The sequence below is a fragment of the Hetaerina americana genome, unplaced genomic scaffold (assembly GCF_022747635.1).
Source record: "Hetaerina americana unplaced genomic scaffold, ioHetAmer1.1.p SCAF_103, whole genome shotgun sequence".
Lineage (NCBI taxonomy): Eukaryota > Metazoa > Arthropoda > Insecta > Odonata > Calopterygidae > Hetaerina > Hetaerina americana.
Genome location: NW_027286104.1, coordinates 986,804 through 1,058,892, shown reverse-complemented (window position 1 = coordinate 1,058,892; position 72,089 = coordinate 986,804). Strand labels below are relative to the sequence as shown.

The following is a 72,089-nucleotide window of genomic DNA, read 5'->3' as shown; positions in this document are numbered from 1 at the left end:
TCAGCAAGTAGTAATTCCAAAAGGAAACGGCTTATACCAGAGACTACCTACACATCTAATGACTGATGAGATATGATATGTAATTTAATATGCATGATATATTTTAGGTAAACTGAAGACATCTTTTCCTAAATGCTTCTAGTTCAATTAACATAACCTTCAAAGTAATGTCCATAATCCCTGAAGAAGATGAAGATAAGGTGACAAAGGATGACTCTTAAGATGCCAAGTATTGTACATATCAAAGACATTGACTAATAAGTGAGTTTTACATGATAGGGACCCCAGTGGGCAGAGGATGAAGCAATACAAAGTATAATTAAGGAGAGTGTTGAAGGGGTGCTGAAAACAAACTTTTTTGAAAGAGAAAAAATAACCTCATGGACAATCGACATTGGTGAGAGATGCTTACAGGGCATTTCTGGCCTGCAAAAACCATTCAAATTTGTCAGTAAGTTCAAAGATTAACAGTAAGTAAACCATTTAATATCTTTGCCAAATGTTACTCCAAAATCTTGGTCTGATAAAAGTGCTATTACTGTGGATTATTTTGTATCTTTATTGATAACTGAAAATCTATGAATGTTCTCAAAACCACCTGGCTTGTCCCTTAATTCTCCAATTCCAAAAATGCCACAAACCAAATGCAACTGTGAAAGCTGCAAACTTTGTTCTGTTCCTAAGACACTATCCCAACAAAGGGCCTTAAAATTTTCTTAAAAATATAAATTTCACGAGGGAAGATTGACCATCAATTAAATCTTGCCAGTGTTGAAGTTTTATCTTTTTTTTTGAAGTCAAAGTTTCTCCAGTAATTCTTTATTATTTTCATTTACACACCATATTTGATCTGTCTAGAGGATCTTTTCTATTCTTGATTTAATTTCTAATTAATAGGTATTTTCTATTTAGGTTTCCAAAATTTCTGACATGTCCTAAAAGATAGGTAGTAAATGTGAATAGCCTCCTCTCCTTAAATTTTACTCTTAAATTTTCCTTCTTCTTGTGAGAAACCAAGTTACTTTAGTGTGGATGTGAGCCATATCCTAACATCAATGTCTCTCGAAAGATGTTTTTATTTGACACTTGTGCTTATTTACTCCTTTTAATGCAGTTCTGCTGATATGCGTCTTCTTTATTTGGCTTCAAAAGTTCATATTGTTTTCCATACACCCCTAAAATATCCCCGAAGAAGAAAAATTATATTCTATCCATTGGCACAGCCTACTTCCTTGGAATGCTATCCATAAAAATTATTCTTGGAGATTTAAACCCCATTCTCTCCTAGGACAAAAACATCACCAAACAACTTTCCAAATGCCTTTCAGTGACGTGTAAATGCCCAGCAAAGCTTTCAAATATTCTTAAATCCAGGCTCTTTCTAAATCCACTTCAATTCCCAAAACCCCTCCGATCCATGTCATTGGGCTAGATGCAAAATCTGTTCCATTCGTACCACTAATTCCCTTTCTCAACAGCACCTTCTCAAATATCTTCTGTCTCTCCTGACTTCATCGTGCATTCCTAGAAATATCGCGTGCCTCCTATAATGTACTCTCTGCCCAGCTTATTATAATGGCCAATGCACCACGCTCATCAATATTAGAATTAACAACCACAGTGCATCCTGTAACCCATCCTCCCCTCTGTTCCAAGACACACAGCTACCCACAGTGGAGATTTTGACAATTGCTACAAAGAATCCTGTACTTCTCTCTCCCCCCAGCAGTGACAGCAATCCAATTAAGATCCTTAAAAACAGCTTGCGTCTTATCTGTTAAATCCTTCCAAACCCCTGGATTAAACCATTCCCATTTGCTAACACTTTCCTCTTCTCATCTCTCGACAACCAATTATGTATGCCCTTCTGTTTATCCTTACTCTCCTCAATAGGCAGCTCTTTTCCTAATCTTCCCATCAGTTACTCCTTGTGTTCTGATGAAGGTGGCTGGGGCCACCAAAATATTAGGTCTTGAGTGAGTTTTATAAATTTTATTTATCTTTTTATTGTAATAAAACACCCTACATTGAGCCTCAAATGATGTGGCTCATGGGCAAATACCAATGACATCATCAATGAAAATCATTAAGCTTTTGATGAAAAAAAAAGTCCCATGCATGCACAGCACATTGCAAAGGGCAAGTTTTTGAATTCCATAATTGACTTGTGCTGAAGGCATAATTTTGTGTATTTATGTGCTGCGCTGATTACTAATTGACATACTACCAGAACTTTTTTTTAATTTCCTTTTTACAGTTGAGGTGACCATCATGCAAAGGAACGGAGCTGGATTTCATTCGGCTACTGCATGCTATTGGGAAGCCACTCAGGATGGTGTTGCCTCGCTCCGCTGGGATAATGAAACTATCCATTGCCTTGTTTGTATAATCGGAGTTGGAATATAAGAATTAATATTCTATGCTACTAGAATTGAACTAGTATGACAGTGTCAATCATCTAACGTAATTATTTTGGATTACCACTTCAGATTTGTTTAGTGTTTACTGTAGTTTTTTTATTCATCATGTAGTAATAACTTAAGAAAGCAAAGGTAACATATGCGCTGTTGATGAAGCTCCAGTAGTACTAAAAAAAGCTTAAAATGTTGCCCTCGGAACTTTTTTCCTTAAAGAAGGCACAAAATCCTTATGTTTTGCATTATCAGTGTATTTATAGTGATGAAATTAAATTTTTTCTATTTCAAAAAAATGTATTTGTGCGATATATGTTGTGCAAGAACCTGATTATCAAAATGGATGGTCCTCTTTCCTTCTTCTGCATGAAGGTCTTGGTTCTGTGTATTGCTTTGCACCTCTGAGTATAATATATCCGGTGAAACTAAAACTGTCTTCATATTCTGTTCGTCCTGGACAAATGTCCCAATATTTGCTCATGCTCCGAGGAACTAAAGAAATTTGGAATAAAATGTATAAATATTACTTTGTGGAACAATATGTTCAAAAGTTTTAAATTAGTCCTATGGTTAGGAACTTATATCCTAATAAATTACCCAAGTCCACATATACTTATAGACTTGTGATCACATATGAGATTTATTACTTGCACTGGCATGGGGTGATAGAGTTGTGGGCGGATCAAACATGAACTATGCAAACCATAAAAAGAGTGACTCCTGTCCTCAGTCATATCCTTGCTCTAAAACATGTTAAAAATTCCTTACTGACGCCTTCATATTATTTATCCAATTGAAGGTACCGTTTTAATTGTTAGTCAGGGAGGACTTAGATTATTGAAAGAGGGAAACTAGTCTTTTTTGAACCATTAACCTTCAAAAATTGTATTTTCAGATCGAAAATAATAAATGAAATGTTGTGCCATATTAGTCAGTTAATAATGAAGTACAATGGAGGTAAAAATCAGTGAAATTTTCCAAATAATAATTCTTTTATATTTCTTGATTAAAATTAATATTCTCTCACATTTCTTTCTTTATCGATACAAGGTAAAGAGGGTAGTACAAAAACTTTTTATAGCCCAATTTAATATATTTTACTTTCTGATTATCTTCATTTCCATTCTTTACGAGTTCGTGAAACCTTTGAGGGTGTTAAATGCCAAAATTTCACAAAGTTATAACAAACATCAAAGTTGAGATTGGGTAACACATATGTCACAACAGCTACAGAATTGTCTCCACATTCTCCATGCTGGGTGTGGCGGCTCAACACTTGAATCATCATTGAGCGCCATTGCGAACGCGCCTTCGCCGGCAAGTGTTTTGGCTTCCGGTGTTCGCCACCAGGGTCCGCCGCCAGGGCGCAACCACGCCGCCAGGGCCACTCTCACTCTCACTCTCTCTGACTGGCTCTGGACCGTCACGCGTGCCGCCATCGTGGTCAACCCAAGGACGCTGCTTTCTCTCCTGGCTTCGCCACCGCACGGCCGAATATTTACTGAATAATTACTGTTCAATCGCCTCATCAAGGTTTTAATTTTCTGAGCACAATAAACTTTGTTAATTGTTAGGAGGTGTCATTATTTCCACCGCGATACCTCCTTCACTGAATTTTAGGTAAAATTATAGTGAAGTATATTTTGGTGAATGCATTGATTGTGATTGCAAGTGAAAACTTGTATAGTTTTTTGAATAATTTATGTATCATTGATGTATTCAATAATATTATTTGTAGTCATTTTGTGAGGGTCACTCCAAATCCCTCTTTGCAAGCACTAGTTAACATGAAAGTTAAACATCCAGTTGGTATGGCAAAAATCATGCATTTCATACAATTTGGAGAGTCATGTGTTTTTTGTAGGGGAATGGTAATTCTTGGGATTAAGGGATTTTGTGGGCAGGGATCATCTATGAAGGAGAGAAGATAAGGAGAGCAGAGGGTGTGTGGCATGGGGTGAGTAATGTGCCAATCCCATTCCCACTCCAATTATAAGAATCAAAATTAGTGCCATATGCAAAAACAGTGACTGTGCTAATGATATAAGCAACTGCAGACTGATAGTCATTCAAAATGCATTTGCTAAAATATTGGAAAAGGTCATTTATACGCAAATGAAGTTTTATCTTGAAAAAATTTCTTACTTTCCAATGAACAGCATGGGTTTGGATCTGAAGGATCTACTATGACAGTCATTTATCGGGCAATTGAGAGAATACTTCACTCATTAGATGCTTAACACAAAACTCTTGGGCTGTTTTTCTTTGATTTATCAAAGCCTTTTGGTTATGTTAACTATGATAGATTGCTAATCAAACCAGATAGAATTGGAATTAGAAGCATCCCTTAAAATTTGATGAAGTCTTTCATCAAAGATTGAACTCAAGAGGTTTTGTTGTCAGAATATGCATCAAGACTTTAATCCATAGTAACCATGTCTCCAAGGGCACACTTCAAGGTTCAACCCTGGGGCTACTCCTTTTCCTGGTATATGTTAATGATTTACCCAACTGGTTGAAGGATTATGAAGGAATAGTAGCAGTTTTGTGTGCTGATGGCACTAATGTAATATAATCAAGCAACATTTGTTCCAGCCTTGTGGAGAAACCAAGAACTGTTACAATTGCATAAACAAGTGGTGTACTGATATTTATCTAGGCTTAACTGTATGTAGTAGTACAATGGTGTATTTTTCACAGCATAAGAATGTGACAGTAAGTCTGCTGATAAAAAATTAATGATCGACCAATTGAGCAAGTAATAGAATGTAAATTTTGGCATTTCTTTCTGTGCAAATATTTTTTGAGATACTCATGTAAAAGCCCCACACTGTAAGCTCAGTTCCACTCGCTGTTTACTAAGACATCTGCACAATACTACAAGTATAACAGAACGACTTAATTTATTCTATGGGGAAATATAATCAAATTAACCTATGTTATGATGTTTTCGGGCTCAGCTGCCATTTCTCCAACCATTTTTTAGAATGCAAAAGAAAACCAATGGGAATAACTACTGGGAAACCTCATAATGCTACATCGAGGCCTACTATATTCCAGGAATTAAATTTACTACCTCTCTGTCCATACATACATTTTATGCTTTTAACTCTGGGTATAAAAGACAACAGCGGCAACTATTCCCTTAACTGTAACTATCATCATCATTTCACCAGAGGAAGACACAACATCCATTATGGCAACATTAGAACTAAAGCATTGAAATTTGGGCCCAAGGAAATGGGCATCAGATCATATTACAAGTTACCCAAAAGTACAAAGGATTCTAAACTATATAAAAGTATTAGGATACAAACTAAGCAACTATCCTATGGCCCAATTAACAAATATAAAAGACCTCGGAGTAATATTTGACTCACAGTTAACATTCAATCAACATTATAACTATGTTTAATCTTAAGTATACAAATTGCTTGGATTTATCTTCTGATACTGTAAAAACTTTAAACATATAGAGGCATTTAAAGTTCTGTTCATCTCATTAGTTAGGTCATTCTGTGAATACTGCTCTACTCAAGAAGTTCTCTCGGGTTTCCCACTGGGTCAGGTTAACCCGAGAGAACTTCTTGAATACCATACGCCAGGAAAACCTGAGATCCTTCACTGCTCTACTGTTTGGTCACCTTACTATAAACTCCATATTCATACAATCAAATGTATTCAAAAGAAATTTGTGCGCAAAATTGCATTCAAATTCAATCTTCACCAAGAACTTTGTAGTTACCATGATATGTTATCTCTACTAAATCTTCCCTCCTTTTATAAACGTAGAAAAATTATTAACGCAACTTTTCTTCAATAAATTACTGCATTGCAAGATTGATACCTTAGAACTCCTAAGCGCAATATCTTCCCGACTACCTTCACATAACACAAGGTATGAAGCACTCTTTGAAATTAGACATCATGCACAAAACTACACTTACTACTTGCCTATTAACCAGGTTATGAGAGATGCCAACAGTTGTGATTATATTGACCTACTTTCTATCTCACCAGGATCCCACAAAATAAACGTTATTAAAAATATCCGAAGAATTTAGAATGCTAATTATTGCTATGTGGATATCTGAAAATGTCAATATCAACTTTATATAATTTGTGCCCGATTGTATTTTTTTTCTTTTATAATTATGGAACCAATATATGTTTTTTGCCTTTCTTTATGTAAAGGGTTATTCCTGTTAAATAAATAAATAGATACTAAGGCAATTACTACATTCAAACATGAATTGAAAATATACCAGCAATGTTTTATGTTCTACTCAGTTTATGAATACCTCCAAAATACTCCAGATCATTGAGTCCATACTTTTAGTTTATAACAATGCTTTTAGTCTAGTTTATATTAATTCTCTGTGATGTAATGGATATTTGTATGTATACTGCATGGGTGATTTGACAAATTCTCAGAATGGAAAAGAAGTAAATGACTTACCCCAGTAAAACTTTTTCATTTTTCAATGTATTCTCCCTGTACATTAATGCACTTGGTTCAACAATGTTCCAATCTCTTGATCCTATCTCAGAAATTAGATTCTTTCAGGCCTGCAAAATATCTGCCTACTTCAGCTGTTGCTCTTATGTTTCAAGAGAATCTCTGTCCACTGAGGAATATTCTGAGCTTGAGGAAGAGATGGAAATCTGATTGAGGCAAATTAGGCAGTTGTGGCAATAATTCGTTCCTTAGTTCAAGTATTTTTGCCATGGCAATGACACTTGTGTGTGGGCGTGCACTGTCTAGACAAAAGATGACTTTCTTCCTTGCCAAACCTGGCCTTTTTTTGTATTCTTTGCTGTAGTTAGTCCAGGAGTTTAGCATAGTATTGTCCGTTAATTGTTTAACCACTGGGAAGATTATCTATTAGCAAAATAATTTTTGCATCCCAGGAAACTGAAGCCATCTCCTTTTCGGCTGACCGTATTGCCTTTGTTTTCTTTGGTGGTGGTGAATCAACATGTTTCCCCTGCTTTGACCACTGTTTTGTCTCTGGGGTATAGCAGTGGACCCAAGTTTCATCTGTGGTCACAAACCGGAACAAAAAATCTTGTTGGTAGCTCTTAAAATGGGTCAAACATTTTTCAGAAATTTCCATTCTGATGCCTTTTTGATCCTGCATCATGAGTTTCTGCACCCATCTAGCAGATAATTTTCTCATATCCGATTCCACTGCTAAAATGTGAAATGTTCATTTAGATGAAATCCATACAGCTTCAGCAATTTCTCACACTTTCAGTCGGCATTCCTCCATCACCATTTTATACACTTTTGCAATAATCTCTAGGGTAGTGGTACATTTTGGCTGACTACTATGCAGATCAACATCTAAGCAGTCCGGACCAAGCTCGTTTGTTCACTTGGCAACGGTTGAATATGAAGGAGCAGAATCCCTCAGAGTGTTCTGAAAGTTGCCATGACTTTCAGTTTCTTTCATACCATTCTTTACGAAGTATTTAACCACAGTTCGAGCCTCAGTTTTTCCATCTTCAGATATCACTACATGAGAACAACAACAGAGAGGTGTCCGCAGCATAGATCTCTTCCCAGAGCACTGACTTGTCATATGTTTACTCATAAAGGTTTACCTATTACTACGCAGGACTCATTGTATCAGTGCTAACATCTGGTGGTGAATCTGAGAACCTTTAAAACTACCCTCGCACATTTAATATAATTGCTAGTATGTACCATATTATGTATCCATATTGTGCCTCTATGCAGTGTACTTCTTTTTGACATGCCTTATATCATGTAGATATGATGTCCATCTGGTGTTTTTGTAATATGATCTTTGGACAAATAAAATGTATTATTACTATGGGATAGGTCAGTGGAGTGCAGGGCTGGAGATGAATTCATTAGGCCTTGTGGGTTGGAAGAATACTTGATTGAGACAGTTTCTGGTTCATAAGTTGTCCAATTTAAAGCCTTCATGTTCTGCAGAAAAAGTCAAGGTTGATACTTTGTTCAGTCAACCTTAATACTTTGACTGATCAAAGACATCTAGTTACCCTCGCCCCAAATCAGCGTTTATAGTCCTGCAGTTTTAGGCCAAATATATTTGGGGTCAGACTAGCGGTTGGAGGGGAGGCCCCCTTGCCCCCCTGTGCCTATACCACTGATTTTTATGAGGAGCTCTTCTCCCTTTTATCATTGGCTCTCGTCCAATTTTTGAGACATGTCAGAGGCGCTTTGATAAATCCTTTCTTAAAGAATTAATGATGGCCAGCTCACCAGCTGTTCATCACTGAAATGACTCGGTCTATAAATGCATATATTCATATGCAGTCATTGGAGTAAATGAGTTAGTCTCAATAATTAACTTTTAGGCATTTTGCACTTTTTCATTTTGTAAAATATTGAAAAATTTAACTGTTGCATGTAATCTACTCATGGTTTTTAAAAATTGTTACATTTAAATAACCATTACTTATTTTGATCTTACACAAGTCAATCACACTTCTATACTTTACACTTTCAGACTTCACTTCATGGAATTGTTTGATGTTCATATGAAATAAGTTTGTAATTTACCACGGACTTTATTTTAAGTTAAAATTCATTTCACCAACTTGCGGCATCATCTGACGATGCCGCAAGTCGGTGAAAGCCATTGTACCATTAAGTAAAGTCTGTGGCAAAATTACAATCTCATTCAATATAGGCAATCACACTTCATATTGGCCTAATTTTCTCCAATGTCAACCTCATTAATAGGCTTATAAGTCATCTTTCATGTCCCTCTCCTCTGTGAATCAAAACTGATCATCCTCTAAGTAATCATTTGCCTTGCTCTCCATCCTCTTATTGATAATCATAATGCACATCCACCCTTGAAAAAGCATGAATTAATCGTGCTGGTTCTCAAAAATCTGTGCCTAAACATATTATACTTTAACTGATATCTTTCTGAATCCCTGGGCATTTTTCATGCAGACTTATGTCCATTTGTGGTGTTAATACCAAGTATTTGTTTCTGTCACATCCTGTCTCCAACTAAACTTTAGTGATCTCTTCCAACGATCATTCCTAGTATGTAAAACATAGTTCCTACTTCAATACTATTTCCTCCTTTACCTACAACCTTTGCATTTTAAAACCCCATCACTATCACATGTTTCTTTCCAGGAATGCCAGCAATTATTTCTTCTAAATGATTGGATACCCTATCGACTTCTTCCTCCCTATGATTACTTAGTGGCATGTAGACCTGAACAATGGCCAGGTTCATTGGCTCAGCATTTACTTCTATCAATAATTTTCTATTGCTTGCTAACTTAATGAGTACTACACTCCTTCCTACCTTTCTGATCAACACTGCTGTCACTACCTTTCATCATTCACTCCTACCCTTTGACCCATCTGGCATGGGTGACTGTATCAGGAACAATTATCATTATTCTCACCAGTGCAGCTCTAGGGGTCATCAGCACTCAAAAACCCTTCCCCCGTGTCAAGGTTGTAGTCCATGGGGAGGGTAATATTTATGTCTGTGTATATATATTGATATATAAAATAAACACAGTAATCTACCCAAAGATCGGTTTGGTAGGTGATGGTATGGTTCACTCAGTACTAAGCCCAATAGTGTGTAAAATTCACATATCAGGGTAAGGGGGCCAGTTCCTTTTGCTGGCTATAGTTTCTCAGCCAGATCTGGTACCCAAAAAATCAGGCAGCTTGGGTGGAGCTGAGGATGCCCAGAGAGGCCTACCCAGGAATCGAACCATGCCCTCCCCACACACACATACCTTTTTCCTTGTATACTTTAAGTGATGATGATATGGATGTTCATATATTACAAAGAAATTGTAATGCATTTTTTTGGTGAACTTGATATGTAGCTATGTAATTAACTACATGTCACCTCTATCAAATGTTGGCCTCTTGGCTGGTTGTATTACAGGAATCAGTTTTAATTTCTTGTATTGACCACAAGTAGGAGCTGCCTTTGGCAGTCGATACTCATAACCATAACAAGACACGAGTCCTGTAGTCTGCGGTGGGACGACTGAGTCAGGTTGCTCCCACCAACACAATGAGTATGGACTCAAGATGGCTGGGTACTCCTCTGGGGGCTTCATTGCCGCTGGCCTGCATGCTGATTTAAAGGGAAATTGTATCAATTATATGTCTGTCTCGTAGTAGTATTTAGGGGAGGTGACCGACAGCTGAGGTCATTTGCACCATAGGGGATGGGCAGGAAAGGATGAAGGGAGGCGAGAAACCCAGTGTCGGCATTAGCCTACTCTTTACAAAAGGCGCCAAGGGGTCCTCAGTTTAACGTCCCATCTGACGGATGGCGTACTCACTCAAAGTGCCCTCCACAAAGCACCTCAAGTAGGGATCGAGATGCCCTCGAAAAATATTCAACACCGCCGGGATTTGAACCCGGGCCTTCTGGGTGGGAAGCCAGTACGTTAGCCCCCGCACCAACTCAATCACCATGTCTATCTCCCTATAAAACTAAGTTCGTATTTAATGTTTTCACTGTTTGGGCAAGTGAGAGGTTGATGCTAGAGAAAAAAAATTTTTCCCCAAATGCTTGGGCAGCCAACCATGCTCATTGTTATTTGTGGTATTCCCTAAAATCATGAACACATTCTATATACCAATTACTGGGTATTCCTTAATAAATGCAAAATGTTTCCACCTCATCGTAGATATCTACTTTCAGGCTATTGGTCTGTTTTAACTGACTAAAAATGAAACTCTTTAACAAAGAATATAAATAATGCAGTAAAATACCTTGATGAAATTGTAGTAAAAGCTATAATGATATTTTGATAGTAAATTCAAAAAATACAACCAAGAATTCTTGGCAAATGTGCATAGGGAAACAAGTGGAATGAGTCCTCAAAGAAATTTTGAACTCATGACAGCTGGTCAGTCAAATCTCAGTTAAGGCCACATGATTGACTTCAACAAAGAAAGAATATTATGTTGTTCAAATGGCCACTGGAACTGCTCAACCAAGGAACCATTAGAAATCAACTGAGAGGTAAGCAATTTCAACATAGATTTAAGATATACCTTATTTGTAACTGTTCACCAAGGAAATAGAGAGGTACCACAAGAATGAAGATGGAATATACCAATCAGGTGGCAAAGAGAGAAGGCGAAGCTTTACTGATCAGGTGATTGGTAGAAGCAGTCCGTTAGAGTAATTGGACTGAAAGGGGAACAAATTGTCACTCGACCCCCGCCTGGAACTGCAACATTTTAGATAGGCTAGTTGCCTATAGAAAAATATAATCCTAATGAAATAAATCAGAGGCCTGAAAGAACTATCATGTGAATTAAACCTTTCCACTCAGACCACCAATTTCATGTGTTATAATTCCTCCATAGAGGCATGTAATTTCCATTTGAAAAGCTTATCATTTTAGTATTTTTATTTTCCTTCTATTTGGGAGCTTCCATTGCACTGAACTTACATACTATATGCTGTAAAATATTATATATTTATTTATTAAGTAATCTACCTGTTAAGGTAGGTTTTTGGATGGGCATAATTACTAATTTAATAATTTCTGACCCCTAGCAAAAACACAATATCTTATTCTACATCAGGTCCCTCTTCATCTCTGAGTACCTTCTTCTTCCCTTCATCCCGTCCAACATCCCTATCCTGTTCCTTCCCTTTCCTTGTTTGCCTAACATTCTCCCCTCAACTAATCTTCAACATCCCGCTGCCGGTCAATACCCCATTCATCCACTTTTCCTGCCTCCATAGGATTGCTCCCAACAAACCCCTCTCTTCGCCCACCATACCAAGTACTTCCTGGTTTGTTTTCTTCTCTGTCCATTTCACCTTCTCCATTCTTCTCCACACCCACATTTCAAAAGCCTCCAGTCTACGTCTATCCTCCTGCTTCAATGACCATGTTTCCGCGCCGTACATAGCTACACTCCATATCAAAGTTTTTACGAGTCTTTTCTTAACATACTTACTCAATGTCCCTGTCATCAACTCCCTCCTCCTTGTGAAAGCCTCTTTGCCTAGCACAATTCTTCTCCTTACGTGCCTACTACTTTGACCGTGTTGGTCCAAAACACTACCGAGATACGTAAACTGTTCAACCAGCTCTATTTTTTGCCCTCCTATTTTAATGCTTATCTTAGCCTTTTTCTTTCTGGGAACTCGCATAACCTTTGTTTTATTAATATTGATTCTCATCCCATGCCTGTCGCACTGAATTTCCAATTCACTAAGCAATGCTTGTAGCCCCTTGGCTGACTGACAAACTAATGCTTGGTCATCAGCAAACCTAACTGATTTTACGAATTCCCCGACCACTTTTATTCCTACCTACAGTCCTTCCCATGCCTCTTTAATCATTTCCTCTGCATACAGGTTGAACAGCAACAGTGATAATGGGCAACCCTGCCTTACACCTCTTCCTAACACTGCCCATCCCGACTCCCTGTTCCCCACCCGCACCTGAGCAGTCTGAGACATGTACAGGTTGCGGATTAGCCTCCTTTCCCTCCAATGTATTCCTATTTTCTGCAATATACTCATTAGTTTTTCCCAATTCACTCGATCAAATGCTTTTTCGAAATCTACGAAACAGGCAAGTACCTCCTGGTTGTGTTCTATATTCCTCTTGATTAATAATCTAATTACTGCAATGGCATCACCCGTACCTCTCCCCTTCCTAAACCCTAACTGATCATCCCCTAAGGTATCATTTGCCCTACTCTCTATCCTTCTACTTATGATCCTGAGAACAACTTTAGCTGCGTGGGATATCAAACTAATTGTCCTGTAGTCCTCACATGACGTAGCCTTTACCTTTTTAGGAACTAAAACTGATCTCACAAAGTCTTCCGGTTAGATTCCTTCCTCATAGATACTACGAATCAGCCCATATAGCCTCTTCCTCTCACATTTCCCTAAACGTTCCAATAGTTCCGCGGGAATGATATCCACCCCCACGGCCTTATTTAGTTTCATCTCCCTTAATGCCCTTTCTATCTCATCATCTAGTATGCCAGGACCTAAGGTATCTTTCTCTACGTTATGTTCCTTTTATTTATTTATTCAGTATAAGTCCGAAAATTGGCCTTTACATCGAATTATTAACAACGATAACAATGGACACTTTTACAAACACCCAAGCCCTAGATGGAAGGAAACTCACCCAGGTGGGAATCGAACCCGCGACCCTTGGAATGGCAGACGAGAACGTTACCCCGCCGCCACCGGGGTCGTCATTTCGATGTCTAACCTTGTTGGTCTAAGTTCTTTACTATACAGTTCTTCTATATATTCCTTCCATCTCTCTCGAATCTTTCCTATGTCAACTATTACCTTACCCACCTTATCTCTAACTCTTAGCATATATCTCCCTTTCTTACTTCCCGATAAAGCTTTAACCTTGCTGTACAGCGCACCAATTTCGCCCTTCCTCTGCAGACTTTCCATATCCTCGCACTGCGTCTTCCACCAAACTTCCTTTGCCTTATTTGTTGCCCGCCTACATTAATTGTTTAATTCTTTGTATTTCATTTTGCCTAATTCTGTATTTACATTTTTCCATTTTCTCCGCTCATCCATCTTTGTAATCATCTCATCCGTGATCCATGGTTTCCTAGTCCTTTTAGCGTTCACGGTTTTTATTAGTGTCTTTTACGGCTTTAGACAACCCTTTTTTGATACTTTCCCATTTTTCTTCAAGAGTACTTAGCTCTTTACCATCCTCTATGATTTCCTCTACCGCCTGTTGGTACTCATTCCCTTTCAAACCATTTAATGCTTCTACATTCCATTTTCTAACCCGCCGCCCCTGCCTTATCTTTTTGAAACGGACGCTTCATTTCATAACAACTAAATTGTGGTCTGAGTCTGCATCCGCTCCCGGGAAGCTGTGCGAATTTATCACACTGTTCCTAAACCTGTTTCTAACCAGGATATAATCTAGCTGATACCTTTCTGAGTCACCTGGCATTTTCCATGTATACCTGCGTCTTTTGTGGTGTCTAAACCAAGTGTTGGTGATGACTAACCCCTGTCTCCTGCAGAACTCAACTGCTTTCTCCCCGCGGTAATTCCTCGTACCTAAACCGTAGTCTCCCACCTCATCACCATCTCTTCCTTCGCCTATCGTCGCATTCCAGTCCCCCATCACTATCAAATGTTTCCCTGCAGGAACACACGCAATCATGTCCTCTAACTGACGTATATCCAATCGACCTCTTCTTCCTTATGGTTGCTCGGTGGCATGTATACCTGAATAATAACTAAGTTCGTCGGTTCTGCTTTTATCTCCACTAGTAGTATTCTATCCGTTACCTGCTCTATGTTGACTACGCTTCTTCCTACCTCTTCATTTAATACTATGGCAACCCCTCGTTGGCTCTCGTCCCCGCCGCTGTATATTATTTTATAGTTATCACTCCAGTAATCCCTGCTATCATTCCATCTCACCTCGCATAGACCTAAAATATCGATATTTCTCCTTTCCATTTCTCGCTTAACATTCTCCAATTTCCCTGTCCTCATCATTGTCCTAACATTCCTCGTTCCTAATCTAACTAATTTGGTCTTCTTCTCCTGCGTCTTCTGTCCTGCTGCTGTTGGTTTTCCCTTGCAAGGGTTTCGTGGGATGACGACCGCGGAAGCCTTGCCTGCCCCACTGCCGGGCACGACACACGGCCGATTAGGCCGAGCCCCGTAACTGCCAGGACTCAAAATCTCTGTATTGTCCATCATGGGTGACCCTACCAGGAGCAATTCTTATTACTCCCGCCAGCACAGCTCTAGGGGTCAATGGAACGCACAAGCCCTTCCACCACGACAAGGATGTAGTCCGGGGAGGGATATTATATATATTTTGGGCCAATTTGACACAGCATTTCTCTGCATAGTGCTCCCTGGACTTTCTGTTTCCCTCCCTTGTCTTAGAAGAATATTACTTTCATCTTTTACAGAAAAAAAACATGCCTATTGAGAATTTTGCACTGATGAGGAAAATTGGCATTGCAAAGTTGCCATATCATATACACTCTGGACCCTGGGTTAATCTCATGACCAATGAGCTTTTGTATTAGCCCAAGTCATGTTGTCTAGCCCTGTTAAAGTATAGATGTTTATATTAAAAGTGGTCAAGTATTGAAATGATATAATTACCCCAATTTTACAGTCTTATAAGATAACTTTTGCATAAGTTGGAGCTTACAATTATTTAATTGTTACCATGGGTATTTTCAATTACAACCGTAATTCAGAAAGTACGGCAATTCTTTTGGTTATATTGTGAAAATATAAAAACGATATCACTCTAGAGCAATTACATTGCAAATATAAATTGAGTTGCTTGACTGTTTAATTCCATTCATACTTACATTTCATGTCATCTCCATCAAGAGCATTTCTTCTCAAACCAGGTTTACTTTCGATTAAATCTAACTGAAATGTATATCCACATATTTAAATGCAGTATTTGAAAAATCGCTCACTCCAAACATGTGAATTGGTGGAAATTTTCTAACCTGAGATCGTCTTAATCGATTGATGTATTCCAACTGTTGGTGCTCCAAGCATTTTAAGGATTTTAGATGAATTTCTTCCCTAGTGCTCCAATTATGCGTACCACATGGGCAGCCAGCAATCGGGGGTCTTGCCATAGTGCTATATTTATCCCATTTTTGTGGAAAATTACCTTCAATTTCATCGGCATGTTCATTGTACCAACATTTATTCATTTTTCCAGGGGTAAAATGGCCCGAAACAATGGATTTTTCAAGTTGATTATAACATATGAAAATAACAACAATTTATTCGCTGCTATGTCAAATAAGTCTTCTTAATTATTATTGATTCAAATTGAACTCAAAACAATTTCACAAATACAGTTAACTTCCCGCCAGTAACTCAGTAAGTTTAATAGTCAAGTTAAAAACTTCATTATTTAACAGAAATTCACATTTAATCTAAAAAGTAACACATAATTTAGATGTAATGTAAATATGCTGAGATAGGTGGTAAATGGATAGTAATTAGTGGTACAGTCTCGCCCAAGACGTATGGTGCATGGAACCATATTTGATTATATTCTGTATAGCAGTATTCAGTTTACTGGTAATTAAAATTTAGGAGAGAAGGCGGGATAAAGAAGAGAATGTGGTGAAGTCAATTCAAATAATATTCATCGTATTATTCTGTGCTCTTAAAATGCAGCCATGGATGGCAATTCAGCTTACGGGAGTACACCTGCGTTAGATCGCATAGATATTCAATTACGTTTACGTTGTTGATTTGATATGTTATTTGTTAATGGCACTAAAGCATAAGCTTTTTCGCTAACCACAGCAATCAACTCTAGGGGTGGATGGCTATGAGATGGTAGAGCTCAGCAGGCACTAAGTCAGAGATTCCAAAGGTTATCTATTACTTCCGAAATTCACGCATCAAGGTAGAGGGGCCTCTTCCTTTCCGCGTGCCAGGGAAGTTTCCCATGAATATCTGATATTAACAAAATCACATAAATTTAGGGAATATGAGTTTGTCTAGAAGCGTCATCTGGAATCGAATCCGGGCTTATCGGTCCTAGTGCTGTTCCAAATCGATTTCCACCCCCTGATAAGCTTACAACTAGGTAAAATAATCATTCGTCACGAGGCTCATTTGACCTGGAAAATCGATGTAAAACATCAGTTAAGTGCCTTATAATATAGCAGCTGGTGGCGTTGTATTATAAGCGGCATATTTCACCTTTAAAAGGATTACAAATCACTCCTCGGACATGTAACTTGTTCTTCATTCCGTTGTTATTTAATCATCACTTGTTAAGGCAAACTTTTAAAGATCGCAATAATCTACTAAATGATCATGACCAAGGTTTCGCCATGTTAGCATCATCAGCAAAAACTACTATCTGAACAGAATATGCCTATATGTTCAAGAACTCGTTGGATTGTAACATTTAACTGTCATTTGATTAATAGTATAAATAAAAGATATTCCTTCCTAGAGCTTTTATTTTAGTATTTTTTCCCCAGTAAAAAGTTTTTAATGGTGGAATGGCTAATTTAAAGCACGGTCCTGTAGTACTTGTTGGTTTGTAAGTAGTACTGGAATATTTCAAGGCCTTGATTGTAAGTGAAGTGAACCTGGGTCAATAATATAATTTAAAGTATGAAAAATGTCTTCATGAAAGAGTATTTAATTTATATGCGAAGTAAGGGTAGGTAAACGTTGCAAAGGTGCATTGATCTATTAGAAAACTAAAAGCTTCCTCGAAGTGTTCACAATTCATTTTCTTCTTAACATATATTTTTCGTTGTGGTCTTTTCCTCCTCCATTGCCATATGTACATTCTCTCTTGTGTCTCATTTTATATGCACATTTCATCTCCAAAATTACCATTCACACCAGGTTTCACAGGCTTTTTCTCTGGTTTCTCTTGGAGGCAAATTCCTCTCTGGTGTGATTTTCCAATGGCTCCATGATTAAATAGAGCTGCAGTCAATGTTATCACTTATTATGACCTTGATCAGTACTGTATGTTCCTTAAGGGCAAATGTTGATTTTTGTTCATTAATGCTTGATAATCTGAGTGAGTTCAAACTTGATGGCCATTTAACTTCTTCCATTCCATGTTTACAGCTTCAAAGGTAAGTGAAATATGAAACACCTAATACTTTTTCATGGTTTACATTTCTTTAAAAAAGCATACTGACATGTCTATGGTTACACAGTTGATGAGAATCAAATAGTTGCCTGAAAACTGGTTTTATCATCACATCAGACATAGCTTGGGGCCATCACAAATATCATCATATTTGTTGCCCCAAGTTGATGTTGGCCTTGAGAATTATGAGTAACATGTAAAAGTGAAGTATAGGGCCATGGGATCTCAAGGGTAAAGAATATCAATACGTGTCAGTGAGTGAGAGGCCTCTTTGGTCAATGTATATTTAAGAAGAAGAGGATGTCAGTTTGTAATTATGGGTCGGGATCATCAGGAGGGGGAGCGTAAGGATAGGTCACTATGCTGGCTTTAGAAATGTAGTAAATTTTTATGAGTAAAATGGTGTACTGAGTAGGTTGAGTACCATGTGCCATTGAATGTTTGGATAGATGTGGTGATGATTCATAATGGGAAAGTGGATGAATTTGTCTATTGGCAACATTGATGGAGGAGGAATGCAGGGTGTTTGGGTGGGACTTACAAGAATGGATTGGTTGCCAGCAAAGGTTGTGGCAAAGGTTTAAGGTAACAGTAAATATATTTATAAGGCTATCTTTCACGACCTGGGGAGAAAGGACAACCTCTGCTGAGAAGATAGTCCCTTGTCATCTGCTGGATTTGAGGAAAGGTGAACTGCTTTACGACAAAGTTCAGTGGAGTCAGCAGTTGTCAGTTCCTTGGGCTGATGCTTGAGGAAGACTGGAAGGCTATGTAGTGGAGGGGCAGGTTGAAATTAGTGGCCAGGTCAGGTTTTGCCTGTAAGGGAGGAGGAGGGGACTCTGGTGGACATGTGGTTGTGAAACCCTTGAGGGGCATGGCAAGCCCTTGCTGCAAGTTTGATGTGGAGAGCTTTATTGAGAGATTTTTATGTCTTCTAGTGAGATTTCAAAGCACTGACTAAGTGGGCAAAGAAAATGAATGGTCTGCCTCTGTAATTCTTCCCCTCTTATTTCCTTAATTATGGTCTTTGGTAAACTATCATGTTCTCGAATGTGAAAAAAATAAGTTTCCCTCTTTCTATTAAATCTCCTTTATAGTTTTTCTCTCTATCCACTTTATGAAGCAAGATCTTCTCATTTGTCACTCTTTCCAATCTGTTTCATTTCCATCTTCTTTCATCATACAAATTTCCATTGCTGCTAATCTTCTTTTCTGTATTTTTTTGGTTGTCTGATGGCAATATAAAAGTACCTAAATTCCATTTTTAAATTCTAACAAACATTTCATATGCTTATCCTGGTACTTTCATTTAGTATTTGGTAGTATGAGGTCTGTCCAGAAAGTAACCTTCATTTTCATTTAGTGGAGAAGTAGTGGAGTGAGCTGAATGGTAGCTTTATTGATGCACACAGCAGGTCTGTACGCCTTGAGCTGCAGTGGTTGGAAGGTTGCACCTCTTGACCTCTTGTCATTTGCTTACAATAGCAAGCCAAAATGAACAATACAATTGAAATTTCCCCAAATGTGAAGTTCGTTCAGTGAAAAGATTTATACTGGTAAAAAAACTTCAAAATTCTGACATTCATGTGGAAATTTGTTCTCTATAAATACGAAATGCGATGAGTGACAGGAGTTGTGCGTCATTTTTTTCATTTGTTTAAGAGTGAACATATTGGTCCAATTGAATGACGGAAGTGACCACCCGTCTGTGGTGATCAATTAACTGCAACTGAAAATTGATGGAAAGTTCATGAAAACTAGTGTTTTATGATATCTGTAAGAGGTGGAAAGTTTTTCACAGATTTCTATGACACTGTTGCATGGAAACACGACTGAGAAGTTAGGCTAATACATAAATGTTTTGTGCTGATCTCGACGAGGAACTTCAAGATGCCGTTGTCGATTTTCCACGTTCTCAGGTGGCAGAATTTCATGCTGGAGGAATTTGAAAACTAGTTCTGAGATATGACAAATGTTTAAATCTGTTTGGCAACTATGTATAAATAGTAGAGATTTTTAATTTGAGATGAAAATAATTAATTTTCTGTGTCTGTTCTAGTGTATTTGTTTATAGCATAATGGATGTTACTTTCTGGACAGCTCTTGTATTTGCTTCTAAGATTCTGAGTATCGCCTTCTTTGTCATCCCCACTCGGCGTAATGTATCCCTCTTGCTTCTTCCATTATTATTGATCCTGCTATATGAATAGGAAAACCCTTCCACCTGTTCCTGTGTGTATTTCCCTTCTCTCATTTCAAAATTATCTTTCTTATTTTGACTGGAGACATTATCATGGTTTTATTGTTGTTTATCTCAAGATTGCAAATTTTTATTCTCTTCTTCATGGAAGCAAGCACCCACATCATATCTTTTTCTTTCTGTAGCACTCGCTATTTAATATGCTAATCAGAAATACTTATTCTCTCTTGGTGTGTCATATCTTTTGTCTATTTAGTGTACTAATTAAAATATCAAGGGTGATACTGAGCAACCCTGCCTTGCTCGCTTCTTTATTTTCACTTCTTCCAAGCTTTCGAGTCGATGCTGCCTGCTCCATATGTAGAACAGCAAACATCCCTCTCCTGTGCTGTAGTTAACTCCAAAATCCATATAAATCAACATGTTCTCTATGCCTATATCACTGACTTGGATGGATGGCTGCTGCTCCCTCTTCTGGGAAAGGTCGCCATAGTGTTTGGCACAATCCCATGCCATTTCAATGCTCCTTCTCCGGATTTGATGGAATTTTTAGGTCACCTTACTTGAGGATGGACACCTATGTCCTCTGAGTACCACCTCATGTTGTTCACAATGGCTTATTCTTCATGTGTGAATTCCATTTGCCATATAGGGCTTAGTACTGGGTGGACTCTACCATCACCTACCAAACCGACCTTTAGGTTAATTACTGTAATAATGTTGTTTTTTAATTCCAGCTGGAAGTGGGAAATTACTTGTGGAGAAGTCATTGACAAATAAAGTTTCATAAAATAATGATCTTTTATTGCAGCATAGCTTTGTTAACATTGTTAGTTACAATTTAAATTTCATGGATTATTTTTACATTATTTTTGCTGAGACTTAACATTAATATGACTAGCAGATTCAGCCATTAAGGCACAAATGGTAGTTAAAAACTAATAAACTGCTTTGGACAGGCAAGAATTTTATCTTTGAAAGTTGTTTACATTCTACTAAAATATGTATGCTTGTTTCATTTTAAGAAAAGACAAAAAATATTTGGTAGTAAATATCAATGGAAGTATTTTTATTACATGCTTTTTTTAACCCTACTTTTATTTATTGAGGTATTACTGAGATTTTGGTTGACATATTTTTGAAAATATATAGTGTTCAATAGGAAACAAACTGGAGCAAAAGTTTTATTACCTGTAGAGCACCTTTACAATGCCCCTAAAATCAATTTTCAATATCTCTTGAAAAATGTTTGGAGGTAGGATAAGTGTACTATTGTGACATTAAAAAAATGTCCCCTGATAAATTGACATTCTTCAGAATTTCAAAGTGGTAAATGAGGAAATATAAAAATATATTCATAGTTAAAATGCATTTCAAACAGCTTTTGCACTAACTTAGTGTCCATACGTGTATTCATACATTGGGAAGTATTCAAGCAGCCATCTTAAACTTACTATCACATTTTGGACTGTATATTTTGATCATTTACTGCAGAAAAAAACATCCCTGATTAATGCCCCCTTGGCCATTTGTTAGCAAGGTACTTCAGCCACACTCACACTTGAGCCAAATGGTATCAATGAGGTGTGCTGCCCTCGGCATGCAGAGGCTCGTCTCTTGCCCCCTTGAAGCTGCCATGTGTCTCATCCTCCCCATCATCCTCTGCCCCCTTCTCTCCCCCCTGTGGTCTTCTGCCTTGCAAGGTGGATTTCTCGCCACCTTCCTCCTCATGGTGGTGCTGCGCCAGCGGTGTGAGGGAGGGAGTATGATATGGTGGCCGTTCCACACCCTCTTCTCCTTCTTTGACATCTACATCAACCTTTTCATTAGTCTGTCCTTCTGCCAATTGAACTGGGGGTTTCTCCAGATCATTGTCATTCACTGCATGCCTGCAAGTGACTGCTTCATCTCTACTGGGCATTTTTTGTCTTGCCTGCCAATGGTAATATAATTGCATTTTTATGTATTCTGATAAGAGATTATAATTAATAAAAAATTGTTAATTGAGTAACATAAAGTGATTCAAAATGAAAGCTATTACTGAAAAATCAAATATAACATGTAGATAATGGGGACAGGGGTAGTCCAGGGGGAGAGAGTTGGAATACTGACCAGAGTGCCTGGATTTGATTCCCAGGCATGCATGCCTCTCTGGGCACCCTCAGCCAATGCCCCTACCCTGATGTGTGGAGTTTACATGCCATCAGGCTTAGTATTGGGTGAACTCTACCATCACCTTCCAAATATTGGCTTTTTTCTGTAGATAATAAATTTAATCTAAGGAACCAAGAAGATTTTAATGTTTGCTTAACAGACAAGGCACTCTAAAATCTACCATACCTTAAGTTTGTTATTTTCAAGCTAATATACTTTTGATAACCTTAGTATGTACTCCAAACCTTAAGTAAATATTTAAAGAAAAGACCCATGAAAACTTTAATTTGGGGTGTAGTTTGGTATGGCTCAGAAACTTAGTCAATGGGGCAAGAGGAGAAGCGTAAATTACAAGCTAATAAGATATTGCTTTCAGAAAAAAATGCAGCAAATGAAATGCACAGGAAGGGAAACAAGCAATGGAGTTCAAGGTATGGTGGATGAAGAGGGATGGCGGTTTGAGGACATTTGGAGGAGGCAGGGCAAGTGCATTCAGGAGATACTGAGAGGCAATGGAGTGCCTGTCAATGTCAGTCAAAGGGAGGAGAATGGTGGGAAACCAAGAATTGAAGGAGGAAAAGAGTAGGTATGCTGAACCAAAGAATTGCTTATTGTACTATATAGTATTGGGTTCAAGAATTTTTTGTGCGATGTCTTGGCTTATGAGTGTGTAGTGCCAGCATCCATAAAAAAACTACACTTAGCTGATAGACTACTGATAATGGTATTTAACTCTCAGTACCCATTGAAGGAACATTGGGAATACTGAGTAGATTTGCTTGTGAATATTTCAGTCATAGACATGGTCTGAAATTTTCTATATGCATAAGAATGAATGACAGCAGCATAGCGTTATGTAGCATAACTTGCTGACTTTCTTAGCATTTTCATTCAAATCAGCAAATCGTGCTCCCACACCATGTATGTAGTTAACTGGAAGGTTGGATTAATTCAGCAATATGATGAGAGCAGAAGTGGCAGTCAGATGGTGCATTTGCCCTGATACTGACTGAATTTCAAACAGCAAGGCTACACTTCCTCCTGTAGAATACCTAACAAAATAAAGTATAACAGTTTTTGGATAACTGCTATTTGAAACCTTGTTTAATTGGGAGAGAGCTCATTTTTGAAATCTGGAGGGGTGAGAGGAAATAACCCACCAAGTCATTGATAGGGGTTAATAGAGGCTCTTTCTTCTAATCAGCTGTTTATTAAATAATAAATCTAGACTAGCAGTAGTTTTTAAGAGAAGGTGACCAAGAGCTGACGTAACTAGCATCATTAGAGTTGGCTGGGGACAATTGGGTAGGGGTAGGATGTTCAGGGAATGGAGGAAGGGTGGAGAAAAACCCTGTGTCCATATTTGTCTGCATGTTCCCATATTTGCTCATATTAGGAAGTGATGACCACTTCACTCATTGGAGCAAGCATGTTTATTATGTCAATTAGTGATAAGTTTTCATGTGTGTCACTGTACTCTGCAAATGGTAGTTCAATTTGGGCTGGAAAACTTTGTTATTTCAATAGCATTATGATTGAAATGAATTTTTAAAATTAATTGGTCAAAAATTAAAAAAATAACCATTATATACATTGGAAACCCTTAAAATGTGTTCACTATCTGGAATAGATGAAGTGTGGTTAACTTTGTTTATGTAGGTCTGTGTGCATTGCACTTGCACAAATTGTAGTCACTCAGGGTATACAGCCGTATTCCATTTGAACAATTGAAAAGTTGTCTTCAGAAGGGCTTAGAGAATAATATGAGTAGATTAGATATAAAAAATCATTCTGTGGCAAAAAGGTACGAAGTAACAAGAACAAACAAGGAGAATAAATCAAAAGGAAAATAAATGAAGGATAAGGTTTCCCTCAAACTGGGGAAGAAAAATGTTTCCCATGTGTTGAAATTATGTTTATATGTGGTGAAATGAAGAGAGTGATGGCTTGAGTAACAAACAGTTGTTGGTCAGCGATAAATATTTGTGGGAGCAGATGGTGAGTCTTCCTTATTACATGGTGAAATGGAGAACCCAAGAGGGGATGGGGCAGGGGGTAGTGGGAAGGACAGGCAACTCACAATTAGACTGGGCGAAGAGGTGGATGATGGGTGGTGGTTGACCGGGGGTCCTCCGTGATGATGGGTAGGCCCATGCTCGGCCACTGTGATTTCATCGAGGGAGTGTCGGCGCCGGTGGAGGGCCTTGCGGTGGTGGTGGTGGTGTGGCAGGGCCAGTGGCTCCCCCTTTGCCTCATCACAGCAGTGGAGGTTGCGGCATGAGGCACCACGCCCAGCGCACTTGAGGAAGCAGATGGGCTCGTCTGTACTTGCTGTTCTCTCCATGTTGATGGAGTAGGATGACTTGCTTCTGCTGGTCAGCATTAAGCCGTGGGGCTTGGCATCTCTGGAGTCCGGATTAGGGGTGGAAATGGCACTGCACTGTTAGGAGTATAATAGAAATATTTAAGACAAATCATCATTGTTACTGGTAATCTGTACCCATTAAGTGAGAGCTCATGGTTATTAAGTTTCATGTAGACATCCTTATTATTCGGTAATCCTTGGTCCCCTACTTTGCATAACTTCTTCTCACTCCTCCACCCAACATCTCCAAAGGCTTCAAATATATTCTCACCGTCTTGCCTCAAGCGCCAGGTTTTGGGTCCATACAGCAAAACAATTCATATTTCAAGACTTTACTAATATTTTGTTGCTTCTTTACTTATTTTAAATGTCACTTTACTTAGCCTTGTAAATCATTCTTTCTTCATTGCATTTATCTTCCAAATGTTTACTGCTACTCTTCCCTCCGCAAACATGGCCCAAACATGTGAACTGTCCCATCTACTCTAGTTGATTCCCTCTTGTTTTCATGTTTACCTCTCTTAATTTTTATCCATGGTAAAAATGGACATGAATAAGCCTGGTCTACTAGAGAAACTGGCATCAGGTCGAAGGTCTGCATTTGTTAGATTGCACTGGCCACAAATTCCAACCAACTCTTCAAGGTGCTAGTTTGACAACTCTAAAGTTGAAGACTTGAATCCAACCTTGGGAATTGGCACTGTGTTGATGAGAGCAAACATGTCTGCTCTCGTTGTACATAGTCCTGAAGTAGTAGTTAGTGGTAGTTATTAGGTGAGGCGACTGACAGCAGAGGTCATTTACACCAGAAGGGGTGGGTGGGTTCTGGGTTTGTAGGAAGGCTGGAGAGAAAACTGGCTTCGGCATTAGCCTACTCTTAACAAAAGGTGCGAAGAGGTCTGAAATTTAACGTCCCATCTGACGGTTGGCATTCTCACTTAAAGTGCTCTCCACCCAACATAGTTCTAAAATTCAAGTAATTTGGCAATTCAGGGCTTACAAATAAAGTTAATTAGTTAGTTCTTAGTTAGTGTTCATGAGAATGATTCTGATAAGTTCATACAGCCTTCTTTCATGTTTTTCCTGTCATTTTGCAAGAAGTATCTTGTGCAATTATTTTCACTTTCAGAACAATGATGAGTCCATTACTCATCAGAACTCTCAGGGAAGGCATGATGAGTTGGAAGGGCAAAAATTGAGAGCGAACTTTTCAAATTCCTAAAGATGAAGTATGGACCAAAATATTTTCATTGCCACTGCCTATACCAAACACATAAGGATGATATAATATGGTCAGGATAGCCATTAGACTAATCAGTGATGACGTAATTCCTCAAGTGTGTCATGATCCATTCTTTCATGTCTCTGTGAGATTATGGCTGCTCTTAAACTAGCATACAGTCTGTATATAGTCAGTCGATTGTAAGAAAACCCATGCTTTTCTCATTAGTGTGAAAAAATAAGCTAAATCCAGTATTACCAATGTACTTCCACTTTGTGTGAAACAAAATAATTTGATGGGAAGGAAGACATTTACTTTCTTCCATATTTTGCTTCATTGAAAGCAATTAGATTACAAATTTTGAATGAATTTTTACATCAATATGGGGAAATGTGGAGGGATTATAACATTCAGATTAGATACCTTTATTGCTTATTTAGGTTATTATGTCCAATCTATTCCAAATTTTAATATGGGTCTTCCAGCAATTCAAGAAATACTTTGTCTTCACAAGCATATAGAGAAAAGGAAAGCCTGGGTTGACTACATGAAAAACCTGAAATCTAACTTTATAGCTTTTACTATTATGTTAGAAAAAGAAAGAGAGGAAGAGAAGTGGTCCAAACAATAAAGCTAAAGAATGGGATATTTATAATGGAAAACTCAGTCAAAGCAAATGGATTTGCAAGGTGTACATAAAACCTGATCCAAATCTTAATAGGGAAATTAGAAGCTTAAATCTGGAGAAAATGGCTTATTTAGGGACACTTAAATATCCTCTACTTTGAATATTATTAAAAAATATCTATGAAATATTCAGAAGACTGAAAAATAATAGATCAAATGGAATGCATGGATGGCATACGAGGGGAAATGATGAAGATGGGGATGTAGAAATTGTACCACACCAGAGTTGGATATTTACTGGTCTAATAAATATAAAAGATACTCCAGATGAATGGGGACAGTCATTATTAGTCTTTCCAATTTTCAAAAGTGGAAACTGAGTGAAGATAGAGAATCAAAGGCCAATAAACCTGAGTAATATTTTCTGTGAAGTTTTATAAAGGATGTTGATGGATTACGTAAAGACAGCTTGCCAAATGCTCCAATGGATATGTCCCAGTCAGCTTGAGTTTAAAAAGTGTTACTCCTATGATACCCAAATGATTGGGTTTATATCAGGGTGTAGTCGATGCTCATAACCTCAAGACACATGAGGGTGATGTTGTGATGAGACCTAGCTAAAGCATTCAATTTGGTAAATAATGATATATTGATCGATAAAGTTTAAAGATTGGGACTGTACCTAAGAGCATCAGACCGGGTAAACACATTTATTGGAGTAAGAAAACAAAAAAACCAAAGTGGGTGAAAATTTATCTAGCAAAATATTTAAGTGCATTCAGGTGTTCCCCAAGGGAATGTACTTTCGCCTATGCTGCTTTTAATTTACCTATATCAATAATTTACCTGATGAAGTGTAGCAGAAAGTTAGTCTCTTTGCAGATGATCATGTAATATAGGGTGAGGCAACATAACTTCCTTTTTTCAATTCAATTTGCATTGAAAAAAGGAAGTTATGCAGCTGCACCCTGTATATACTTGTAAAGTTATTAATAATTAAAATTATACAAAAAGTGAAGAGTCAGGCGTGATGTTGTAGAATCAAGACATAATAAAAACTTCATTGCAATTTTCCACAATCAAAACTTCATTCCGACCATGGTTTCGATACACTGTATCATCATCTGGTGAGGAAAAGTACAAGGGGAAGGAATATATATACCAAGCTACAAGAAGGGGTGGTAGGGGAGGAAAGAGCGGGGGGAAGGGGGGGTTCGTCATGAAGAGAAAGGCAGGAAAAACCAATGGAACCCCCGAAGAGCGGGCAGCTCACTCTTTGTGGGGAGGAGGGGGGAAAGGTGTCGTCATAAAGGGCACTAAGGGAAGTTAATGGACAAAAGTGGGGAGGGGCAAGAGAGGAACTGAATGTCATTAAGGAGCTCTGTCTTCTGGTTTCTCTGTTGGATAATTTCTAAACTCTCGAGAGGGTCCAATTTCTTGCTTTTATGGAATTTGTGCAATGGTTTGTTTAAATTCAAAGTCAGGGGAATGGTTCTTCTCCAAGAGGTGGGTCGCAAAGATGGATGTGGTGTTGCCTAATGTATAACATTTCCGATGTTCCTTGATGCGTGTGGCAAAATTTCGTCGAGTCTGCCCCTCGTAAGTCGCATTACATTGGCACTTTAATTCATAAACACCACACTGTTTATCGATGTCAAATTTGTCTTTGTTTAAGCAGAGTGCTTTGGATATGGAAAAAGGGGTGTAGAATGAAACACGGAATTTATCCTTGGGTAGAATGTTGGCAATTTTATAGGACAAAGAGTTTGAGAAGGGGATTTTACACCATTTACGCGCAGGGTTATTGGAGTATGGCAGGAGGGTTGTGTGGAGCTTGACGGCACTTTTTCTCAGTTTTTTCTTTAATAGGGAATCAAAGAGGTCGCCCTTGTAGCCATTCTTCTCTGCAATGAACTTGATGGTGGTGAGTTCACGGTCAAAGGCAGTTTTGGGCATTGGAATACTGATTAATCTGTGAAGCATGCAGTGGAAGCTTGCCAACTTATGGGAAATAGGATGGCAAGAATCAGAAGGAATCACTAGGTCCGTATATAGTGGGTCCATAAACCCACCAATTAGAGTATAGATCAAGTTCATGGGTAACCCATCATAATAAAGCGGAGAAAACAATTGAAAGGGCCCAAAGGAGAGCCACTTGCTTCATTATAGTTAAATTCGAATGGGAAGATAGCATAAGTGACATGGTTAGGCAACTGTGATTGGACAGATTAAAGAAGATACGGACAAAAGGAAGGCTGGGGGAAATATTTGAATTGTACACAGGGAGTGAGGATGCATGGGGAGACATGAAAGGGAAAACCCAAGCTGGATGTAAAACAAAGGAAGGGGAGATGACACAGTTAAACTAAAACTGCTCACTCAAAGGAGCAACATAAGTAAGCACTCCTTCATAAATAAGGGCTTAAGTGATTGGAACGAATTCCCTTGAGATTACCTTTTCCTGAACTTCTCAGGAGTTAGTATAAGAAGAGGCCAAACACTTGGACTAAATTACTTTTTTTCTCACGTTTGGATCTGGGTATTACCTGGCTTGCTTCAAATTATTCATTGTTTTTACTGTATTATTTTACTGTACTGTATTTTACTGTACATTTTAATTTTTTCTTGTAACTGTAATTTTAAAATATTGATTGGTCTAACTACATTTGGTTGGCTGGTTTAACTGTGCCTTTCCACTTGGCTAATTGAAAAATTGGATTGTAATAAATGAATAAATGTGGCTTAAATGGTTTTAAATGTTAAAATATTGTATTAAATCTATTCCTAAGCTAGTTTTGTGCCAAATCAAAATTCAAGATTTTACCTTTATTTGCATAAAAGATATTGAGTCATTGTTAAAAATTTAGGTATTCTGATGTTTACAATGAGGAAAAAGGGATACTAGAGTTATAGTTATAAATCAGTGCAACTCAATAAAATATAATTTGTCTCATTGTATTTCAGTGGATTTGCATCGATTATAACTGAAACTATGAAAGAGTAATACTGAATTGATGTGATTGCAATTGCTGCTAGAGAAAAGGTGTATTGCAGTAGCACTGCATCACAGTTAGTAAGGACTTACTCTTAGGAACTCTGGCTGAATGGTAACATGGGTGATGCCTTGATCATGGAAGAACTCGGTGACTTGTTTCATGACAGATGATATTTCCTGAAAAAAGATAAGTCATGATTAACTCATAGTTTATAAACAACATGCTGGTAGGCCTCTACCTACTACCTTAAAGGTGAATAAATGTTCATGAAAGTGTTATTTTATGGGTTGACATTTAATTTACATGGAAACCCAAGACAAACAAGTGGATTTTCATCATGTGGCACTCTTTGATTTTTATTTTGAATGTAGTATATATCTATTTTGAATAGGCATCAAGACTTTTTCAGTATAAATAATTTTAATTACTATTGTTAATGTGTCTAGTACCTAGAGTGATTGTCTTTATCATGACACACCACTATTCTTAGTTTAAGTCCATCCTAATTAAGAATAGATTTTTAATTTTTGTTTTCTGTTAGTGAGTGAATGGCTGTGCAATGGACTACTTATGTTGTAAATCACACTTATTTTCTGTTTGCATAAGACTCATCAATAAGAGCAGCTTTTGATCTTTCAGAAGGATTTGTCCATTTATATTTTTCTTTTATTTTGTGAGATTATGTAGTCTGTACAATAAATGTGTGAACTGGTGCAATCTGGCGGCCATGACGCGGACTATAGCCCCACCCACTCTCGGTGCTAGGTGCCCTGAGACCCAATGAGTCATCTGTATTTGGCGGATCGTCGACCTGTGTGTCGACAGTTTCTGCTGCCCTTGTTTTTACTGTTTGTTGAAAATGGAAATTGACGAAATCACGGAGCAACGAATCAACATCAAGTTTTTTGGTGAAATGCAGTAAAAGATATCAAGGAATTACTGAAATGTTAATAGCTGTTTACAATGATAATGCTCTGAAGAATACATCAGTTTTCAAGTGGATTAGAGATTGCCGATAAGACGCCATGGATAGGCCGGGACGACCTTCAACCACCTGTCTTGACGACAGCATTGATTGTGTGCAATCTCTTGTCCTCACCAATTGTCGAAAAATGGTTCGAATGATAACTGACGAACTGAATTTAGGAAAATCAACAGTGCACACTATTTTAGTCGAACATGATGGATGGATCCTTCACCATGGCAATGCACCTGCACATTCAGCATTGGTTGTTTGCCAGTTTCTGGCAAAAGATTCAATCACCATCCTTGATCGTCCTCCTTATTCGCCAGATCTCCTCCCCCCCCCCCCTTCTGCGACTTTTTCCAATTCCCAAAACACAAAAATGTGATGAGGGGACATATCACTGGGAAGATGTGGACACAATAAAGTAAGAAACGACGAGACGACTAAAAAGCCTAACTGCCGAGGACTTCCAAGGTTGCTTTAAACAGTGGAAAAATAAATGGAATAAGTGCATAGCAATGAATAAAGAGTAATTTGATGGGAAAAAAATCGATGTAGACTAAATTTTGCAAAATAAAGTTTTAATGGCCTCAGTTTGCATATCTTTTGGACAGGCAAGTAATTTCATCAGTTAAATATTAGGTAGTTACTATTTTTAGAGACCAATGCTCATCAAATTCCCTCCTTCATGTTGATATTGGAATTAACTCAATTCATAATTTATATAGATATAGGCACTCCTTATTTTGCAATTTGTAGCCATTAAATATTAGTGCATTAAACATTTTTTTACTCAAAATTTTGATCATGTAAAGACGTCTTTGCAGTGTTCTAAATATAATGAAATTATGCATGTAAATATTTTTACAAAAATTGATTATTTAAAGAAATTTAGATATAGTTTAGATTTTTCTTGAATAGTTTCTGATTTAAATTATTTTTTAAATGTTGTATTATGGAAAAATTAACCTTGTATTACAATCAGTGAAAAAAACAAGTTTTTTGGAACTGACAGATTTAATCAAAAGCACACTATATTGCAGGGGAATATTCTGTAGTCTACAACAATATATTAGTAAGTCTTTTAGAGCAACTTAATAGGCTGGCAGCTGGTCCCATAAATGCAGTGGCCATTGCTTAATGTTTCATGTAAAATGATGCAGTGTCTCTCTCTTCTATCATGACTTCTTCAGTTTTTGAATTTTCTGCCCTTCTCTTGTTATCTAAGATGCTACCTATTTTCCACTCTCGTATTAGTAGATTCAGAGGAGGTGACCTGAAGCTAAGGTCATTTGCACCATTAGGGATGGACAGGATAGGATGAAGGGTGGAGAGAAACCCGGCATCAGCATTAGCCTACTCTTATTGTAAGGTTCCAAGGGGCCCGCGGTTTAATATCCCATCTGATGGATCTTGTAGTGCTCTCCATAAAGCTCCTCAAGTTGGGATCGGGATACCACCAAATTTTTAATTTTTTTCCACCAAGGATTTTACCCCAGGCACTCTCAGTTGGAAGCCTGTGCATTAGCCACTGCACCATCTTGATCCCCTTTTTCACTCTCCCCATCCAATTACTGTTTACTATCATCTGCTCATTGGCTGTTAGCATATCTTGATGAAAGCCCGACTGTGAAACATAACATTACTAAGCCAACATAAAAGATCAGATTGGGGACTCCAGTGTATTTACATGTATTAGAAAAAAGGTTAAATATTTTAAATGAGAATGATAGGGCACGGAGCATGTTGCATTTATCATGCGGTGGTGTATTTTTGGTTTAGATCAGTCCGAAAAGTTGGATCAGACAGAAAAGATTAAAATATTTTAATGGTAACTGGTAATATGAAGAAAATTGAATGTTTACATTAAAAATTATCAGCCACACATATATTGATGTTTATTCATCATAGAATCCCAGAAATTCTGTCATCACTCAGCCAAAATACCTTTAAGCAGCCCTGTTTCCATGTTCCAAAACATAATTCACAAATTCAAGTTCAAATGCAATGCAGAATGACAATCTTCTCTGCTGAGATTCCATTAGGTTGTTATCATTTTAACTTTATTATGCAATACTTAGTTTTTTATCATTTTGATATTGTTGACATTTTGTTTATATTTTTACTTGTATTTCGGTTTACTATGACTTTAAAACACTCACATATTGATTAAGATTGATTGCCTGTAGACTATGAGTTTACTGGAAGAGATACAATATAACAGAGAGGTGACATCCCCCCAAGTGCAGCATGTATCAAATGTGCTACATTGCATACATTTACGATTTATTTGGGATTTTTTTCAGGAAATACTTTCAAAGAAGTATTAAAAATCTGTTGCCTGGTACTCACACAAACCTGTGATATTATTGAAACTTGTAATGAAGGCAACCATTTCCTATGCCTGATGTGGGAAAAAGTAAGTATTTTTCTGGTGAATTGGCTTGTGCTTATAGGTCGAAGTTATACCCCTACATATACATGTATGAATCCCCGGCCCATTTGATGCATGCTGATTTTTACAGCACATTTTGGAGTTAAACCATTGTTCTATTGGCCAGGAAATATGGTAACTATTTATAAGTAAATAAATAGGTATCTATATATTTAATTATATGGTATCAGGAAAGAAGAGGCACAAGAGATATATCCCTTTGAAAAGGGGGAATTGGAATGTTAGGAAAAGGTGAAAACAGAGAAGTTGAAAACTAACAATGCAATGGAGGAAATACAAGCACATTCAGCCTCTGCAAGGTGAGATGGAAAGACCATTTGTATTATTGGAGTGACAGTTAAGAGTTATCTATTGTGGAGAATTGCAGAGTCAACATGGGATAGCAATAGTAATGGATAGGAAACTGGGAAGAAGGCTGGGGCTTAACAGACAGAATATTTCATATATAAGTAGAAATTAGAACAGACCTGATCTTAAGAGTAGAAATTTAGGAGTATATGCCAACAAGCAGTCATTGGGAGGAAGAAGTAGATATTTTGTATAACCAGTTGGATGACATGATTGCAAATGTACCTGAAAGAAATGTTGGATAGTGATAGGAGTGATGTAGAAGAATACAACTGGGGACAGAGGAATGGTTCTGAGGAGCAAACTATTAGTTTAGCCAGAGAAATTTAATTATTACTAGCTTTTGGTTTAAACACCTTATGATATAGGTGCACATGGAAAATTCTGTGAGATAAAGGAAGATATATAGATTACATTATAGTTAGATTTAGGAGTAGTTGAGGAACACATTTTTCTGGGAGTAGATGCATAAGTAGATCACAATTCACTGACTGCTCTTGAGGGGTCATGTTTGATTTAAGAGAATGAGGGAGGGAAAGAAAATGGGATGTATGTGGAAGACTTAACTGGAATGGAAAGGAAGGAGTGCCAGGCGGAAGTTGATAAAATGTAAGGGAGAATAAGGGGACCAGTACAGTAGGAGAAACATGCAATATTTCAAAAAATGAGTAAAGAAAGCGGCAAACGAAGCAGTAGCAATGGTAAATAGAACAAACTTTTGGAAGTTGTTGATTGCAGAAGATATGATTAGGAATGTGGTTAAAAGATGTAAATAGAAGAATGTGGACACAGAATTAGAGAGGAAGAAGTACAGAAGGCTAAGCAAACAATACAGTTAGGTAAGAAACAAACAGGGCAAAAGAAACTTGGTGGAAAGAATAGTTATTGGATGTGGAGAATTTTCAGAGACAGGGTGAAATGGGCATGCTGTATAGGCAGGATGTAAGAAAGGGTCCATTCACACTATCACATATGAAAACCGATGAAATATAAATCCCATAAGATGTTCTGGCCTGAAGGAAAGAATGTATAGAGAAACTACATGGTGAAAATAAGATACCAAAGAGTCTGGACATAGAAATGGAATATGATATTGATAATGAAAGCTTAGGACCAAGAATACTTATTTGCAATATATAAAAGGCTGTAAAGCAAAGGAAATTGAAGAATGTCGAGGTAATATATGACATTCCTGCAGAACTACTCAAGAATTGAGGAAAATAGAGAAGGAATATTTTTATGGGCCTAATAATAGAATTTATGAAGGAGGGATTTGGTCGCAAGACTTTATTAAAGTTAAGTATTGATTTCCAATTCAGAAAATGGTAAAGCACAAGTATGGAGAAGAGAGCAAACAAGCATTTACAAGAGGACTTACAAGCACTTACGTAGAAGATGATCAGTTTAGATTTAGAAAGAAGATTGGTACTTATGATGCTATAGCTGTAATTAGGTCACTAGTAGAAAATAACATAAAATATAACCAGGGTATATTTGTATGGATGTTTATTCATCATAGAATCCCAGAAGTTCTGTCATCACTCGGCCAAAACACCTTTCAGCCCCTTTTTCTTTTGTATGGAATCGATTTTGATAAGGCCTTTGGAGTAAGAGTATCCAATACAGAATTAATTAACATTTTAAAGAAAATAGGAGACTGGAAGAATTGATGCATTATTATTATTATAGCTGTACATATCTCTGCAGAGGTGCAGATAGTGAATGTAGAGTTGGAATGGGAATTGCTATATTGGGGAGTAAGACAGGGATGTCCGGTGTATTATTACCTGCTCTTTCGGTATACATATATGCAGAAGAAATGGTAAGGGAGGATAGCTTGAGGGCCAGAGTGAAAAAGGGTAGGCTACTCGTTAACTAAGCTAGATATACAAATGATCAAATGTGCATTAAGTAGTTAGCCGTACAGCATTTCAACCATTACTTAGTGCACAGCTTAATCCGTGCATGTGGTATGGGATAAGAATTAATCATAAGAATATGACATAATATGAAATGACTTAACATGTATATTCGTTTTTTTATTAACTAAAGCTAGAGTTTAAGAATGGTTCATTGCAATGCAAGGATTTAGATTCTTTGCTTAGTGTAGTTTTTGGTGGGAATGAGGAGTGTAAACAGAGCTTAGTTAAGGGACCATCAGTTTTATTAAGAGTAGTTCACCTTCACAGCCACAAATCCAATGCTCAAAACTTTGGGTCATTCACCAGCCTTTCCATCTGATGACAGTGAGCTACCGGAGCACTGACTTTGAATATTCAGTTACCTATTCTGAGACACATTTCGGGAATCCGGAGCAAGCAAAATCTGGAGTGCAACTATTATCCTGTATGATCATTCTCCAAACCTTTGAATTCATGAAGACGATGTGCGCTGTGGCGTACGTCCTCTGCTGCGTCAGCTGCCAGATGTGCAAATCATGGATGCCGACGACGACTGGTGCGAAGGCGTCGCACAGTTGACTGCGCAAACTCTCGATGTTTATGTGGTCGGGTATCGTCTGCAGTAAAATCAACCCGGACTCTTTCACTGAAACGAAGAAATGAAATATGTTCGCAAATAGAGTACTTAAAGGCTTCACTTCGCAGGAGTTATGAGTGTTGATTGAAAAAAGAACACACATGCCCACGGATATTGTGATGGTACGACGCGACCCACCGTTTGAGGCGCACCTCGGAGCGCTCTCCACTCCCTCGCATCGGTCATCTCCGCCGGAATAGAACTACGAAGACCACACCCCCCACTCTCTGCTGACTTTCCCCAATTCCTCGAAGACCTGCCGGGACGAAGTGCGTCATGCGCTCATGTCCCTCGTCCACATAGACGCTCCGTACCTCTTTGGGTTACATAATACTGTCGCACCCCATCCTTCAGACCTCCTTCCCTGCCACCCATAAACCTGGCCCAGCAGCTTTTGATCCCCATACGCCGATTGGCTTAAGGGTAAGTTATGATGTTCTGGCAAACCGTGTTCAACCCTTGTATTTTTGTTTCACTACCCCCCTTCATATTTATTTATGACCTCCAACCGAATGTAAAAAAAACAAAAATAATAATGGTTAATAAATAAAACTACAGGGTCTGTCCCAGAAATTAGTAGAATGAATCCGAGGAAAAAACGTATTGCAGATCCAAGTTCAAATTACTAAAAATTCTTAACAATAGAAACCTTGTGCACAGACACCGATGCCAGCGCCTCTGCCCTCGCTGTACTCTTCCTGGAAGACGTCGACGGGAGCATCGTGTTCAGACACTTCGTCACGGCATCTTTGACGTTATCCAGCCTTCCAAAATGGTTGGATTTCCAGCTCCTTTTTATTCTTGGGAACAGAGAGAAGTCTGACGATGCCATATCGGGGGTGATGGACAGCTTGGGCAACGTTGCCACCTTGTACCAAGCCAGGTACTCGGTCACGAGGAAGGGGGTGAGGGGTCACCCGTTGTCATGGTGCGGCCTCCAGTTTGCAAATATTTCCTTCCTTCTGACGCGTTGCACTCTTTTACACATCCGTACGTGGACTTTCGCAATATTTCACTCTTCTAACAACAATCTGACCCTCAGGCGTCCATCGAAATTGAGCACGTCTCTCACCTTTTGCATATTTTCGTCGCACTGTGTCGTTAACGGACGGCCTGGGTATTCGTAGTCGTCAAACTAATCTCCAACCTCCCCGGACATCTTGTGCCAGCGGTACAACCATTCCTTGGGACATTGTTTCATCTCAGTAAGAATACTTAACTATGGCCATGGTCTTCAAACCCGATTTTCCGAGCTTAACGCAACGTAATATAGCGTATCGTTGCTCCATGGAACGAGACATCGTGAATCCGAGACGTGGTCCTCGAACAGGGGTCTAGTCTAGAAGCTTTCCACTCACTGTAACAGCCTGAAGACAACTGACGTCGGCCGCGTTGTTTTCTTAAGACCTCACGCCACAAATTTCCCAACCCTTGCCGTTCGCGTCGCCAGTGAAAAATGGTTTTCCTTATTTTTGGGACAGACCCTGGATTTCTATCTAATGCTTAATGTTTACTCCACGGCCTCTCTCTTTCTATAACACAAGGAGAACCGGCAAACAATACCCTCAAAAGCAAGGCAAACGACTGGTTGAGGTTAGCTCTGCTCACTGGGCGTTTTCTATTAGCGCATCCAGCGTCCTGAATGTCTTCCTCAGCTTCATTCTCTGCTCCCGAGTAGCCGTAAAAGAGCAATACGTATTAGGGACTATAATAAACTGTTATGTGGAACAGTGCGATTGTTCATTTTCAATAACTATGAAAATAATTATTATTTAAAATAAGAAGGCGCGATTATGACCTCTTTTGGACTCAATAGACTGGCGAGGAAGAATTTGCAGACTTAACGGAGTGTGGTGACTTACTGTAAGGGTAGCTGAGGACAAGGAGAAGGATTGCTGACACGATGGATATGATTGGATCCGCATATTTCGCGATGTCGGCATCAGTGAAGTACACCACTAGAGAACAGATGATCACCAGGAAGCAACCTTGAAAAGATAATCCTTAATCAGACATGTGTAACAATCTTAGTTTTTATCCCAGGCATTGAAATTCAGGAAAACTCCTTGCCACATTGATTATTCTGTTTCGTCCACCTCCTTTTTAAAAAGGATAATGACAGTGCATTCAAAACCAATTTAAAAACATTTGAATACCTCACTATCCACTGGTATTTGCACAAGACTGAATGAAGGAAGTTTAGGGTATGCTTTTTTGAAAAAAATTGCATTTGGAGATGATAAACGTGAGGGTGATAACTTTTCTACAAATATACATGCTATACACTTGTATATATCCTCCTAATTCAGTGACCACGGCGCGGAAACGTGGTCACTGAAGTAGGAGGACAGACGTAGATTGGAGGCTTTTGAAATGTGGGCGTGGAGAAGGATGGAGAAGGTGAAATGGGCCGAAAGGAAAACTAATGAGGAAGTACTTGGTATGGTGGGCAATGAGAGGGAGAAATCCCATGGAAGCAGGAAAAATGGATGAAGGGCGTATTAATCGGTAGTGGGATGTCGAAGACTGTGATAGAGGGTAGAATGTTAGGCAAACGAGGAGAGGGCGGAACAATGTAGGGATGTTTGAAGGGAGGAAGGAAGTACTCAGAGATGAAGAGGGACTTGATGTAGAGTAGGCAGCTGGCTTGTGTTTTGTTAGGAGTCACAAAATATTTATTTGGCAGTTGTGTCCATCCAAAATCAACCTCAACTGGTAAATTACTTAATAATAATAACAATATATATACGTTATCATGTTTGAAAAGGTCAGAAACACTACAGAATGTACTCAGACAGATTTAATTCACCAAGGTTTTGACCGGAAACGCGGTTTTTTCAAGTTAGAGGATAGAATCCAGTGCGCGCTGGATAAATGCGTTTAGAGAGGCGAATCATTTAATAGACGGTAGAGAAGAATTAAAAAATAAGCTTCGGAGTGTCCATAGAATGGAACAAAGGAACTGATATCCGAGCGGTAGTCAAAAGAGGAGGTACGCTGTGCTGGTGAGATTGATAGCGCGTGGGGAAATGCATTGTAGCAGGGAGAGGAGGAAGGAAAGGTAGAAGTAGATAGGAAAAGCCGTTCCTGAAACACGCCATCTTGGATTTTCTAGAAGTCGGTTCCTATGCCGGACTGCTACGTTTTCCTACGATTGGCCGGTTACTATTAGTTAGAGTCGATCAACGGACCCGTTCCAGTCGAAACTCACGCGTCGCCGCAAGCAGTTTCTAAGGTTCGCAAACTTCGATTGTTAATGGTTGCCCTCGTTTGTTTTAAATTTGGTCGTAAATGACGTGGTTGGCGCTAACTAGACATACGTCATCCCAAGTCACCCTTCACATGAGATTTTTAATAAGTAAACACGTGGTTTACGAGTTGACATTAATTTATCCGTTTCATTGAAAACATATTCCTTTCAAATGGCAGATTTTCCGTTGTTTCGTCGATAGGAAATAACAGGTGGGCCCTGCGCTTCGCACACCATACAAAGGCCATCAGTATTTCGCGCATGCGCACTTCATCAATCAAGTAGAGATATTTATAATGATTACGCTCTTACTTTGGAAATCAGTCTCGCTCCGACCGTCGCTATGAAAGCATCGGAGGACTTGTTCATTATGATCTAAGAGATTTTCAATTTTGTTATTTTATGGGAACATTTAATTTTCCAGTTTTTCTAAAAATTTCTGCGCCTTTAATTTGTGAATACTAACACTTCAGTGGTCTTATTCTGTTATTCTTATCAATTATTACCGACGACGTTCCGACTCTGAAACTCTAAAATGTGAAACTTCAAACTCTAAAAGGGTTGGTCGGTAATCAACGCCTCGGAGGGAGCAGTTTCCATTTTCCTGAAAGAAATTGAGAATTCTTCTGTTTTTAATTTTTAAAATATATTTCTCTGACTTCGCACTTGATGATTTTCTCCTATCATACGCATGTTGAACAGAATGAAGGAAGATAGAATGTATATGGAATTGAAAAAGGTTTATTATAGAGTGAGGGATGTCAGGTTGTGTTTTGTTGGGAAAGGCAAAGGCAATTTATCGTTGTAGCGTTGTATTGGCTGTATCCATCCAAAAATACCATAAAAAGTAGAATGCAAATAATAATAATTTTATCGGTAAAGCGTAAGCCTCAGTGAAATAAGTGGCTGGTTACCCTATTTACCCTTTTAAAGTGTGAATTTCTCACGCTGAAGAGCGCCCATACTCGTACTTATGTGTACTACTATCGGCCCTGCCACTCATCGACATTAAAATATGCAACCTTGTTCTTCACAGGCATTTGACTGCCCGCGAAATGCCTTTCGTCACGTTGTGACCTCATCAGGCGAAACGAAATACCTTCGGATTACAAATTAACGCATTTTTAAATGAAAGGACTCCTTAATTGACACCTATTCCAATCAACTCACATTTTTGAGCCATACTTCGGTTTACTAATTGTGTTTCCGGGCAAAGGTCATTAAAATTTAAATGTTGATGCGCTGCTCATTTTGAAAATACACTGCGGGGTGGAGGGAGTGAAGGGGAGGGTGTCCAGGTGGAGGCGACGATTTGGTGGAGGAGGATTTACCTACCCACGACGTCTCGGAACATCTCGCGGGGCCCCTGCCTCAGGGGTGGCGTGCCGGATATTCCGGCTTGAAGGTACGACGTGGCCACGGCAGCGGGTGTGACGTCGGCCGCCAACGGCAAGGCAGGCACTGCCCCCACGAGGGGACCGATGGCGGCGGGGGAGGAGGGGCCGGCGCCGCCCTCCCGCTGCGCCCCCATCTTCTTGCTACGGCGCACGCGGTCCTGGGACACGGCCCGCTCGAGGACCACGTCGCCCGTCGGAGTCACGTGCAGGAAGCTCCCTTGGTGGAAAGTGTACCCTGGAAGAACGACGGAGGAGGAGGAGGGGGGGGCGTCCCGAAGGCGTTATGCCTCATTTCCTGCTACACTTACCAAGGCAACCACTCACGTGGGATACCGTCGTAAGTCGCGTTGCCTTCTCTAAGAAGAATGTTGTGGAGAATGTGGCTAATTTTGGACGAGATCGGACCATATATATAATATATATACCTCACATGTTTTCCAGTTTTAAACGTTTTTAAATAGTAAATGGCAATTAAACATTGAGTAAACAATTTGCGTTACTGCTCTCTTCATTATTATTCATTCAAGGTAGTCTACTTACCGGGTGCGTTCCAAAGGTAATGCAATTGAATTTCCCTCGCCGCTCCTATTGGTTGGAGTGGGATCGAACTACTTGGAGTAGGTGGGGGGGACGCTAAGCTATGCCGTGGAATCGGTTTCAGTGCTCTCTAAGCTGTGGAAGCGGCAGGACGTCAGTAATTAAAAACCTCTGCGCGCCGACCGTGTCACGAAAAAAATGGAATCGACGATCGAGCAACATTATGCGATTACTAAGTTTTGCGCCAAACTGAAAAACTCTCTTAGGGAGACTAGAAAAATAATTCGTGAGGGTTGCGGGGGCTCTGCTCTGCCCTCCTCACAAGTTTCGAAGTGGTTAAAGACCTTTAAGGTTAAGGGCTAGGAAGAGGTTCACGACAAGCAACGCTCTGGGCGGCCGTCAACCAGCCAAACCGACAACAATGTGGCCCGTGGTCGACAATTATTGGACTCTGGTCGTTGATTGAGTATTAAGAAGGATGCCAATGAACTGAACTTGTCGTCTACTGTTGTGTTTCGCATCATTTCTGAAGATTTAGCGATGAAGGAAGTGTGCGCCAAGCTCGTGCCCAAGGTGTTTGCCACTACGCGCTACGAGTCCGCGAGTTCTTGGCCAAACACCAGGTGCCCACGCTTCCCCACCCCCCTATAGTTTTGACGTCGCCCCTGCAGACTTCCTTTTGTTCCCTCAGATTAAGTCAGCCCTGAAAGGAACCCGTTTTTCGTCCATAGAAGAGATCCAATCAGTCGTGAGGAAGACCTTACGAGAGGTTCTCGAAGACGCCTTCCAGGCGCGTACCGGTCATGGCAGAGTCGCTGGAAAAAATGTGTAGAGGCCAAAGAACAGTACTTTGAAGAATTTGAAGTAATTGTGCAAATATTTTCAATAAATTACTTAAAAAATAATTGCATTTCTTTCAGAACGCACCCGGCATTTAACGAAAGGCTTAAGTCGTCGACTGACGACTACCATGCGTAAAAGTATAATGCGGATTTCAGACAATAGATGGCGCGCCAATGCAGTTTTTGGCATAAAGACTTGCCACTTGAGCTATTTTATTGTGCCATAAACAAGTGTCAGATGAGCCTTAAAGATAAATTGAAAAAGTGCTCGCATCGCGTTGTGTTGCTGTGTCCAATGTGTAGACATTTATGTCAAACAAAGAGCATTCGTAGACAGCATAATTTTTTGTTTTCATTTGAAAAAAAACTACCGCTGAATAATAGCGATTACTTTGAGAAGGTTATAATGTACATGCTCAATTGCGTGATACGTGTGAACGATGGTTTCGGCGTTTGTAAAGTGGTGACTTCGATGTTGGAGACAAGGAACACGGAAAACCGCCAAAAAATGATAAAAAATGGCTCGATGAATGGTTCACAGCAAAAGAGAAAGATGGCGTGGTATCAACAAATTGCCCGAAAGATGGGGAAAATGTCTAACTAGCCATGGAGTATGCTTTGACTGAAACTCTTTTTAATCATTCTTCTTAATTATTAAAAATCCGTATCTCGTACTTGAACACCTGGTATTTACTCCTGATTGTCGTGTCCTTACTCTTCACCCTACATATAAAAAAATTATTTCTTCGAAACTTAAGTCTGCCTTCTTGCTTTCTCGAAAGCCTATGTTTCCTCTTTTAACATCGCTTGCCGAACGTTCTCCCTTCGTCCTTAAAATATCCCTCTCTACCTTTTACTATATCATCCACCCTATTTCTCAACCTTTTTCAGATTTCAGCCCAGCAACTTCCTCTCTTCACCCTCCACCCTATTTGAACTCTCGGCGTTTACGTACGACTCAACTTCCGCCTTCTCCAATCTCCATCACTCACTCACATCTCAAAAGCCTACAATCAACGCTCATACCCTTGCCTTACAAACCGGGTCTCACAGTCATACTGTACGAGTATCGACCCTGCGAACATTCGCTTCGGGTGTGAGGCAGTACTTGATTATACACCTGACTACTATTGAAACAATATCCTATTTCCTCACTTGCGCGGCTGGAATTCTGATTCCCTATCGCTCGTGGAAAAAATGACATCTTAAACCTATCTGTTCTACACTTAATTTCTCTAATTTCATTAGCATGATCTCTCCTACCATAGTACGACGGGGGCAATAATAAATTTTCATCATCATTGCTAAAGAGACATCCTTCCAATTAATGCAAAACATTAAATCTGTAATTTAACCTCCGCTCCGTGGTCAATTCTCATCCTAGTTCCTCTAATATTTTGGATTAACTAATAAGTTTCTCCTAACAACGCTTTACATATCTAGATCCTCTACGCTGCACGCGATCCATTTCGGCAGTCAATCCAACTTCTCGAGGATCCCATATATGTACTTGCAGCATATTCTAAATGAGGCCTAACCAATGACAATTAACATTTCTTTCTGGCATTTTCATCACATGCCCCCAGTACTCCTATAAATCCAATTTTTTTGTTAGCTTGTCCACATATTCCCCGTAAGTATTTCACTCAGGAGAGGTCGTGAGTGAGGGTAACGCCCAAGTAGCATTTGATCGAGTCTACACATTCCATTTCGGTGTTCCCGATGCAGTAGGCATTAGGGAGGGAATTACTCTTTTTCAAGAATTTCATCACTCCGAAATTTTTTAAGTTTAATACTAATTGTCAAGTGTCGCACCTACATTGATTAGCATTTAGGTCTTCTTTTAAAGTTACTTCATCCTGAGGATTACGGATATCTCTGTAAACCACTGCATCGTCGGCAAATAACGTATCTTACCCCGTAATCCAACCCCGAATGTTTTATCTATGCCAAACGCTTCCAGCTTTGTGAGTAAAAAAACTTTACTACCTCCACCATCTGTAATTTACTCAAAAACAACTACCCTGTTAAAAAATACCAACAATAATAATGAAAATAAAAACAATGTATCACAAAAAATTTATACTTAAAAAACACTCATAATAATAATAATAAAATAATAATAACAAAGCAACATAAAAGTAAATCCTCAAACCCTATATATTCTTGCACCAACCCTAAGAAATTACTTACTAACCCTGCCTCAAAAGGATTGTAAATCCGAATGAGTAGTTAATAGGCTTAATACCTACCGACTGGACCGGACCTTTGTGAAAAGTTTACTATGAGATACCGCGTCGAAAGTTTTAAAAAATTATGGAATACTGTGTCTACTCGAAAATTACTCTTTCCCGATGCCCAAATATCTCGAACCGAAAGCGGAAGTTGCACCTCGAAGGATTTACTTTTTCGGAAACCGTGAAGGGTTTTCATCAAATAACTCTTTATTTTTCTAGGTGTCTCATTATCGAACTAACAATGACAATTTCCATCGATAATGTCTAATTTAGTATTTCTTCTCCCCGAGAATCTGATAACTTCGTTTTTAATGAAGAATCCTTATCTCGTACATTTCGTATCGTCTCTCCGTAAAGTCCTCAATAATAAATGCAATACTTTGGTTGTCTTTCTCACCATTTCTAGATAATCTGCAAATCTTAATGACTTAACCATCTCGCCGCCCACTTTTATTCTCGGTGCGATCCCTTCCCACGCTAACCTTAACGTATTCTCAATAAACATATATTTTGAAAAGCATCGGCGAAACCGGGAAATCGTCATTGCATTCTCCCCATGCAAATTCATCAGTGCAAACGCGTGCGTGATACCGTTTCAGGGCCCTGCCTCACTCCCTGGCCAATCACGCCTCATCTTGATTCTCCCTCTGCCACCCTTACCTGTAACGTACCGGCCCTCTGATTCACGTTATATTCAAGTTTCGCACAAGTACATCCCCTCCCTCCAGTTCACTCCCATATTCCGCAATATCTCCATTCCTTTTGGACTCACTCGAAATACGCGGTCGAACGACTTCTTTTGAAATCCACGAAGCACACAAAAGACATCCTACTTATGTCTCGCATTCGATGTTCCTCTCTTCGGATCTTCTCATCGCTGCAATGGCGTCACACGTTCCCCTCCCCTCCCCAGAGCCAAAATGATCTTTGCCCAGGGAACTGTTTAGACTATTTTGAAACCTTTTACTGACGAAATCTAGCGCCAAATGCCTTTGCTGAAGAAGATATTAAGCGTATCGTCCTATAATCCCCTCGCCTGCGGTCGATTCAGACTTTTTCGGGATGAGGATCGAAACTCTCCGAATTCTGTCCGAATTCCTTCCTCAAAATTACTGCGCGTAAGTTGAACAAATCCCTTACTTCCATTTCACCATTAACTCTTAAAATTAATTGTGCGTGAATATTATCTACGCAGGGTGTCAACAAAGTAACTTACGTTTAGGCCTAGCATGGCGGTGGGTAGGGCTAGAGTCACCATCTTGGTGTCTGAACGTCCCTACACTCTGTGCGCATCCTACTGTAGTAGTGTCCAAACTGCGGTTCCTCTACTTCGCACACATTGCGAACTGTTAAAATGTGCTCTATAATAAAAAAATCCCGCGAGTTGTGAAGCACCATCTGTGATTAGGTTTTTACTGAAAAAAAACCACAAGCCAATTGAAATTCATAGGCAACTTTTTGAAGTGTACGGAGATGGAATAACGAATGAAGGCGGAGTGAGGCAGTGGTGAATTCAGTTTATAAATGCCCACAGCACCAATGTTCACGACGAGGACCGCAGTGGTCGGCCTCGCCTTTGTGATAAATGAGCTGACGGATGGCCAGTTAGTTCTTGGACATCGGGGACAATAGTCCGTTCACTCTTAAACCAACAACACCACTGACGCACAACACTGACACTCGTCACTTGGTTGTTGCACAGCATAAATTTACCGAGGAATGTCAGCAGCTTTGGAGTTTATTACCATTAAATTATCTAAGTACCTTATCAATAAACGGATTTATAATTGGCGGGACTTCTATTGCATTGTTCATTTTAACTCGCTACTGGAAACAAACGACAAGCGGCGTGGCCTTCCAAATATTAAAGATCGAGGCGTACTCACCTAGGGTGTGTATCAATTGTTACTAAAGTGCTACTTATTAGAAATAAATTTGCACTTTTACACAGGTTTATTGTAACGCAAAATGCGTTTCAGTCCATCAAACCATCTTCAGGTACAACACAAGATTCAGCATGTGACACATCGTATTTATACCCGTTTGAGGAAGAAAGGGGTGGAAAGAGTGAGGAGTAAGGTAGGCGGGGACAAAGGTCATTTCGGAAAAGAAAACACTCCATTCTTCCTCATAATATCCAACACTGACAACCCAGGCCTCGACTAACAAAGTCATCAACTCTGCAAGTGGAGACCTGGGTCGCGAATAACAAACTATGTGTGGAAAAACGAAGTATCCTCCTTTCCGATATGAATCGCTTCTACAAAGTGATGCCTCAAACCATTCTATTGGGGTCAATTTTTGAGAAGACGGCGACAGGCAAAAACGCAAATTTGTTTCTCATCATGGCAAACTTCCGCTACAACTCGCCTGAATCTGTTGAAATTGTTTCCTTCCGATTCTGTATCCAGGAAGTTCTGTGGGTGGGTGAGTTTCTAAATCTAGGTGCAATCACGGTGTACGTACTCGGTAACCGATGGCTATCTGCTTCTACCGGCATTTTCTGTGTGTACCCTCGCCCATGATGACGTTTGAACAAGATGTCAGTTATCATCAAACCCTTTCTTCTGCTGAACTCGATTTGTTTCTCTCCTTGATCGCTTCTAATTTCTTTACGGCTCCCTTTATCCCATCCCGACCCCCCTTCGCCCTACACCTTAGCCTTGGCATTGACTTGATCGCTGTTTGGGGTTTCTTCTCTGGCACATTCTCAATTATTTCCCATAGTAAGAACTCCATTTCTTCCTTCCGGTAACTACCTATCGACGCACGCACACGGATTTCCACCAGATTGGTCTGTTCATCTTTTACTCTACCAAGAGAACCCTATGACTCACCTACTCTACATTCACATTTCTTTTCCTCAGTTTCATATTCTGTGCTGTGGTCACACCTCATTGCCTCTCCTCCTCCTCCTCCCTCCAACTGTAAATTACTCTTTGATTAGCTGTCTCTTTATCTCATCCCACACAAATCTATCGTCGTCACCTCCTTTCTCCATTTCTCTCTTGATGTTTTATAGCTTCCCTGACCTGTTCATCGCCGTAAACTTTCATGTATCTTTCCTACCCTTCCGATCCTCTTCTAGGTCTTTTTTCACTGCTTTCTACATAATACTCTAGGATTCCCTGTGATGATAGCCACAAAGGTCATGCCTCACGCGCTGCTGGGTACGACAACCGGCACAGTGGGACAAGCCCCGTAGTCGCGGAGATTAATTTCATCCATATTTATCATTTAATCATTATTAAGGTCGTTTCCCGTTGCCTTCCTCATTAGTGTTTTTAACGTGACCCCATCCCTCAATGGCCGCCTCTCTTGGGCCAGGCGGGGATCGGGATGATGCGGTGGCTAACGTACAGACTTCCCACTGAGAGGTCCCGGGTTCGAATTCAGGAACAACAAATATTTTTCAGTGGTTTTCCGATCCCTACTTGAGGTGCTTTGTGGAGAGGACTTTAAGTGAGTACGACGTCCGTCGGATGGTACGTTAAACTGCGGACCCCTTGGTGCCTTCCGCAAAGGCTAATGCCGACTCCGGGTTTCTTTCTCTGGGTCTCATTCCTTTCCAAACCATCCGTAATGATGCAAATGAGCTTAGCTGTCGCTCGCCTACCCTATAAACTACTAACACTCTAGGGTCAGACGGCTTTGCAGCCACCTCGCTGAGGTGCAGACGCTGTGCGGACTACCTTTCGTCTGGCTCCTAACCTTTGACCTGCCTAGCATTGGTGACCCTACCAGGAGCAATCATCATTGCTCCCTCCGGCACAGCTCCAGGGGTCATCCGAACGCACAAACCCTTCCACCCCGTCAGGGCTGTAGTCCATGGAAGGTTTCATAGTAATTTAAGTTTACATAAGAAACTGAATCTACACCAGAAAAATGCAGGAATGTTACTTAAAGGTCACATTAGATTCATTAAATCTGAGAATACGGTGACCAGATAAATACGTAATAATTTACAATACACCTGTGAATGACATATTTGAGAAAAAAGAGCAACAAATCTTATGTTTTTGTATTAGGAGTATACCAAATCCCAACTGGCTATATTATTATTATTATTATATTTACTCCTCGTGCATTATCTGGTTTCCGCAAATGGCGCAGATTTCGCGCCCGATCAAGACAAGAACAACGTTTTCCGTGCTTCCGGGTGCAAACGTTGCGTTTTCACATTGCTGCACTGTTTCACCGGCCGGAATGATCGATTCCCAGATTTTACATACCGATGAATACCAAAATGAGTATAGATATACTATACTACCATATAGTATACGTAAATAGTTATTAAAGGGGTCAAGCGGAGAACATTTAGTTGAAAGATACTGCAGGTATAGGAGTATTGTGAGTAGACTAAAATTTTTCGGAATTTCCAAAGTGATTTTTATTTATTGCCAGGATAGCTTAACAAGAGGGCTGTGATTAACTTTTCAACAAAAAAATTAATTACGCAGCTATCGGAAGGTACTCTACTAAAACTTCCTCCGGTCGATGCGGGGAGATATTCAGCTGTTTTGGCTGCTTTCTACGCATGGGACGGCGCTTCTAAAGGCACCTCTTAGGAATAAGTCTCTCCGCCAATTTGAGCAGATTTATGGGAAAAGCAAGTAATTCAAATAAGAAAGGAAATATCTAGGGATACTTAGGGGAGCATATACCAGTGATTGGTCAATATACATGCACAGCATGTATATCCGGTTCATGTAAATACGAGTAATTGAAGGTGGAACATTTGCAGAGAAGTATAGAGTCCTATTCCTACCATTTAAAGTATCAAATTCGCCAAATTTGAGTTTGCGTCATTATTTTGGGAGTATCTTTGATTAGTGTCTAAATATTTGCTATTCGTTATTGCCAAGTCGAACTAAAATATCAAAGAATGCCTTATTAATGCCTAAAAGTTCCATAAAAATCGATTATTTGGAAATTATGTATGTATCCATTAAGCCAACATTTTTTTGACTTCTTGTTTGAAAACGAGGTCTAAGGAGATTAATTCGTAACCAAGTGGTGAATTTGTCGTTTTCGGTCGCGAGGAAGCGCACGAATTCGCTAGATCTCGATACTAGAAAAAAATAGAAGGCACATATCAAAAAATAAATAAACGAGTCTTAGAAGCTTTGTTTTTGAAATGTCAAAATTAAAAAATTGCTGTTTTTTAATGAGCCGAGTATTGCCCCGAAAGTTAAAAATTATAATTCTCAAAGAGCAGCGTCGCGGTTATTTCTTTATGGCCCACATTTTTATGCTAAATTCATTAAAATAAAACCTGGAAACAAAATTATCTCTTTAAATATTTTTAGCCTAATGAAAAAAATAGATAAAACTGATGATATTTTTGTTTCTGTGTTAATTTTTAATTTGTTTCTGATTCGTCTTACACTTTTAAACCAGACAATTTGATTAATGATTGCACTAATGGACATAACGTGACAAAATATTAAAGATATTTATGTCAGTCCTCTTCACCAAGCTGAGCTTAGTCTTTTAAGTGCCTCTGAATTTAAGTTATTTAAGCTATGTTATCATTTTATTCCAAATTTAATACAGACATGAGTATACGTACATAGAAGTTCTTTCAGTTTCTAAATAAGCTGCCATTACGATGGATCATCAGTTTTTCCGAACTTTCTTATAAGTTAAAAAACCGGAAGATCTGTTCAAACTTACCCCCAATGAGTAGGTAGCAGAGTCCATTGAGTAGAACGCCCGCCGCTCCTATGCACATCACTGGAATTGGATGGTGCATTTCGTCCTGAAGACAGCCAAACTAATCATGAAATTTAACATCACAAAACTCGCATATTAACCACTAACCGACGCGACTTTTTCCAAAAAATGAAATAATTAACGTTCATGAAGTCAGTATACGCATTAAAAAAAATATTTAGATGAATATGTTCATAATGTTAATCACAAAAAAGCGAGTTGAACTTTAAGAGCATTAGTCACTGAAGGAAGTTATGTAAAGTTCTCACAGTTAGTTGCGCTTTAGTGTTGTAGGTTTGCCTTTGACGTTTAATCATCCTTGTCCGTTTTGGTCAGTGGTTAGAGTACAGCACACATGGTAATTGGAGAAAATTATTGCAAAACAAATAATAAGAATGGTGGTATTAATATATTCTATGGTTCCATTTGATTATTGGCGTGTCATTCTCACCGAGTGGCCAATGTGGAAGAGTGTCTGCACCGCCTCGACGACGAGCGAGAAGCAGAGGGAGGCGAGGAAGACGGTACCAATCATGAGGACGAGGACGTCGATGCGCGCCCAGCCGAACGTGTTCCGGAGGCGACGCTCGGACACCAGGCGGCGGCTCTGCGACGGCAGCTCCTCTGACGAGCCCTGCTAAAACAAATGGGCCGATTCAACCATTCGATGGAGTCCAAGCAATGCATTCGAGCTCCTTACGTATTTAGTATACACTCTTTAAGTCCTTAATCCAGGGGTCGAAATAGGAGCCTAAATTTGCATCCTCACGCTGCATAACGAGTTTGGATACCCTTTAAGATGGCGTCCTCCCTAACTTGGGTGATTTAGGCTCTAAGGGACGAGTCTGGATGTAGCTTAAATATCCTTATTCCTTTTGTCGAACCGCTCATCGTCTCTGTCGTTCCTCCCCTTTCTTGGGTTCCGCGTGCATTTGGTAAAGTCGAAGTAGAAAGAGAAGGGATTCGTGCGTAGAGGTTTGTGCGCAGCGATGGTCAGGGGCCCTTTGTAGTCAGGCGTTGTAGAAAAAACAATTAGGGTGTGTTTAATTCCGTGCGTTAACCTCGTCTATGCGCCTCCGAAACAGTGACCGTCACGTTTCTCGAATACGTGTTGACGCGCTCTACCCAAAAAATTATACATAATAATAGCGAATCAAATATTCGCAAAGCGACGGTGGCCTCACTGGTTCAGTTATTGGTACGTCTTATTTGGATAAAGGTGAATCGAAGACTAATTTTGCCATCATCTTGTCCAACTACCACATTCGAGGACACTCCACCCTGAAGATGACGCAAAGTTAGTCGTCGAAACGTTCGACAAGGGTAACAGTAGCCAATGCAGATGTCGCGGGTTCGAGTCCCGCCTAGGTGGGTTTTCCTCCACCTAGGGCATGAGTTGAATGGAGATATCAAAATTTGAAGAGTGAAACTAGAGCAAGTGGAATCTTTCATCTACTTGAGCAGCAGTATAACCTGGGATGGGAGAAGCTCGACCATCTTAGCAAGCGAAGAATAGCCCAAGCAAAAAAGGCGTTCATTGAGAAGAGGCAACTACTATTGTCAAAGAACATAACATTGTAAACAAGGAGGCAGTTCGTCAAAACGTTCGTTTGGAGCATGGTACTGTCGGTCGGTCTGTCTCCGACGGATCGGAGACATGGAATATTGGACCAACGAAGAATAGAAGTATTTGAAACATGGTGCTGGAGGAGAATGTTGAAGATTAAATGGTCGGGCAAAGTGAGAAATGCTGAATTTTTTAGAAGAGGAAAGGACCATATGGAGGGCTCTACGGAAAAGAAGAGCTAGATGAATTGGACATACCTTGAGGCACAATGGATTAGTTAGAAACATGATAGAAGGAAAAATTGAAGGAGTTAGGAAGGTCAAGAGACAAGTACATAGGGAAAATCAAGAAAAACATAAAACAGGGAACCTAACAGAAGGTGAGGGAATTAATGCTAAATAGGGAAGAATGGAAGGCTGCAGTAAAACCAATCTTAGGATTGAAATACTGATGTTGAGGGCAAGGACGTTTGTGATTGTCATTGTCGCAATGTAAAAAGATTAGGAGGAAAAAGGGATTATGAAGTCTCAATCTCACCTCATTAATAAGTCGTTTTTTTAAATAAATAAATATACTTTTGGTAGTCTAAAAATATATAATTTGGGACGTTCACATTTGCCATAAGTGACGCTCTCCACTTTGAAAATCCACGTCATGAAAAAATGGCCCCAATTTTCACCTGGAGGCCTACGCGCCTGTAGAGCCAACCCCTGGCCACCCCCTCCCCACCCTCCCCCTTCCAACCGGGAGGGGTGGCTGCGCCCGATATATCCGCAACCCGCGGCACGCGGGCGTCCGCACACCCCGCGAGACTAGGGGAAAGTTACGACGACGATGTTGTGGGACGCGTAATGCTTCGGGGAGCGCTTGCCGTTGATATTAGTTACGAAATAAAATAACTGGGATGAATATTATTTTATTTTTTTCAAAAGTTCGTGAGCCATCTTTTTTCATTTAGAAGACGCATTATGGATGCAAAAAAACCATAGGACTAAATCTTTACGAAATAACCATTCCCTTTTGGACTTAATTGCCAGATAAGGAAGTGAAATAGGAAAATCATTATCTGTTGCTCAAATAACGATAACACACGTACGACCGTTTTCCAAGAATAAAAATGGCTGCCTGTAGTGGGATTTGAACCACGGACCATCAACTTGCCGGGCCGATACTCTTAAACGCTTGAGCTATCGAGGAAACGTGTACTACTCTGAAATCTGCATCGGGTAGTTTATGCAACCAAGTGCTCCTATTCTTTGGCCAGGAGATGGCGTTAGGGAGCTGGTCCCCTTTCAACAAAGAAAAGTGGACGAGCACACATTAAGAAAGGAAAGTGGAGAGCGCAATAACACTGCTTGGAATCTGCACAATCCCATCTTCCCCAGTATCCCTGTGTTTTTCAATTATATGTATGTCTTTCAATGCTATTGCAATAATGATATTATTAATCGAGAGGAAATTAGACTTCAATCAGGAAGTATTTGCCCGTTTCGTAGATTTCAAAAAACCGTTTGATAGAGTGAATTGGGGAAAACTAATAAATATATTGAAGGAAATAGGAATACATTGAAGGGACCTGAGGCTAATCAGCAACCTGTACATGTCTCAGACTGCTCAGGTGTAAGTGGGGGACGGCGATTCCGGATGGGCAATGTTAGGAAGAGGTGTAAGGCAGGGGTGCCCATTATCACCGTTGCTGTTCAACCTGTATGTAGAGGAATTTGATTAAGGAGGCATGGGATGAACTGGAGGTAGGAATGAAAGTGGGCGGGGAATTCGTAAAATCAGTTAGGTTTGCTGATGACCAAGCTTTAGTTTGTCAGTCAGCCAAGGGGTTGCAAGCATTGCTAAGTGAAAAGGAAATTCAGTGCGACAGGGATGGGATGAGAATCAATATAAATAAAACAAAGGTTATGCGATTTTACAAATAGAAAAAGACTAAGCTAAATATTAAAATTGGAGGGCAAAATCTAGAGCAAGTAGAACAGTTTACGTATCTCGGAAGTGTTTTGGATCAACACGGTCAAAGTAGTAGGGACGTAAGGCGAAGTATTGCGCTAGGCAAAGAGGCTTTCACAAGGAGGAGGGAGTTGATAACAGGGACGTTGAGTAAGGATATTAAGGAAAGACTCGTAAAAATTTTGACATAGAGCGTAGCTATGTACGGGGCGGTAACGTGGTCATGGAAGCAGGAGGATAGGCGTAGACTGGAGGCTTTTGAAATGTGGGTGTGGAGAAGAATGGAGAAGGTAAAATGGACAGAGAAGAAAGCAAATGAGGAAGTACTTGGTATGGTGGGCGAGGACAGGGGTTTGTTGGTAGAAATCCTGTGGAAGCAGGAAAAATGGGTGAAGGGGGTATTGACCGGCAGTGGGATGTCGAAGACTGTAATAGAGGGGAGAATGTTAGGCAAACGAGGAGAGGGAAGGAAAAGGACAGGGATGTTGGACGGGATGAAGGGAGGAAGAGAGTACTCAGAGATGAAGAGGGAGCTGATGTAGAGTAGGATACTGGATTTTGTATCCTACCTTAACCGGTAGATTACCTAATAATAAATAAATATATATAAATATGTGTGTTTATATATATTTATGAGTGTGCATGTATATATATGCAAATACACATACATATATACACATACATATCTATGTATGGATATGTACGTCTATATAGATATATATATTTATGTACACACACATAGATATTAGTATGTATATGTATGTATATATATATATGTATAAATAAATAAATAAATATATAGTATATATATATATATATATATATATATATATATATATGTGTGTGTGTGTGTGTGTGTGTGTATCCGCAGAAGACACAGTCACCCCCCCGCCCTCCCCCCCCCCCCCCGGTGCACTTACCTTGGAGTTCCCGTGGCATCCTCCGACCACGCCGCCCATGCAGCCGGTCCGCGATGATCCCTCGGGCTCCTTCTTTAACCTCCGCCCCCCACTCTCTCCTTCATCTTCCTCCTCGCCCCTCGCCGACAGGGTCTCTCCGGAGCTGCCGGCCGCCCCTCTTCGAAGGCCCACGCCTCGCTCCATGCCCCCCTCGTCCCCATACTGCGACGCGGGTCAGAAAAAGAAAGACAACATTAGAGAAGAGGAGGCGGGTCAAATGAGAGGTTCATTCCGACGACGTTTCGATCGTTTTGATTCAGTCCTTGCGAATGAGCTCTCGATCTCCCCACTCACTCACTCTTCAATTGAACGGAACACTCGAATCCAGCACCGCGGGCACCTTGCGATCCTTGCTACGGTGATGAACCACGTGAGCAGTGCAGAACTACAAGTGCGGAGCCAAATTAATGGGGGATGGAATGGGTGATGAGCATGAGTTGTAAGCATCTCTTCCCCATGAACGCATGGCTTTATCCCCTTAGTTGAGGGATTTATGATGTTTTGAAATGAATGCGCAGTTAGCACGTCAAAACTAAATTGTCATGGAACATTCTTTGTCAAAGACTATATTTGAGCACAAAAAATCGTGCATTTTATGAATGACCAAATAATTGCATTTTTACACTTCAAATTAATAATATTGACCTGGTTTACAATGCCATTTCATTTTTTCCACAGATTTAATAACTCTCGATCCTTTTTTGTGGGAGTGTGTTTTACAAAGTACACATTTTTTTAAAGATAGTGCGTCGAATGCTCGTTTGAAGTTAGTTATTACTCATCATCGATACCGTTTAATTCAGTTTGCTCTTGAGGATGGTTAGTAGTTCAGTTGGCCTTGGATCAACTCCTGGATCTGTTTAGCGCAAATTTTAAGATAACATGAATTTCAAGCTTGCGTATTTTATACAGTTTGAAGTCATGAAGCTTATACATGCGATTCCCAATCTTTCCTTTCTTGCAACCATAAGTTGCTGTACCCTTAAATAGGACCATAGGGCCTTCTCTTGCCTCAGCTTTCCGCCATGCCTTCCTCTACCTTGGTTCATATTTGTAAACACGTCTTTTTCTAAAACCAAAGGATCCTGCCTCAACTTCAGTTATTTATTCTTTGCTAATACGAGGGTAGCCTGAAAACTAATTCACACATGCTTGTAGACCACAAACAAAATGACGTTAAGAAGCACTCCTGGTGGCATGTGGAAGTAACATTCCCCTTAAACACGCAGGCGCAGGTTTGTGGTCGTTACATTCATCCAGTGTATTTTGAGAAGCGGAAGTATGAAGACGTGTCCTAGTGCTATGTCAACGCGAGTGAAACAGCGTGCTTCATCGTCGATTAAAGTCCGTTTATGGTGACGATGCTGTTGATAGGACTACTGTAAATCGATAATTGGGTAGTGAAATTTCGCGGTTGCGAGCCTAAGCCATAATGGCGGATGTCCGATCACTGCCACATGCGATAAACATCGCCAACTCGTCGAAGATTTGATTCAAAATGACCGGCGAATCACTCACAAGCGTATCGAACACCATCTTGGAATATCCAAGGAACTTGTCGGCTTCGTTATTGAACAGTTGGGATACCGTGAAATCTGTGCACGATGGGTACCACGCCGTCTCACAGACGAGAACAAAAAAAACCTTTATTGCGCGATCTTGCGCCTTGCGATTTTCATTTTTTTCCTCTGCTCAAGATACGCCTCGAGGGTAATCATTACACCTCGGACGATGAGGTGAAGGTAGCTGTCAAGTCCTGAATTCGAGAAAAGTCGGAAGAGTTTTTCAGTGACGGAATGAAAAAAAACGTGTTACACGTTGGGAGAAATTTGTTAGCCTTAACGGTCACTACGCTGAAAAATAAATACATGATTCTGAAACTTAAGAGTTGTACTTTAATGCAATTTTTGCCCAATCTTGTTATTTGTTTTATTTCGAGCTCTACAAGTATATGTGCATCACTTTTCAGCCTACCCTCGTTCCCTACCGTACATTTAGTTCTATTTAACTTACGGAGAATTAGACACAACATTTTTTTTCACCTGCAAAACAATAAACTAACTACATTCAGATTGGCACCCGAAACGTCAGCGAAAGAATCCCTCAATTATCGAGTCAAACTAAGCTCAAGAAGAACTAGCAGTTTTTCAGCCAAATCAGACTCATAGACTGAAAAACCAAGGTTTTAGATCGGCAGTCTGCGAACCATGGCCGGATATGGGCCGCAGAGTTCATTTCGGTCTTCGTAGAAGTAGACTTTATTTAACTCACTCGACCGAATTAAGAAATTTTTCTTACGCTCCCAGGCAGCCACCGGTACCGCTTTTAAAATATCCTTAATAACCTCCAGGACATTAGGGAAGTCCTTCCTTACACTTTTGAAGCGTAGTTTCATTGATGATTTCTTTCAAAACCAAATCGTACGATACATTCACGCAACAACAGCTATTTGAACTCTCTCTAAGAAGCCTATAAACCCAAAAATAAAACTATAAATTATGCATGAATGGTTTATATGCCATATAAAAGGGCGATTGACTTGATTTTTTGTGTCATCCGTGCTTGATATGTTACTCCTCTCAGCAAAAGATCGTCATAAAATATTATTCAAGTGTGTTTGTTTTGTGAATGAACTTTGAGAAGTTGTGTATACTCTTTTTGAAACCTTTGGTATTTTCAGGTACATCTTTTCGCAGAAATTAATGCTAAGAGTTTGAGGAAAGGTTTTCATATTCATGTGCTTAAAAGTATATCTTCTTCAAGAACTTTCCTCGGTAAGGCAACTTTTATATTTTCTCCTCAGCTCACCATGAGCGGTGGAAACACCCTTTTCCTTATAAACTTACTGCCCTGAAGGCCACCGTAAGGGCGTGTGGCGGGGTGGGGACACCACCCATAAAATATAATGTAACTACATGCGAAACAAACAAAATGCATGTCAATGCACACCCTCATATAGGAATGCATTCATTCAAAACCTATTTTAACTTGCATACTTGCAAATGCATATACCAGCACGTAATAAAAAAAAGCACACCCACCTATGAATGCACTAGGTGTACGTATACGCAGCGTTTAATCTTTTCCTCAGTTGTAATTCGACTTTTTTTACTACTTTTACTATGATTTAGATTTTTTCCTATTATGATTTCCTGATTGCCCGGTGAAAGATCGAATATTTAAATCTATCTTATTGGAGTCTATCTTATCCTTGTGGTTTAACCTACTCATATAATCTGGAGCCACAATAATCCCCTTTGTGCCATTGTTTCACTCGTTTGTTCAGACCCTTTCTCAAAGTCTCACTGGTTCTCTTCACATCTCAAGTGGCTCCCAGCCGAATTCCTTTTGAAGGTCTTTCACTCTCGTCTTGTTATCGTAACAATTTTTGAAAAATCTGGCAAATTTTCTCTGAAATTTATCAAAATCTTTTAGCAGCACGGGGATCGAGATGATGCGGTGGCTATCGTACTGGCTTCCCACCCAGAGGGCCCGGGTTCAAATTCCGGCGGTGTTGAATATTTTTCAGTGGTATCTCGATCCCTACTTGAGGTGCTTTGTGGAGGGCACTTTGAGTGAGTACGCCGTCCGTCGGATGGGACGTTAAGCTGTGGACCCCTTGGCGCCTTTCGTTAAGAGCAGGCTAATGCCAACGCCGGGTTCCACCCTTCCTCCTTTCCTGTCCATATGGCGCAAATGACCTCAGCTGTCGGTCACCTCCCCTTGATACTACTACTACTTTTAGCAGCACTTTGTTACAATGATCACAAATACTTGCGGATTACTCCAAAGTAGGTCTAACTGAATTGAAGTAACACTTATCTTTAACTTTCGCATTGCATTTGGGATTAATGGTATTTATGACAATTAATTTTTAACTTTGCTAGAAAGGCCCATCAAAGCTTCAAAGCATTTTAAGCCTGGCCGGGCACAAAAATGGAAGATGTCAGCACCAGGGTTGTAATCACTTAAGGATGTGAATATTTAACCCATAATGGAGCATTATTAATGGAGGCACTAACCTTGACCGTGGCGATGCACCCGATCAGGGCAATGAGGTTGCACAGCATGTGGTAGGAATCCACCAATAGGGTGAGAGCATGGGTCACGTGGCTCACGACCAGCTCTGTCAGGAAGAAGAGGATGGTGAGGGCGAGGATCACGTAGAGCTGTACAGGGCGCATGCGCCGGAATAACTCCTTCACCGCCATTGCTGGGGACAAAAATGGTCGCCGTTAGTTGGAGCGGAAGTTAGCGCCCGACTCTGTTCAACTCGTACAGACTCTGTTCAACTCTTACAGACTCTCTTCGAAATAAATGCTAATAATAACGGTAGTAAGCAGTTGGGAGAATTAATTGACATGGCCACTTAACCATTATCTAGCAAAACATTTGAGGAATCGAAAACACTTGGGAAGCCCTTGTATACTAAGAGGATAAGGATTTTGTCAAATTTTTCCAATACATGGGCAATTCCATTATGTTCATGTAGGCTACAACGGCTTCCACAAAATATCTATTTGCCTCAGTCTGCGCAAGTCCGGGTGGGGAATGTTAGGGAGGGGGTTAATGCCGGGGTGTCGGTGCTTTTCAATATATTTGCAGAGGAAATGGCGAGGAGCGTGGAAAGGGCTGGAGGCAGGAGTCGGTGCGGAACCAGATTTCAGAAATATCAAATCAGAATTGTGGGCAAACATGATTTAGATACTCAGTGAAATAATTGGAATTATTAATGAGCGTATAATAGATTCAGTGTGATTTACATGGCGTGAGAAGCATTCGTGGGAAAAAAACGAAAATGAAGTTCTCGAGAAATTCGAAGGTTATGTAAGAAATAAGGGGGGCAGGGCAGATCAGAGGTAGCGTGTTTGCCTGCGGAACCGAAGGTCGCTTGTTCGATTCCAGTGACCAGCGAAACTTTTTCAGCCAAGAAAAAATTGGTGAACGGCTGTTCGGAACGAGGAAAATAGATCCCTGAACCCATGGTGAAAGGCAGCAGTTTAACCATTAGGCACTGGTGGCGCAGACCGACTGGGTCGGCGCGGTATCAGCTGCCACAGCTGCGGGCGAGAGTGGAGTTCACGATATTGGCCGCAGTACTGCGATTTGGAAGGCAACGAGAAACCACACCACATTATCTTCCTAGAATATGCAGCCTTTGCCTTGCATTCAAATACAGTTGAATGAAAACATATGGACTGCGGTAAACCAATCCTAGGATTTAAAAATAATGATGATGTAAGATAAGGGAACATAAGCTATAAAGGGCAGAAGAGTTCACCTATATAAGAAGTATTTTATGAGATGGTGGGCGAAGTGGTAAGGACAATAAAGGAATTGCCTCAAGTCAAGATATCTTTTGCGAAGAGGCGGGAGTTAATGACTCGGCCAAAACTGGTTAGTTCGGTCTTTGACACAAGAGAATACACGTAGATTGGAGAATTTTGAGGTGATTGTGAGAGGAGGAAGAACAAAAACAGTAAAATTGAGGCTAGATAAAACAAACGATTAAGTACCGCTTGGTGGGCAAAGAGATACCACTATTTTGGAAGAAATTGGAAGAGAGCAGGGCAAGTGAAGGCAGGCGTTCCGAGGGGCTAATGGGATAATAAAGATTATAACAGACGACGTAGGATTCCCGGAAAGGCGGACGGGGAAGGAATACAATTGTAATTTTGGACGAAATGAAGGGAGGTGTATTACGGCCGGCTGGTAGTAAATGAATATTGTTCATCTTATCCATTTGTAAACGCTAAAATAAGCGAGCCCAAAATAGACCAACTTAAATACTCGTAGTTTACGAGTCTTTGTACAGTTTTGGATCAAGGAGATCAAAGTAGCTGAGAATTAGGAAAAGCATTCCGTTAAGCAAAGAAGCTCTCACATGGAGGAGGTAATTTATGGACAGGGACATTGAGTAAGGATGTTGAGAAAAGACTCGTGAAAACTTAGGCCCCGAGCGTAGCTATGCACGGCGCGGAAACATGGCCATTGAAGCCAGATGATAGACGTAGATTGGAGGCTTTTGAAATGTGGGTGTGGAAAAGGATGGAGAAGGTGAAATGTACCGAAAAGGAAACAAATGCGGAAGTGATAGGTATGGTGGGCAAGGACAGAGGGTTGTTAGGAGAAATCCTAAGGAAGCAGGAAAAATGGACGCAAAGTACTCATTAGTAATGGGATGTTGAAGACTGTGATAGAGGGGAAAATTGTAGGCAAACGAGGAAGGGGCAGGGATAGAGGATAGGGATTTTGGATGGTATGAAGGGAGGAAGGAAGTATACAGATATGAAGGGGAGCTTGTTGTAGAGTAGGATGTTGGGTTATGTTTTGTTAAGAGAGAGAAGATATTTACTGTCGTAACATTTCATCTTCTGTCTATCCAAAACTTATCATAAACGGTAAAATACCAAAAATAAATTGTTTGTAAAAAAAATATCGGGAAACGTTTCGGAGAAATACATTTATTTCAGATATTGCTACAATTCCTCAAAATTTTCCCAAGTATACCCCTTGAGAGTGTCGACCGAGTGGTAGGCGGATTCCGGAAGGTCTTTAAGGTTCCCTTGCAAGATTCTTTGACGGCACTTAGGGTCCCATGGTGGTGTCCTTTTAGGGAGGATTTCACTTTAGGGAATAGGAATAATAGTATGCTGGTGCCAAGTCGGGACTGTAAGGGGTTTGGGGAATCGTCGCGATGAAGTTACAGAAGGTCTTCGCAAGTAGACACTTGACTCTGCTCTTGGTCGTCCGCCCAAGGAGGAAGAGTTTAGCGCAGATCATTCGCATCGCCAAATTTTCAGTGATAATGGTGTATGCACACTCATCTTATCAACGCCAATACGATCTGTGGGTCATGCGAGCAATTAACCGACGGTCGGAATTCAGCACCTCACGCACATGTCAGGAAAAAATGTTACCGAAACTATTTACGCAAACATTGCAATAACTGGCTATTCACATATAGTTTTAGAGAACACAAGCTAAAGAACAAACGATTGAAATAAAACATATCTAAGGGAACGCAAAGGAACACGTCAGATGTACTGAAAGCATTTTGCCGAAAGTTTTCTTCATCACACAACGTACCACCAGGTGGAGGAGTATTCTTAGAAATAAGCTCAATGCACGGAAATTCTTCTTGTGAATACGATGAAACGGCATACGTACATATTCATGTCCATACATGCATATGTATATAAACACCCATATTTTAAAAAGGCGACAGAGAAGACACGAGTAATTACCTACCCATCTCACTTGCATCCATCTTTTGCAAAATCGTTGAGTACATATTTTCAAGTTCAATCATGTACTCTCACGAATCTGACATTTTACTTACAAAAAACTAAGACGGTTTTCAAAAGGATAGATCTGGGGAGACCCAACAGGCAGTTCTTTTCATGATATTTTGTTTTCGAGTGACAATGTACTACCCCATGCTATATTTCCTTTGGATTTTGAAAAAGGTATTCAACAAATCCCTCATGGGAAGTTGATGCACAAACTAAAATACGTTCCCCTTATAGGGGAATGGAGTTGACCAGGCAGGTTAATTGTTTCAATTATCTGAGGAGTAACAAGTTTTTGGGCTAAATTAGACTCACTCATGGAGACAAGGGAGACGGAAGTGTTTTCAAGCAGCGCATTAGCGACCGCTCGAGAGGATTAGTGACCGCTAGAAGGCACACTCCCTTGGGCGAAATGGGAAAGGGCATGGCGGTGGATGTAACGTGTATTATTTGCCGTAGAAAATTGAGAAATGGAGTCCAGTGTAGTGGGTGTTGCTCTTGGTACCACTTTAATTGCTCTAAGAGTAAACTGGAGGATTGCGTGAGTGATAATTGGCAGTGCAGTAAGTGTGAAAGTCAGAAGAATCGAAGAGGTTTAGAAGAAAAAGAGGAGGTAATTGAAAAGCTGCAAGCGGATTTAAACACCGCTCGTATGACAATTTTCGGTCTTTCCGCTGAAAACGAGAAACTGAAAGCATCATTAACACAGATGATGCGGCGGGTGAAACAGCAAGTCGAAGATGATCTCCACTTTGTCCGAAGGTGTGATAAGAGGAAACCGGAAGATTGAAGGCCGACCAGAAGTGGAACAAGCTCATGTGACGCGGATGCCCATGGATTTGGGGTGGGAATCATTGGCTGAGAGACGATTCAATACAAGATTGAAATTATTAAATAAATTTAGATCCGCATGTTTCACCACCGAGGTCTCGCAAATTATTCGTACTCCTACATACATTGGTCGCTTGGATCATGCATATAAAATTCGTGAAATAGATAGCCGACTCAAGGACTCCTTCTTCCCACGGACAATACGGGATAGCAACTGCAGGGTTATAGATAGCAAAAATTCCACTTGCCACCCTCAGCGTCTAAAAAATAATTAGTTGTATTTAAATGCATGCTCTTCCACTAACCTTATGTGTTTTGTTATAATAACACATTCTTCCCGAATGACCTCATTCGTGTTCTGTTCATCTGTTTTTAAGTTTCCCTTTCAATCCCTCGTCCCTCTCCGCGGGGGGAAATTCCTGCTACCTGCAACGTTGGGTCGCATTCCCTGCCTTTTAAAGACTCTTTGGGGGCAGAGTGTTTCGTGGTGCATTTTCATGTGGTGTTCCAATTTCTTGCTTGTTGTGTCCTGGCTTCCGTGTTGTAGGATGGCTTTCGTGCTGCATCATGGGGTGCAGTTTTTTAGTTGTTTTGCGGTATATGTGTTTGCATGAGTATTGGATGAAGGGATTTTTGCATGAGTGTGTGCGCTGCTGTGGGTGTAATTTTCCGTGTTGTTTTTTTTGCATGTGGTATTTTTCTTTTTTACGGTTGGTGACCTAACACCCCCCGCCACACGCCCTTGCGGCGGCTTGCGGGGTATTATGTAAATGTAGATGCCGATCGGGCTGGAGGAATACGGGAAAGCATCCTACGGAGAGAGCAGCCAAAGAAGCGAGGAGATGGAAGGAAGGATAGGATAAATGTGAGACCGAAGAGGGAAGTGCTTCCATGGAGGGACGTCATAGTTTCAAGGGAGGGGACGTCTCTTCATCTACATCTACATCTACTTAATACACCCCAAGCCGCCGCAAGGGCGTGTGGCGGGGGGTGTTAGTACACCACCCGTAATTTAGAAAAGAAAGAGAAAAAAAAACCGCATGCAATAACCACAAAATCATATATCCAAAAAAAAAACTTGGCATAAATTCATGCATGAACACTTACACCCCACACACATGCAAACACTCAATCTACACCTTACATACACATGCACCTGAAAGTATACCTAACATCTCTATAGTGTTTAATTTTGTTCCGACTTGTAAATTCAACGTTTTTAATATTTCTAAAGTGACTTCGGTTTCTTACTATTATGATTTCTGATTGTTCGGGGAAAGAATGAGTATTTGTACCTATCTGTCCTGGAATCTATCTCCCTTAGTTTATCTTTGTGGTCTGATCTACCTAAGTAGTGTGGGGCCATTCTCTCTCTGGCCCTCAACCTGAGCGGATCTGCCTACTGAGCGCTCCTGGTAACCGGTTTGACCCACCAGAGACTACCTGCCTGCCAGCTTGATTCTTGGTGCTTTTGGTTTTAGTGAAGTGCAGTGTAGTGTCAACGTATACGTTGCTTCGTTTATATAGTATTCGTTTTGTGTGTGGTTTGTTAACCGTAGTGTGTGGTAGTAGTAATTTATTTAGTGAATTGTGGTGGTTTTTGTCTTTCGACTCTGATTGGTGACCGGTGAGTGCTTTCCTTTTTCTTACTATCTTTTTTTGGTCCTCTGAAAACCAGACCTTACTCAAGCATCGTTTTTTCCAATTAGGCTTCATATTCAATTCCAAATCGTAACTTATTGTTTGAGCTAAATTTAACTAACCCCTTGTAGAAATTTTACCATAGTGTATACAGGTTAGCTTTTGTTGGGAACTCGGTAGTTAAATTAGGATGGCTTCATCCAGGTCCCCTGTTGCCATGCTCGAAGGCACTGGCGAATGCGCGGCTTTAAGGGCCCGTATCGTCATGCTGGAGAGAATGGTGCGGGAGCTTCGATCGGAGATCGCCGGCCGGAGGGCTCCCCTCGGGAGAGATGGTGCTCAGGGTGGGAATACGAAAACCCGCCACGCCCATAGGGGTGCACGGATTCGTCCGAATGCAACACGTGGCTGGGCGATTAGAGACCTACCCCGTGTCCCATCTCTCAACGAGGGAGTGTCTCACGTCCGTAGGTCGGACGATTGGAGGGTCGTCTCTCGGGGCAAGGGGAAGGTAACGCTGCGACGAGGATTGGACTCTGCGGAGGCAGATACCATCCCCGTCTCCAACAGGTACCAGGTGCTGTCGGATGACAGCACCACCGTATCTGCAGCCCCTACCCCTACTCCGAGGGCACTGCCTAGGGTAAGGCATCAGCGGTCAGGGAGGGAGGGAACCGTTTTATTAGGTAGTTCAAATGTCCGGCGTATAATGAATCCGCTGCGCCGCAGAGTCCAACAGGAGGGAGGTGTTGGATTCTTGTCGTCCTGGTGTATAGTATACCAGGCGGCGGGGTACCCCAGGCGACGCTGGCGGTGAAGGCGGCCGTCAGTAATACGGGCTGCTCCAAGCTACGCATTGTGGCTCATGTCGGGACAAACGACTCCTCGGAACGTGGATCTGAAGAGATCCTGCGCTCCTTTAAGGAGATGCACTCGGAGGTGAAACGAGTCGAGGCAGAGTTGAAGGTCCCAATTAAATTAAGTATATGTAGTATTGTGCCGCGTGTAGACCGCGGAAGGCTCGTTTGGAGCCGCATTGAGGGTTTAAATCAGAGATTGCTGGGATTTTGCCGGGGAATCGGAGCGGACTTCGTTGATCTGAGGCCCGTCCTCTCATCGTGTCGGGTACCCCTTAATCGCTCCGGGGTCCATTATACTGCCGAGGCATCGCAGTTGGTAGCGCGTAGGTTACACGAACACGTTTCGAGGGTTTAGCATAGCTGGTAGGCAAGAGCGTAGGTCATATATTGGGAAAAATAAAGTAGAATCCAGCGCTTTTTGTCAATTCAGTTCAGGTAATGCCTCTCATATCCCCAAAAAAATTGAACAAACAAACACTTGCGTTAAAACAACATATAACCCACGTAAATTTAATAAAATTGGTGCCTCTACATACATAACAGATAGCAATGCAAGTGAATGTAATTCTTTTGTCTCTGTTCACCAAGAAATCGTCTCAAAACAGTTTTGTTAGCGTACATAAAACCGAAAAACAAAAAGTAATTGCCCAAATTAAAATTATAACATTAAACTGCCGTAGCATTAGAAACAAAATATCGTATATTGAACATTTTTGTCAGTACAAACGCAGACATAGTAGTTGGAACGGAAAGTTGGCTCACGGGAGATATAGCAAACAATGAGGTTTTTCCAAACGGTTTCACAATTTACAGAAGGGACAGACCAAATAGGTTAGGTGGGGGAGTATTCATTGCAGTAAAGTCATATCTTAGTAGCCAACGATATAAATGCGACGTAGATGACATAGAAACCGTTTGGTGTAGCATTAAGGACTACAACGGCAGAAGCCTATTCGTGTGTTAATTTTATAGACCCCCAGATTCTAACACAGATGTCCTACACAAGCTCGACGAACAAATATCCACTATCAGCAGCAGACATAGCAACAGTATTACTATAATCGCTGGTGACACAAATCTACCTTCAATTGACTGGGACAACTACTGCGTAGGAAAATCTGCCAAAAACAGAGATTCATGCCAAGAACTCCTTCATATATTCACAAAACACTCCTTAGAACAAATTGTTAAATCACCAACACGGGGCCAAAGCATACTAGACATCTTTGCAACATATAAGCCCGAAATCATTACTAACATTGAAATAATAGACGTAATCAGTGACCATAAGGCTATTATTGTAGAGTTAAAAACTAAGTTCGTCAAAATAAACAAAGAAAAGCGTAAAATATACCTATACAACAAGGAAAATTTTAACGGACTAAGAGAATATACAGATAAAATTACCAGAATACAAGACAAAAACACTGACAACCAATACAGAGAAAACTTGGATTTATTTCTTAAATATTTTACGCGAAGGAATGAAGACGTATATCCCGTCCAAACTCAAATGCGACAGTAAGGAACCTAGATGGTACAACGGGGAAGTCAGATCGGCATTAAGAAGGCAAAGAAAGCTACAGTCAAATTTTAAAAAGAGTTTTAAAAGTGACGATATAGTTTATATGAATACATCCAAACAGCAACTGAAAGAATGTCGTGGTAAGACGAAAAGTATAATGCGCACAGCACTACACTCTTTTAAATCTAAAATGCTTAGCGAATATCTTGAGGAAAATCCAAAGTCATTCTGGTCCTACGTTAGGGAAATACAGGGTAAACGTCCAACTGTTCATTCTTTGAAGACGGAAAATGGAGAAATCATTACAGATAGCGTGAAAAAGGCAAATATTCTAAACCATTTTTCCAGAGCGTCAACAATAAAAACACAAACGCACCAAACGATCCTCCACACCCACACGGGGAACACATGAGCGATCTTAAACTGACCAAGCAGGGAAGGGTACATCTGCTCCGTAATATCAAAGCACACAAGGCACCTGATCCGGAAGAAATACCTGCTAGAATATTAAAGGAATTAGCGGAAGACATTGCTCCATTTTTACATATTGTTTTTCTAAAATCGATAGAAGAAGGCTCAGTGCCTCGCGACTGGAAGCTAGCCCATATAACTCCCATCTATAAAGGCGGCGATAGGGATAAACCAATCAATTACCGACCCATTTCTTTAACATCGATCTCTTGTAAAATATTGGAACACATTATTGTCACTAACATTATGAGATTTCTTGATAGTAGGAAAATACTCATCCACAATCAGCACGGATTTAGGAAAAGCAGATCTTGCGAAACACAACTTGGTCTCTTCATTCACGATATATTTAGATCGGGAGAAAACAACACACAAGTCGATGCAGTATTCCTGGGTTTCAAAAAAGCCTTCGACAAAGTCCCACACAATAAACTGTCACATACGAGGGTCATCCGGAAAGTAGTACCCATTCGTGCCGCATGAAGTGCTGACGACGCGAGTAGCCGCTGGACGAGGTCAGATAGCTTCAGTGGCTTGTCTGCCTTCTCTGAGCCAAGTTGCGTGACGCTAGCATTGCCTGTGTTGTTTCTGTGATTGTTTACAAAGTTTAAAAAAATTGAGAACGCCGCCAGTTGTGAAGTGAGGGCAGTGATTAAATTCCTCAATGCAAGAAACGTTCGCCCATGTGATATTCATCGCCAATTAAAGGAGGTGTATGGAGACAATGTAATGGACGAGTCGTCTGTTCGGCGGTGGTGTCGCAACTTCAACATGGGGAGGGGGAACAAACACGACGATGAGCGTTCGGAGAGACCGTCTGTCATTACAGACCAACTGGTGAGCTCAGTTGACGAATTCGTGAGGAACGATCGGCGCGTCACAATTGATGACATCTGTGAGCATTTTCCCAATGTTTCTCGAACAATTGTTCATGAAATTGTTAAACACCATCTGCATTATGCAAAAATTTGTGCAAGATGGGTCCCTCGCGTATCTCAATGAGCTGGCGGCGAAGGACTATGCAGCAGGAATACAGAAACTTGTCACACGTTATGACAAATGCCTTAATTTGCTTGGAGATTATGTTGAGAAGTAGTTTAAAGTATCCTCTTTCAAATAAAATTTTTTATGTTTGTTAATATTTACTTTTGTGTCTTTATTTCACGAACGGGTACTACTTTCCGGATGACCCTCGTAAATTTAAATACTATGGGATCAACGAGAAAATAATTAATTGGATTAGAGACTTCTTGTCAAATCGCAAACAAATAGTAGTCATAGATGGGTTGTGCTCAACGGATAGAGATGTAACTTCGGGCGTCCCCCAGGGAAGTGTAATAGGGCCTCTTCTGTTCTTAATAAACATTAATGACTTAAGCACACACGTTGTTAGCAATCTGAGGTTATTTGCTTACGACACGGTGGTATACAGGGAAATAAGGAGCCAACTAGATCGCGAGCTACTCTCTAGAGACATAGACAATATCTCGGAATGGTGCAATAAATGGGGATTAACACTTAATACAGATAAATGCGCAGTTTTGAAATGTTGGAGCAAAGGAGGCGAGGAACAGGATATAAACTACAAAAAAGAGGGTTCAGTGCTAACTACGGCCAATCAAGTAAAATATTTGGGGGTTGTTCTAACACCACGCCTTTCATGGGGAGCACATATTAGGGCAATATGAGGATCAGCTTTAAAGAAACTTGGCTTCATAAAACGGGTGGTGGGGAAATGTAATGAAAAAGTTAAAGAGAGGTGTTATTTTTCTCTAGTTAGACCTCATTTGGAATATGCTGCAAGTATTTGGGATCCTTGGGAGAAAATTTGGCAAAGAGAATTAGATAAAGTACAAAGAAAATCCGCTAGATTCGTTAAAAATTGTTATGATAAGAACACAAGTGTGACAGATCTCTTAGGGGATATAGGCTGGGAACCAGTTGAAGTGCGGAGAGAACAAGCGAGGCTTAGACTTTTAGAAAGGTTCAGAACAAACGAGTTTAACTATGACACTGAAGGAATTATAATGGCCCCACACTACGTAGGTAGATCAGACCACAAAGTTAAACTAAGGGAGATAGATTCCAGGACAGATATGTACAAATACTCATTCTTTCCCCGAACAATCAGAAATCGTAATAGTAAGAAACCGAAGTCACTTTAGAAATATTGAAAACATTGAATTTACAAGTCGGAGCAAAGTTAAACACTGCAAAGCTGTTAGGTATACTTTAAGGTGCATGTGTATGTAAGATGTAGTTTGAGTGTTCGCGTGTGTGTGGGGTATAAGTGTTCATGCATGAATGTATGCCATGTTTTTTTTCGTGGATATATGATTTTGTGGTTATTGCATGCGGTTTTTTTTCTTTTTCTTTTCTAAATTACGGGTGGTGTCCTAACACCCCCCGCCACACGCCCTTGCGGCGGCTTGCAGGGTATTAAGTAGATGTAGATGTAGATGGGCCAATTGCCACTACACACAGATGGAAGAGTAATCTCTTGGGTCAAAAATTTCAAGGAAGGTCGAACACAAAGGGTCAAATTAGGAGAAGTGTATTCTGAAAAAATAAGGGTAACATCGGGAGTCCCACAAGGAAGCGTACCTCGCCCGCTCTTGTTTTTAATCTCCGTAAATGATCTCGCAGTAAATATTAATTTTCAGATAAGACTTTTCGCAGACGACTGTATTATCTACAGGAAAGTCGAAAATGACAGAGACCGTGACAAACTTCAAAGGGATATGAATAAAATGGCGGATTGGGTGACAAAAAATGGGATGGATATTAATGTTAACAAATGAAAATCCATCACTTTTAGCAACAAGGCAAATGGAAACAATAGGGAATATAAATTCTCAGAAAATGTCATTCCTAGAAGTAATACTTGCAAATAAATACTTAGGTGTGTATTTAACTAAGGACTTAGGGTGGGGGCTAAATGTGGAGTGCATCTTTAAGAAAGCTTTCAAAACTCTTCATTGGGTGATGAGAAACCTCAAAGGGAGCGTTAGAGCAACCAAGGAGAAGGCGTATCAGACCCTGGTAAGACCAATTTTAGAGTATGCATCTGTTGTATGGGACCCTCATGAAGAAGGTCATATTAAAAAACTGGAAAAGGTGCAAAGAAAGGCTGCCTATTATGTCCTGGGGAAGCATAGGAGGATGGAGAGTGTGTCTGACATGCTAGAAACGCTGGGCTGGGAACCTCTACAAACTAGAAGGAAAGTAAGCAGACTTTGTGGAATGTTCCGAATTCTGAAGGGGGAGAAAGCTTGCGCAGATCTTAGGAAAGAGGCGGGGAACCCAAATTTTATAGGCAGAAATGATCACAAATTTAAGATAAAATGCCGGGCACAGAGAACAAATAAAAAAAAATTTTCTTTCCTCAATAGAACAATTGTTGAGTGGAACACCTTACCTGCAAAAATATTCGAGCCCTTTCCTAACAGAGTGTATACTTTTAAGAATAGATGTAAGGTATATATGTAATAATTTGATTGATGAGTGGTGTATTGTATTATATGTAATAGCTTAATTTTTTAAATTTATCTTTTTTTCTTGCTGATTAATGGTTGTAAATGGGATGGGGATTCGCTTGTTTTGTTAAAGAGATTTATGTTTTGAAGTCTGATTTTATCTGTTATCTTTTGCGATTATTTGGGACTTGTGCGCCACCTGACAATGTCTATCAGCACATGTGTATTTTTAATGATAATAATAATTAGTAAAATATACAAATTACTTGATGGAGAGGGAAAATAATTAATGCCTTAGCATTAACTATGAACTCCGAACAAATATGTGAATAGGAGTTTCAGAAATAACTTTGCAGCTTCCACATAAAATAACTTATTTATTTTCTACTAGTTCTCATCTACATCTACATCTACATAATACCCCGCAAGCCGCCGCAAGGGCGTGTGGCGGGGGGTGTTAGGTCACCAACCTTAAAAACGAAAAATACCACATGCAAAAAACAACACGGAAAATTACACCCCAGCAGCGCACACACTCATGCAAAACTCCCTCCATCCAATACTCATGCAAACACATACACCGCAAAACAACAAAAAACTGCACCCCAGGATACAGCACGAAAGCCATCCTAAAACACGCAAGCCAGGACACAACAAGCAAGAATGTGAAACATCACTACCACATGAAAATGCACCACAAAACACTCAACCCCCCAAAGAGACAGTAAAAGGAAGGGAATTCGACCCAACGTTGCAGGTAGCAGGAATTTCCCCCCGCCGGGAGGGAAGAGGGACTGAAAGGGAAACTTAAAAACAGATGAACAGAACACGAATGATATCATGCGGAAAGAATGGGTTATTATAACAAAACACATAAGGTTAGTGGAGGAGCATGCATTTAAGTAGAACTAATTATTTTTTAGACACTGAGGGTGGCAAGTGGAATTTTTACTATCTATAATCCTACAGTTGCTATCCCGTATTGTCCGTGGGAAGAAGGAGTCCTTGAGTCGGCTAGTCCTGGCATCTATTTCCCGAATTTTATATGCATGATCCAAGCGACCAATGTATGTAGGAGTACGAATAATCTGCGAGACCTCGGTGCTGAAACATGCGGATCTGAATTTATTTAATAATTTCAGTCTTGCATTGAATCGTCTCTCTTCTAATGATTCCCACCCCAAATCCATGAGCATTTCGGTGACGCGTTGCGTTTTATCGTAAGAATGTTTTACAAAACGGGCTGCCCGGCGTTGAACCTTCTCAATTTCCCGAATGAGACCTTTTTCACTCGGGTCCCACACGCTGCATGCGTATTCTAAATGAGGCCTTACAAGAGCGTGGTAACAACGTTCCTTGACCTTTGAGTCACTTTTGCCGACAATGCGTCTAATGAATCCCAATTTTTTATTTGCTTGACCGCAGACTTTACGTATGTGAGTCCCCCAAGTTAAGTCTTTAGTGAATGTGACACCTAGGTATTTTACCGTATCAACTACTGCTAGGTCACCTCCAGCTAATTTGTAAGCAAATCCCGTTGATCTTTTAAAGAAATTTACCACTGAACATTTATTATAATTTAGA

At 40.1% G+C, this 72,089-nt stretch overlaps 1 protein-coding gene across 1 annotated transcript; it reads right to left on the bottom strand.

Moving 5' to 3' along the window:
* Positions 1–21,850: 21,850 nt before the first annotated feature.
* On the bottom strand, positions 21,851–58,620 carry ZnT77C (Zinc transporter 77C). Its single transcript, XM_071599071.1, has 10 exons — positions 58,432–58,620; positions 54,371–54,571; positions 50,376–50,561; positions 49,886–49,970; positions 40,532–40,828; positions 37,809–37,934; positions 35,774–35,955; positions 29,728–29,814; positions 24,509–24,868; positions 21,851–22,207 (listed from the first exon to the last, which is right to left on the bottom strand). The coding sequence occupies exons 1-10, from the start codon at positions 58,618–58,620 to the stop codon at positions 21,851–21,853; spliced, it is 2,070 nt and encodes a 689-aa protein (XP_071455172.1).
* Between the last annotated feature and the right edge of the window lie 13,469 nt (positions 58,621–72,089).

Excerpts from the sequence above, each read along its gene's own strand:
- ZnT77C (XM_071599071.1), bottom strand. The coding sequence starts at position 58,620 with ATGGCGGTGAAGGAGTTATTCCGGCGCATGCGCCCTGTACAGCTCTAC. Across the intron at positions 40,829-49,885 it reads CTGCTACCTACTCATTGGGG|GGTACACTTTCCACCAAGGG; the intron begins GTAAGTTTGAAC and ends TCGTTCTTCCAG. Across the intron at positions 24,869-29,727 it reads TTCAGCCAGAGTTCCTAAGA|TGCAGTGCCATTTCCACCCC; the intron begins GTAAGTCCTTAC and ends TACTCCTAACAG.